The 64,958-nt window shown below is 43.3% G+C and overlaps 1 protein-coding gene across 1 annotated transcript; it reads left to right on the top strand.

Moving 5' to 3' along the window:
• The first annotated feature begins 38,840 nt into the window (after window positions 1–38,840).
• On the top strand, window positions 38,841–39,840 carry LOC124650031 (probable F-box protein At4g22165). The gene is made up of 2 exons (XM_047189600.1): window positions 38,841–39,571; window positions 39,642–39,840. The coding sequence occupies exons 1-2, from the start codon at window positions 38,841–38,843 to the stop codon at window positions 39,838–39,840; spliced, it is 930 nt and encodes a 309-aa protein (XP_047045556.1).
• The last annotated feature ends 25,118 nt before the right edge of the window (window positions 39,841–64,958 follow it).

A 64,958-nucleotide genomic window follows, 5' to 3' on the forward strand; every position in this document is an offset into this window, starting at 1 on the left:
GATCATCACGAGATGCTTCGAAACGACAAGTCTTGGCAACGGTGCTACTAAGGATGAACACTTTATTATCTTGATATTTTAGTGAGAGGGATCATCTTATAATGCTACCGTCGCGATCTAAGCAAAATAAGATGCATAAAGGATTAACATCACATGCAGTTCATATGTGATATGATATGGCCCTTTTGTCTTTACGCCTTTGATCTTCATCTCCAAAGCACGGACATGATCTCCATCATCAACGAGCATGATCTCCATCATCGTCGGCGTAGCGTCAAGGTCAATGGTGCCGTCTTCATGATTGTTCTCCCATGTAGCAACTATTACAACTTCTTTGAAATACTACTCAACATGAAATTTAAAGACAACCATAAGGCTCCTGCCGGTTGCCATGTCGAGCGTGGAGCAAATCTCATGAACGCGGTCATGTAAAGTTAGCCCGAGCAGCTTCATCCCACTATGCCACAAAGATGCAAAGTACTCAAACTAAAGACAACATAAGCATCAACGCCCACAAAACCATTGTGTTCTACTCGTGCAACCATCTATGCATAGACACGGCTCTGATACCACTGTAGGGATTCATTGCATAGAAAACAAAAAAATTCCTACCGCGAGAACGCAATCCAAGCCAAGATGCAATCTAGAAGACGGGAGCAACGAGGAGATGATCGAGACTCACCCTTGAAGATTTCCAAAGCCTACAAGATGAGGCTCTTGTTGCTGCGGTAGACGATCACTTGCCGCTTGCAAAAGCGCGTAAAAGATCTTGATCACGGTGCCACGATCGGGCAGCACCTCCGTACTCGGTCACACGTTCGGTGTTGATGAAGACGACGTCCTTCTCCCCGTTCCAGCGGGCAGCGGAAGTAGTAGCTCCTCCTTGACTCCGGCAGCACGACGGCGTGGTGGCGGTGGCGATGGAGAACTCCAGCGGAGCTTCGCTAAGCGTGCGGGAGAGGTGGAGGAGAGAGGGGGCGGCTAGGGTTTGGGAGAGGGGTGGCCGGCCTCTATGGGGTGCGGCCAGCTTGGTGGCTTGTGGTGGCCGGCCCCCTCCCCTATGCCCCTCATTATATAGGTGGAACCCCAAGTGTTGGACTACAAGTCTTCGAATAAGACCCCAACCCAAAACCTTCCATGTAGTAGGGAAACCTACCCAAGGTGGGACTCCCACCCAAGTGGGATTCCCACCCTTCCATGAAGGGGGGTGGCTGGCCCCCTTGGTGGAGTCCACCTTGGACTCCCCCCTCTAGGGTTGGCCGGCCATGGGGAGGTGGAGTCCCTCCAGGACTCTTCCTTCCTTAGTGATTTCTTCCGGACTTTTCTAGAACCTTCTAGAACCTTCCATAAATGCACCGGATCATTTCCAAACTTGGAATATGACTTCCTATATATGAATCTTATTCTCCGGACCATTTCGGAACTCCTCGTGATGTCCGGGATCCCATCCGAGACTTCGAACAATACTTCGAACTCCATTCCATATTCAAGTTCTACTATTTCAACATCAAACCTTAAGTGTGTTACCCTACGGTTCGCGAACTATGTAGACATGGTTGAGATCTCTCTCCGACCAATAACCAATAGCGGGATCTGGAGATCCATAATGGCTCCCACATATTCAACGATGACTTAGTGATCGAATGAACCATTCACATACGATACCAATTCCCTTTGTCACGCGATATTTTACTTGTCCGAGGTTTGATCATCGGTATCACTCTATACCTTGTTCAACCTCGTCTCCTGACAAGTACTCTTTACTCGTACCGTGGTATGTGGTAAGTGATTTATATGATCTCATGGTCATAAGGACTAGGTAACTATGTATCGAAAGCTTATGGCAAATAACTTAATGACGTGATCTTATGCTACGCTTAAATGGGTGTGTCCATTACATCATTCATATAATGATATAACCTTGTTATTAATAACATCCAATGTTCATGATTATGAAACTAATCATCTATTAATCAACAAGCTAGTTAAGAGGCTTACTAGGGACTCATTGTTGTTTACATAACACACATGTATCAATGTTTCGGTTAATACAATTATAGCATGGTATATAAACATTTATCATAAACATAAATATATATAATAACCACTTTTTATTATTGCCTCTTGGGCATATCTCCAACACAAGAGACAGAGGACTGCAAAGTCCTTTGGACATGATTTCATTGTGTACCTCGTGGATGATACTCCCACGTCTATTTCAGAAGCCTATGCATCTCAGGATGCTGACTACTGGAAGGAAGCTGCCCGTAGTGAGATGGATTCCATCTTAGCCAATGGAACTTGGGAGGTTACTGATCGTTCTTATGGGTGCAAACCTGTAGGATGTAAATGGGTGTTCAAGAAAAAGCTTAGACCTAATGGCACTATTGAAAAGTACAAGGCACGTCTTGTGGCCAAGGGTTATACCTAGAAAGAAGGTGAAGATTTCTTTGATACATACTCACCTGTTGCCAGATTGACCACCATTAGAGTGCTACTATCCTTGGCTGCCTCACATGGTCTTCTCGTTCATCAAATGGATGTTAAGACTGCTTTCCTAAATGGAGAGCTTGAAGAGGAAACTTATATGGAGCAACTTCGATGGATTTGTAGTAGATGGTCAAGAAGGAAAGGTGTGTAAATTACTGAAGTCTTTGTATGGGCTTAAGCAAGCACCTAAGCAGTGGCATGAGAAGTTTGAAAGAACTTTAACCGCTGAAGGCTTTGTTGTAAACGAAGCCGACAAGTGTGTATACTATCGCCATGGTGGGGGCGAGGGAGTTATTCTTTGTCTCTATGTCGATGACATATTGATATTCGGGACCAACCTTATTGTGATTAAGGAGGTCAAGGAGTTCCTATCTCGTTGTTTTGAGATGAAGGACTTGGGAGTAGCTGATGTGATCTTAAACATCAAGCCGCCGAAGGATGACGATGGTGGGATTACACTGCTTCGAGTCCCACTATGTGGAAAAGATCCCGAGTCGCTTCGGGTATAGCGACTGCAAATCTTCTCCAAGGCCTTATGATCCTAGTGTGATAATTCGTAAGAATAAAAGAATTGCTAGAGATCAATTGCGATATTCGCAGATCATTGGCTCGCTTATGTATTTAGCCAGCGCCACGAGGCCTGATATCTCCTTTTCTGTAAGTAAGCTCAGCCGTTTTGTGTCTAGACCTGGAGATGTTCATTGGCATGCTCTTGAGAGAGTTTTGCGCTATTTGAAAGGCACTGCGAGTTATGGCATTCACTATACTGGGTATCCAAGGGTACTTGAGGGTTATAGTGATGCAAATTGGATATCCGATGCCGATGAGACTAAGGCCACAAGTGGTTATTTATTTACACTTGGAGGTGGCGCTCGTTTCCCGGAAGTCTTGCAAGCGCACCATCATTACGAGGTCAACTATGGAAGCAGAACTCACAGCATTAGACACAGCCACTGTTGAAGGAGAGTGGCTTCGTGAGCTCTTGATGGACTTACCTGTGGTTGAGAAACCAATACCCGCTATTCCTATGAACTGTGATAATTAAACTGTGATCATCAAAGTAAACAGTTCTAAAGATAATATGAAGTCATCAAGGCATGTGAAGAGGTGACTGAAAACTGTCAGAAAAATAAGAAACTCCGGAGTTATAGCGTTGGATTATATCCATACGTCTAGAAACCTGGCAGACCCCTTCACAAAGGGACTATCACGAAATGTGATAGAAAATGCATCGAGGGAGATGGGTATGAGACCCACACTATGAGCTGCCCACGGTGGTAACCCACTCTATGTGATCGGAGATCCCGTGAATTAGAGCCGGGAGACAAGCTGTTGGTCACTCGGGAGGAGAGTATATATCCCTATAGCAATTTTACCACTCCGTAAGATGCAATACTCTCCTAATCCGCATGGCAGGTTGATAATTATCTTAATGTGTTCTAAGTGGCTTATTTTAGCAGAGATGTTGTCCTGCAGTAACATCTTTTGAAGAACACACCTATATGAGTCCGATTGTTAAAAGTCGCAATCTATGAGAGTTGGGTGCTCTCTAGTAAACTCATGAAAGGCCCTGGAGTATGACGTATAAGCTCCAAACCGCGAGGAAGCCTCGCGGCAGCCTAGTATCGGTCTAGGCTTTGTATAAAGCTAGTGCGCAGAAAACTTGTAGTTCAAGGCATCCACTATCCAAGTTGCAATCTAGTGTAATATGAAGCTTTAAGTGGAAGTTCAACTTAACAGTCTCCACGACATACCGGTATATAAAACAATGTTCTGGAAACTTACTGATGAGATGTGCCAATGAGAGTTTGTGGGGGATTGCTGGAATTTTGGGCATTTGGCCTTTGGCCCGTGGCCCATTATCAAATTCTAAAACTCACATGGCCCATTCCAATAATCAGTGGCAGCACTAGTGGGGGCTAAAGTTTAGTCCCACATTGCTAGTTGGGAGAGAGTTGGAGTGGTATATAAGGTGGGCTGTTCTAGTCCTAGTAAGTGAGTGAGAAGAGAGAGAGCCCTCGCGCACTCCTCCTCCTCCGCCGCCCGCCTCGCCACGCCTCGCCTCGTCACGTCACGACGCGCCACGGGTTGCGGGAATCTCGCCGAGCCGAGCTTATCTTTTTGCTGTTTGGGAAATTTCCCGAACCGCACTATATAAGCGCGGACGCCAACCTTAGTCTGTACCAGACGCTTCCAGTTCATTGCGCCGCCGCCTTAGTCTTCCTCATCCCGTCCGTCGGCGTGCACCGACTGCCGGGACAGTAGGCCTCCGGAACCCTGCCTCTCGTGAACCTGTACGGGTGAGGGGCAATCAGGTTTTTTGGGGAGCGCTCCGGCGCGACTACTGGCATCACAACGTCGTCATCGGACGACGAGTTCCTCCACACCGACAACTTCTTCCCGGATCTCAGCGACTTCTTCAACAACCTCAACATGGGCGACAACGACGCTGCTGCGAAGTATGTGATCTTGTCGTTTCTCTTTCAGTTTCTGTTAGAGTTCCTTCTTCTAGTTTCTGTGGTAGATGCGATCGATTTATCTTGTTTAGATGTGATCTGTCCATCTATTTTACTAGTCCGCACGATTACTTTATTTGCTGTTTTAATAGTCATGATTTATAAATTACTTGTACGGATTATTTCATACGGATATTTGCTTATATATTCAACAATGTCATCCCCCACTTTGTTCTCAAGTTGGACATGAGTTAGTTGCATCGTATTGAGCGGGGTGGTAAAATGAGAAAACTTCATGGCTTTCCTCATGTTTCATTTATTCGTCTTGGATGCCGAGGAAAATAGTGGGAAACCAATTGTATTAGTCATCTTTGATGATGGTTGTTGCTCTGTTACACTGGTCTTTTATGGCATTAGTACGACGACTTTCCGTTTACCTACTAAAACAACTGCTACAACGATAAGCTTTTGCCTGACTTTGGTGATGGAGGTGACGACGGCGTGCTTTCGGCTAACGCTAGTGTTTGTAATCATCGCTAGTTGGTCTAAAGATCAATTTGTAATTATTATTACCTTATACGTTTTTGTACTACTATGGGTGTTAATCAATAGGTCAGCGGAATTTTTGTATAAAAATCTGCGTCAACTCTTTGTGAAAAATACTGTGTTAAATTAGTCTCGAGCTTGGCAGGGAAAACCCAACAAACCTTCCTTCTTCCTGTGAAAGCTTTGGGTGTTAGAGGGAGCTAAGCGCATGTGTAACTTGGTGCCACGAGATTAGTCTGTTTTGTGTCTTAATTTTTTTTACTTTCTTATAAACTCTATCTTAATTAGTTGGACAGGGCCGGCAAAGCTTTTGTGCTCGTTTTTTTTTTATCGAAGCCGTCTATACTGTGTAGGTAGGTGGGAGGTAATGTTTGAAATCTAGTACGTACTAGATAGCAGTGCTTGTGCGCCTCCGACGTAGTCGTGCCAATCCCGTGACGAAGCAGAGGAGGCCAGGAGGTGCTACGTACGTGATGGTTTGTTGGTGACCCTGCCTGCTGACCAAACGTCAAGCTGCCCACTTGAAGCGAGACAGTACGTAGCCTACACAGGATATAGCTAGCCAGTTTCAGTTAGTGCGTGCGTGCGTCCGCCACGGAATTCCGACGTACTCCTCGCGGTCATGGGGGAACGAACGAGAGGCCGTACGCGGCCCAACGAATCCATTGCGTGCGAAACCATGCGCGCGCATCTCAAACTTCTTGATCTCCTCTGCAGAAACAAGCACATGTTCTTCTTACACGCGCGCTACCTGCTACCAGCTGCTGTAACCCGAAGCCCTGCAATCAAGTTACGCTTGATCCTGACGAGCTAGCTACCCAAATCGGCATGTTACGACAAGTTACGCACACACGCCATGTGATGTTAGTTAGCCGCTCATCATTGGTCTGAACACAAGGTTGAGTCCTGTGAATGTACTGTTAGGATAAATCAGGTTGAGTGCATGCGTGGAACCTGGCATGCAAGCCAGAAGTGATTTCCCTTCCGACGATCAATCCTCGTGCGCCAGGTGCTCCCAAAGGTCCTCCCGCCGGCCCGCTTGCGACACCATCTCTGACCCTGCAGTCTGATCTGCCTGTACCGTACCTACCTACCTAGTAGGACTCCCTCGTTCCAGAAGCTTGGACTGGAGCTGGAAGCTGAAGCTAGCCCGTCCTACATGCTACAGCGGCTAGCTAGCGGTTAATCCAGTCCAAGACGCAAGAAACACGATCAATTGGTTGCATGCATGCGGATTGACCCGATCGATCGGTTGGTCGGTCGATGAGGTGACGGATCAGCGATCTTATACTGTGCGGAAAGGCGGGGAACAGTGTCGATTTCGACAAATTTGACCCTTTTCCGAAAGTTCAGCACGATTTGACATCTTTTTCAAAAATATTCAAAATCTGACCCTTTTTAGTAGCGCCTTTCACAGGGGAGCTACCCTCTTCGCCGTAGCGCCACCGTCCACCGGCGCTGAACTTGTGCCAGCGTGGCGCGGCTGGGCCCACAATTCGCGAGATCAACTCCATTCTTGGGGGCGCTACCCTTTTGAAGTTCAGCTCCCTTACGAGTGGAGCTACCCTTTCAAAGTTCAACTCCCCTCGCCGGGGCGCTACCCTTTGGAATATGTTAAGTCGCGTGGGCCGCCCTCATCCCCTCCACCTACCACTTATCCCTCACACCCCGACCTGGAAGAAGCTAGGGCGCGTCCCCATCTCTCCCCCCTCTCAAATCCTTCCCCAAAATCCCCTAGATTTGAAGATTTCTTTGGTGGATTTTGGTCTCCATCCCTCCCTTAGGTATGTTCTTTCGATCACACCAAATTTGTTCGAAAATCTTGAGTCATTAGACCCAATTTTGTTTAGTATTGGTGAAACCCTAGATCATCACAAATTTCGAAATTTGTGTGGTCTTGTGGATTTTATTTTAGTTTGATAGTATTATTATCCTCTAGATTGGCCTATTTTGTGTTGTTAATATTGACATGTATAGTTTGAGCTTGGTATTGTAGATCTAGATGAACTTGGAATTTGAAGATTATAATTGATATACTTATTGTTTATGCATTTGTTTTTTATAACTATTTGGTAGCTGGCAAAACATTGTTGTAGGCATTCTATGTTTGCTTTTTGTCTTACAAATTTTTGCTTATCTTAGTTTGGAATATCGTTCATAGTAACTTTAATATAAAATTGTTGTAGGTATGGCGTCGTCTGATCCGACGGAGAACCCGAGGAAGTGGAAGCACACCGCTGACCTTTGGCCATCCAATTTTCCCGAAGGGACGGAACAAGCTCGTTGTTGGTGCGGTGACCTTTGTGTCTCTAAGCGATGTGATGATTGGGATGCCAAACACGGAAGGAGGTTTTGGATGTGTCCTAACTATGCACATGACAAGGCCAAGCCAAGAAACCCATACGACTACCCACCGGTATGTGCCTCCCCTTGTAATTATTTTTTCTCAAGTGTTTGCCGTTAATAATATTAAGTGTGTATTTGTAGTCTCCTCCACCTCTTTGTCAATTCGTGAAGTGGATAGATTTGGAGCAATCAACTTCTCACAATCATCCTCTTTTTCTTCCTCCTCCTTGTCCCTTGCACGATGAGCCTCACGAAGCACCTTCTCGTTGAATTCCCTTCTCTCCCTTTTTAGCGTCGCATTAATCAAGGCAAATGACTTGGCTAATTTCTTCCTGTCTTCTTCTTCACGAAGTTTCCTTGCCATGGCCAGTTTCTTCTCAAAACGTCTCTCCGCCTCCCATGCCTCCTTGTTCATTCTTACACGCTCTTCAATCTTAGCTCTTGCCTCCTCTTGCCTCTTTCTAGCCCATTCAGCTTCCTTCTTGATTGCTTCCTCCTTCATGACCTTCTCCCATGCCATCTTCCACCAACCCGGCCTCTCACCTTCCTCTTCCTTCTCATCCTCCCACTTCTTTGTTGCCTTGTTGGCTAGGACCACCATCGTGTGTACCCCGTTGTTGACTTGTGTTTCCATCACCACCCTTGGTTCTCTTACTTCGGCTACACCCTTTTTTGTTGTGGCCATCAACGTTGCAATCTCCACAACGGGAGCTAACACGAGCCTCCTCGAATAAATTCCTACCCCATCCTCCTCGTGTACCTCCGGCACCCCAGCCATCCATGTCTCCTCTAAGACGCTTTGTTTGACGTCTTCCCCGTTTCTTAACTCTATATTCTGGGTCGGGCCATAGTTGAAGACCATGGTACTCCGGCCACTGTGATTGGTCCAAGTATGGGTTAAATCTAGCCGTCCATGTTTGTTTGACCGTCTCGATAGAGAACTCTGGCAACCTGACGGTGAGTGGATGATTAACATCCACATGTCTGGCGCGTGCCGCCACCTTCAAGTGCGAGCAAGGGAGATGAAGCAAGGATGGCCTCATGCAAGAGCACTCACAATTCCTCAACGAGACAACAAAAGCCCGGCCTCCATGTTGGACATCATCACTTGTAGTGCCTCCAGGCTCATTTACTTGGTAAATCCACTCCTCATTATCAAAACAGATAGTGGTTTGGGAGTCCGCCTTCCTTGACTCGAATCGCAACCATTTGTCAACACGTGGTGGATATTTGTACTTCTTCTTTCGCTTGTTCATTCCAGCAATCTGCTTATCCGTTTCCACCGAGTACTCGAGAAAATACGCATTCAACTTGTCGAATGTATATTGAACTATTGCCGTCACAGGCAATGCACGGACACCCTTCAGCACACTGTTGAAGCATTCTGCCATGTTGCTTGTCATCTGGCCATACCTCGTACCACCTTCATCATAGGCTCGTGCCCACTTGACCCTCAATTCCAAATGCCTATTTAGGAACTCAAAACCACCAGGCGTGAGGTTCTTTTGAGCCACCAATTTATTGTACAATGTCGCAAATCGGGCATCCGTGTAAGCGAGACAACAATCTTTAAGATCGTCGGACAACTCCTTGTTCCCACATGCCCTATAGAAGTTGGACACAAAATGTCTCATGCACCATCTATGGTGCAAAGGAGCATACCCTGGAATGTCTATCTGCACAGCGTTGAGAATACCCGGGTTGCGGTCCGAGAGGACACAAACTTCCCTATTTGCCAGAATGACCTTGGTTCTCACAAGACGCATGAACCGTACAACATCTTAAATGCGGCTTGCTTCGCCTTCCATGCCTTCCCATACTTCACCTCATAACCGAAATGTGACTTCACTGTATCAATGACTTGCTTGATTGTCATTGTTGGGAGTGTCTTAATGCTATTCGATAGTTTGTAAGCGATAAAATTGGATGATAACTGCCGGTGAACATCTTTCTCTTCCGGGTCATCGAGGTCCTTGCCCTCGCACATATGAGTCGAAACACAACTTGATATGTGCCATTGCGGCCCTCCTTTAAATGGTCTTGCACGCACAACCCATGGACACCGGTCATCCTCACATCTAACCGTGTAACGCTTGTTCACGTCTGAGTGAGCCACCTTGAATGGACGGAAATACTTAACCGCATACTCCTTGATCCATATTTGAAATTCCAACAATGTTTCAAACTTCACTCCTTTTTCGATCCCATACCTTTTGTGATTCATATCCCGCTTCGAACTTGGCCTTGGTCCCGAGCACAAAGGTCTCACCACCGTCTACCACGACTTTATTTGCAAGACTAAGATCACGGAACAATGGTATCCGATGATCCCGACCAACTACCTTCTTGAAAATTTCGGCTTCTTTAGCCGTGAACCCCTCTTCATCAAGCTCCTCCTCGGGACCTTCATCCTCCGATTGCGATGCATAGCATCGGTTATAAGGTATGTCATGGTCCATCTCCTCTTGCGCACAATAAACATCCAAATCACCAACCTCATTGTCATTGGGATCACCCTCGGACCCGTCGCCCTCATAGTCATCATTATCTTCTTCCATTGCTTCATAATTGCCATTGCGAATCGGGCTCGGTGGTTGGCTGATTTCTTGTTGGGTCAAGACATCTTGGGTCATCGGAGGAGGACTACTTGTTGATATGTCAACATCGGGTTCAACAAACGGGCTCCTACCATGAACCGGGAGGCATGCCGGTTCAAGTCCAAGTGTGGCCGCGACGATACCTTCTTTGTGGCAAATAACTCGAGAGCCTTATCTTGCGATTCGGCCACCACCTCCTTGTATGCACTCCACCTTTCATCTGAGTTGAGCTTCATTGTCTTCCAACGATTGTGCATACCAAAAGAAACATTATACCTTCCCTCCAATTCTATGTCATCGGTTGGGCTCATCCATTTCAACTCAATCCTCACTTTCTCCACAACCTCGGCATAGTTGGGACTTCTTTCAAACACCATCACAACCTCATCGGGGTCTAACTCGACATTGCCTTTCATGAACTCGTCCTTGTCCACATAGTGGACACTCACAATTCTCGCCATCTATAACCAAATTACAACAACCCAAATGCATCAACTATACATATATTACATTATAACATATGCATTTCAACAATAAAATAAGAAGATAGAATGGTGGCCAAATAGATCTAGGGCTAACCCTAACTACATCTATGTCACTAAATAGATCTAGGGCTAACCATAAACTACAAATCTTACATAGACATCATACAAACCACCAATGGACTATACAACAACAATAGAAGATAGAACATGACATCAATTTTTCTAGGGTTACCAAGATTCACGAAAATAGAACCAAAAACATGACATCAATTGGACAAAATGAAGTGGATGGGAGAGAACACCTCTTTGCATCAAGGGGAACCAAAATCCACCAAAGAAATCTTCAGATCTAGGGGATTTTGGGGAAGGATTTGAGAGGGGGGAGAGAGGGGGACGCGCCCTGGCTTCTTCCTGGTCGGGGTGTGAGGGGTAAGTGGTAGGTGGAGCAGATGGGGGCGGCCCACGGGACTTAACATATTCCAAAGGGTAGCGCCCCTGCGAGGGGAGTTGAACTTTAAAAGGGTAGCTCCACTCCTGAGGGAGCTGAACTTCAAAAGGGTAGCTCCCCCATGAATGGAGTTGATCTCGCGAATTGTGGGTCCAGCCGCGCCACGCTGGCACAAGTTCAGCGCCAGGGCCGCTGGCGCTACGGAGAAGAGAGGGTAGCTCCCTTGGGAAAGGCGCTACTAAAAAGGGTCAGATTTTGAATATTTTGAAAAAGAGGTCAAATCGTGCTGAACTTTCAAAAAAGGGTCAAATTTGTCGAAATCGACGGGAACAGTCGCGGATTCTTGGACCGTTCCTGGTGTTTATGCATGCTTACTTACGCAATCCAGTTCTCGCAAGCAATGAGAGGGTTGGCCAAGGCCCAAGGGTTGCTTGCTGGGACGAGAGGACGGTTCTCTAATGGCTCGCTGTGGTTTCACTTCAGTAGTTCCGCCTAATTAACCTCCTTCTAGCATAACCGTAACGTCAAGATCATCCTAGCACAATTCTCTATCGAGTACATTACTGATCGCAGTATACTCACTGATCACTTGATCGATCTCTAGGTCGAACCAGAAAAATCAGGCTACATGTTCGTAGAGCATGCAGCGACGGACGTGCCCCTTCCGGTTATTAGGCACTGCATGTTTGGATTTCTAGGTGCAGGAATGGATCGAACAGATCTGAACGCGATGATGCTCCGTTCCGTCGCTTTGCTCTGTCGGACTCTGGTCAGCATGATTGGCAACAAGATCCTGCATATCTGTGGCTGATGTAAGATGGACTATTCGTGTGTATTCAGCAACGAAAATATGCAGACAGATTGTTCCATATCTCACAGGAGTTGGTTAGTTGAATGAATAGGAGGGTAGTGACATACCCCTAATCCATCAAAGTTCTAAAACTTTAATTTTCATAAAGGTGATTTTTTAAACCAGATGCGACTTCCCACCGATAGTGAGGTGTGACTTCATCAATCTCAAGATCGTCGAATTTGTTTTTTCAACTCAGTTTCTCCGAGGTGCTCATAGAGATAAGGTATGTGTATGCGTTAATAGATGTGAGTGTTTGCATATATTTGTATTTGCGTCTGTTCTATGTTTGGGCAAAATAGTCTCACTGCACCTATCGTAACATAAGTGAAAGGTGGCCCAATAAATTGGTATCCGCACAAATAGGCCACAAAGTGGGCTTATAGTCGAGTGGTAACCACTATATATCGCCTATAGCCCACCTAGATGGGCCGGCACATGCGGTTTTATCGCTTCTTTTGTATTTTCATTTTTTTCTTCTAAAGTTCATGTTTACTTTCTCTATTCCAGCGTATACCCATGCGCATGCTTGCACGTTCCAATCAAAGACTTTAACGGAATTTTCGTTTTTGCTAATGATGTTCCTCTAAATTGTGGGTCCAGTTGACCCTATCCTTGTAATCTTGCTTAAATAATACAGGGAGTTTGCCAAAAAAATATTAGTATATATTTAATTTCAAAATTTTCATGTTTCTTTTTTCCTTTATTTCTCAAGTTTCATTTTTTCCTTTTTAACTTGGTTTTTTATTTTTCTCGTGATAGGTCGATATATAATTTAAAAATTCAAGTAATAAAGCCTTCCATACAAAAAAATGTATTATGAAACATTGAAAAGTTTAGAACTGGTGAACCTTTTATTGGACATGCAAACTTTTCCGAAAACATGAATATTCAATTTTTTTGAATCCATGAATATTTTTTTCAGAACTCCGATAACTTTATTTTTGAACTGTATGAACATTTGTTTTATCCATGAACAGGTTTTTCAAACCCCGTGATTTATTTTCCAAGAAAGTTCATCTATGAAAAAATTAGTCTTTTTTTGGTAACCATGAGCATTTTTTTCGAATTCGTAAACACTTTCTAAAAACTATGTGAACATTTTATGAACTCAGTGAACATTTTTTTGGACCGTGAATTCTATTTAACATCGTGTTTTTTAATGAAACCCCATGACTTTTTTTTACACGTGAGATTTGTTTTCTGGACCACTCTAGTTTTTCAAAACTAACATGCGAATATTTTTCCTAAACCCGTGATTTTTTTTATAAAAACCACAAATATACATTTTTTCTGACCTCGCAAATTTTGTTCTTAAACCCATAAACATTTTTTTTAGAATTTGTCAACATATTTTCTCTCAAAGTACGGACCCTTTTTTTTCATAGGACGACAAGGGTCACTTTCAGTTTTGTCGTGTGATGAACCTTCTTTAATAGTGTTGAACATTTATTTAGTACTGGAAGAACCATTTTTTGTTATATTTTTTCGATAATGGAAATATATTAATATAAGTAAGATACCAATTACACACAGCCTCTGCAACAACAAAATATCAAGTGCAAGTCGAGCCATCAGGGATGCAGACAACTAAAAAAACTAAAAACAACAAGAAAACAAATCCCTGACAAAGTGATCAGCGACCTGCATCGGTAAATCTGCTGCAGAGCACCAATCGTCAGGCTCAAGATCACCATTCACACAGTTTGGAAGCGGACAATGCCACGCCAAAACCCTGTGTGCATAGTGAATTGTGAAGCGTCGACTTCTTCGAATCCAACATCTTCGCCTCTGCCGTCACTTAGTGTTCTCAAACTCGATATGAGCAATTGAGATACTCTAGCCTTCTTGCACATGTCCCATGACGTACCGGCCTCAGTCACCATGGTAATCTTGTTCGACATGCCCAATGGTGCTGAAGAAAAGTGGGACCTTGCGCCGCCTAGACCTGCATCAATCGGTGGCACCATGCTGGAGGCCGGAGCAAAACAGATCGACTATGACACCATCGCTATAGCGAGAGACGCATTGGTCGCCCACAACCGAACAAATAAGCCATGACGCCGCGCCATGGCCACAGACGCGTCGGCTGCGGCGTGTAGACTGCCGGCTTGAGCAGCGTCTCCATGCACTTGGTCTGGTAGTCCGCGGGCGATCTGAACTCCTCACGTTGTCATGCATGGCTGCACATACTTCACCAGGAGATGGCATGGAAGCAGCAGCCAAATGCGCACATCATGGTAGTCTGTGGGTGGTCCGATCTGAGATCCACACATTGGACTGGATGTACTTGACCAGCTTCAACCGAAGATGGAATGGGCCAGATGCCTGTGTGATCAGAGATGAAACCTCAGGTTGGCCTGCATGTGCTCCAACCGTGGATGGCTTTGGGAGCAACGGCCTGATGTGTGCAGCAGCCAGGTACTATATGACCGGCTTCATCCGCCTCCGTTGGCGTGCGTTGTGATTCTGATCGGCGTGCGTTGTCAACAGTTTTTCATGTTCTTAAAATAGAGATTTAGTATCGTAAAATTTATTATCCAAATATTTTACTCGAAATTCATGAAAAAAGAGTGAATAGAAGAGTATGCCTAGGCATTTTACAGGACGCAGGCTGGGTGATGGTGCTTGCGGAGGGATCCTCTTGATGGAGCGTATTTATTATCTCCCCGACACACTGCGACTCCAAGTGCTAGTTGTTGTAGCAAGATTTTTTTTCCCACAAAGGTGACTCGAAAGTTTATATTGAACTCTCGGGAATTTGACGTTCACTACTCCTCTGTCCTCTTCTAGCAACATGCAAAACAAAGTGATTTCCTTGTGTCGCTAACTCTACCGTGTGATTATTAAGTACAAGTTTTCGTATCAGTAAAACTGAAATAAAACAATAAATAAGTAAAAAAATAAACAATCTATAAGTAGGCAAGAAAGTAAAAAACGATAAAGTAAAGTTATTTTTTGGTTTCATTATGTGTTTGATAATAGTAAAATATTTTTGAATTATTGATTTAATTATTGCAGAAAATATAAAAGGGAACAAAAGTGTTGGAAATTGGTTTCTTATAATAAAAAGTGGACCGGAATTCATGGGTTCACTTGTCTACTATCTCATAAGGTGGAATGGACATAAATTAATTCAAATAAGATATAATATTGATGAAACTTAGTTATGTGTTTGATTAGCAATTATATAGGCACCATGCCCTAATATAAAAGATGACGCAACACATCTTACTTATATATACTCCACTAGAAAGGGTTTCACTCAATCTAGAATTAAGAATAATAAATAGAGTATCGCCTTATTTACTTTAACATGATGATTGAATACCAAATATGCTACCTTGAGCAAACAAGACCACATTGGATGTCATCAGGTGATTATAGCACATACATTCACTTTATCCCTAGTTACTTAAAATCGAGGTACATAATATGCATCTACCAATACATTTTACACACAAGTTACATAGATAACCATAATCATGTTGGGCAGCTCATATGGTATTAAAACAATGATATCATGAGAGAGAGAGAGAGAGAGAGATCAAGCTACTCCCACAAACCCATAGTCTAGAGGTGGATTACTTCCTAATCATCATGTTGTTGATGGAGATGATATTGGAGAACGTGGAGATCTAACCATAGGTGGCTCCAGCGACGTTTCCCCTCTAATATTCGCTGGTTCTGGCTCTGTTTCGGTGCTTCTGTGAATCTGTTCCGCCTCCTATGAAGACGCGTTGGGGACCTTTTTATAGGTGGTTTTAGGTCAAGACTTCGAGTCTTATATGAAGACGGACGATCGCGGACACTTGAGGAGGAAGAGGTAGTGTGGCGCGGCCCATGGTGGGGCCCACACCTCCTGTGCTCTTTTGGTCCTCCGGGATTCCCTCCCAAGTTTCAAGTGTTTCAGGTTATTGTCTCAGCGTAAAAACAATCCTAAAAAAATTTCAGATCTGTTTGACTTTGTTTAGGTCCCTAAAAGGTAAAAACACACAAAACAGAGGATTCATGTTCTGCATGAGGTGCTATATTGGTAGATCAATTTACATGATTAATTTCAAAGCTAGTAAGAAAATCAAGTAAGCACTTTCAATTCATTAACTATAGTGGCAATAATCACTCTTCTAGTAGCTAAGACCTTCCATAGATTGACCACCTCCAATAAATCTGTCTCCAATTGTATGTGTTGAAGTCCCAACTCAATAGCTAAACCCTAAGCGGACATCATCACTCATTCTTTTGCTCTTTCATCCTGGAAGCATGCATCTTTTATGTTGAAAATTGATTTGGCCAAAGCTTTTGATCGCCTTGAATGGAACTTTATTGCGGCGGCCCTTTCTCGTAAGGGGTTACATGGTCATTTCATTAATTTGGTACATGCTTGTATCTCCTCTCCAACATTTTCTGTTATTATTAATGGCCAGCCATTCGCAAATTTTCGAAGTGATAGAGGCATACGACAAGGATGTCCTCTTTCACCATATCTTTTTGTACTGGCCATAAATGAATTGTCTATTCAGCTTCAGGAAGCTATGTCTCACAATCTTCTAGAAGGCGTTGTACTGGGACCAAATTGTCCTCCCATTCATTCAGTTCTTTTCGCAGATGACCTTCTACTTTGTGGCAAAGCCTCACTGCAGGAAGCTACTGTCATGAAGCAAATTCTTGATACTTTCTGCACCATCTCTGATCAAACACCAAATTGGTCCAAATCTAGTGTTCTTTTCAGTAAGTATACACATCCCAGTAATGTGGAAGCTATTAAGAATATATTCCCTATTCAATAAATGGATGCTTCGTTTATTCATCTAGGTCATCCTCTTATTCTCCCGGCAAAAAACAGAGCTTCGGCTTATAACTTTGTTCTTGACAAATTTAAGTCCAAGCTTAGTACCTATAAGGCTGACAAATTATCTCATGCTGCTCGCCTAGAACTTATTAAATCAGTCTTCTCCTCTATCCCTGTTTATTATATGTCCAACATTCTATTCTCGAAAAAAATCATTTCAAAGCTTACAGCCATCATTAGAACCTTTTGGTGGATCGGCATCGGAGAGGAAGCAACAACTCGTAGTCTTTGCCCGAAAGCTTGGAAGGACATCTGTGCGCCAAAGAAAGAGGGTGGCTTGGGTGTGAGGAACCTACGAGCGATAAACCAAAGTCTTATTCTCATGTCAGCCTGGCGCATTGCCCAAAATACTCAAGATCATCTACACTTAGTCTTAAAAGCAAAGTATTTCCCAGATTCTTCAATCTGGCGCCCAAATCCAAATAAACCAAAATCTGATTTTTGGGCTTCTATCATTAAAATTCTTCCAAATCTAAAAGCTCATACTTTCTACCAACTCACTCAGGGCAATATTTCCATTTGGAACACTCCCTGGTGCCCCTCTTGGAGTTCTATCTATGATGAGCTAATTATCCAACCATCAGGCTATGTATACCCTATTGGAGATATGCCCAAGAGGCAATAATAAAATGGTTATTATAATATATCTTTGTATTTATGATAATGTTTACATACCATGCTATAATTGTATTAACCGAAACATTGATACATGTGTGTTATGTTAACAACAAGGAGTCCCTAGTAAGCCTCTTGTATAACTAGCTTGTTGATTAATAGATGATCATAGTTTCATGATCATGAACATTGGATGTTATTAATAACAAGGTTATGTCATTATGTGAATGATGTAATGGACACACCCAATTAAGCGTAGCATAAGATCACGTCATTAAGTTATTTGCTATAAGCTTTTCGATACATAGTTACCTAGTCCTTTCGACCATGAGATCATGTAAATCACTTATACCGGAAAGGTACTTTGATTACATCAAACGCCACTGCGTAAATGGGTGGTTATAAAGGTGGGATTAAGTATCCGGAAAGTATGAGTTGAGGCATATGGATCAACAGTGGGATTTGTCCATCCCGATGACGGATAGATATACTCTGGGCCCTCTCGGTGGAATGTCGTCTAAATAGCTTGCAGGCATATGAATGGTTCATAAGAGACCACATACCACGGTACGAGAAAAGAGTACTTGTCAGGAGACGAGGTTGAACAAGGTATAGAGATACCAATGATCAAACCTCGGACAAGTAAAATATCGCGTGACAAAGGGAATCGGTATCGTATGTGAATGGTTCATTCGATCACTAAAGTCATCGTTGAATATGTGGAAGCCATTATGGATCTCCAGATCCCGCTATTGGTTATTGGTTGGAGAGAGGTCTCAACCATGTCTACATAGTTCGCGAACCGTAGGGTGACACACTTAAGGTTTGATGTCGTTTAAGTAGATATGGAATAAGGAATGGAGTTCGAAGTTTTGTTCGGAGTCTCGGATGGGATCCAGGACATCACGAGGAGGTCCGGAATGGTCCGGAGAATAAGATTCATATATAGGAAGTCATATTCCAAGTTTGGAAATGATCCGGTGCATTTATGGCGGGTTCTAGAAAGTTCTAGAAAAGTCCGGAAGAAATCACCATGGAAAGTGGAGTCCCGGAGGGACTCCACCTTGCATGGCCAGCCAAACCCTAAAGGGTGGAGTCCCAGGTGGACTCCACCATAGGTGGCCGGCCACCCCACCCAAAGGAAAGGTGGGAGTCCCACCTTGGGTAGGACTCCCTCCTTGAGTAGGTTTCCCACCTATGGGAGGTTTTGTTGTTGGGGTCTTATTCGAAGACTTGGACTACAACTCTTGGGGATTTCCACCTATATAATGAGAAGAAGAGGGAGGGGCAGCCACTCTTGGCCGCACCACCTAGGGCTGCCCATGGCCGGCGCCCTAGCCACCCCCTCTCCCCAAACCCTAGCCTCTCCTCCTCCACATAATACTCCCGCAGCGCATAGGCGAAGCCCTGCCGGAGTTCTCCACCACCACCGCCACCACGCCGTCGTACTGCCGGGATTCCAAGGAGGATCTACTACTTACGCTGCCCGCTGGAACGGGGAGAAGGACGTCGTCATCAACACCGAACGTGTGACCGAGTACGGAGGTGCTGCCCGATTGTGGCACAGTCAAGATCTTCTACGCGCTTTTGAAAGCGGCAAGTGATCGTCTACCGCAGCAACAAGAGCCTCATCTTGTAGGCTTTGGAAATCTTCAAGGGTGAGTCTCGTTCATCCCCTCGTTGCTCCCATCTTCTAGATTGCATCTTGGCTTGGATTGCGTTCTCGCGGTAGGAAATTTTTTGTTTTCTTTGCAACGAATCCCTACAGTGGTATCAGAGCCGTGTCTATGCATAGATGGTTGCACGAGTATAACACAATTGTTTGTGGGCGTTGATACTTTGTTGTCTTTAGTTCAAGTACTTTGCATCTTTGTGGCATGGTGGGATGAAGCGGCTCGGGCTAACTTTACATGACCGCGTTCATGAGACTTGCTCCACGTTTGACATGCAACTTGTATTGCATAAGTGGCTTTGCGGGTGTCTGTCTCTCCCACCATAGTGAAGATTCAATTTACTCTTTCTATTGACAACACTAGTATCACCGTTGTGGTTCATGTTCGTAGGTAGATTAGATCTTACTCGAAAACCCTAAACCACGTAAAATGTGCAAACCAAATTAGAGACGTCTAACTTGTTTTTGCGGGGTTTGGTGATGTGATATGGCCATAATGTGATGATGAATATGTATGAGATGATCATTATTGTATTGTGGCAACCGGCGGGAGCCTTATGGTTGTCTTTAAATTTCATGTTGAGTAGTATTTCAAAGTAGTTGTAATAGTTGCTACATGAGGTGAACAACCATGAAGACGGCGCCATGGACCTTGACGCTACGCCGACGATGATGGAGATCATGCCCGTTGATGATGGAGATCATGTCCGTGCTTTGGAGATGAAGATCGAAGGCGCAAAGACTAAAGGGCCATATCATATCACATATGAATTGCATGTGATGTTAATCCTTTATGCATCTTATTTTGCTTAGAACGCGACGGTAGCATTATAAGATGATCCCTCACATTAATATCAAGATAATAAAGTGTTCTCCCCTTGTATGCACCGTTGCAACAGTTCGTCGTTTCGAAGCATCTCGTGATGATCGGATGTGATAGATTCTACGTTCATAAACAACGGGTGTAAGCCATGTTTGCACACGCAGAATACTTGGGTTTGCTTGACGAGCCTAGCATGTACAGACATGACCTCGGGACAACGGAAACCGAAAGGTTGAACACGAGTCATATGGATGATATGATCAACATGTTGATGTTCACCATTGAAGCTACATCATCTCACGTGATGATCGGTTTTGGTGTAGTGGATGTGGATCGTGTACCACTTAACAACTATGAGGGATGTTGTATTAAGTGGGAGTTCATTAGTAATTAGATTAAAACATGAACTAATTATCATAAACATAGCCTGAGTAGTATTTTGAATTAATTTTGTAGCATTGGCATCCGTTTTTCTACCATACGCTAGTCTTGTAATTGAGATAGAAATACTGTTAAAATCTGAAAATAAACTTTACGGACTGGTACCGTATTGTTAAAGAATCAAGAAATGATTAAGTCCTATTGCAAACTTTTAGTAAACCTCACATTGTTGATTCAAAGAAGTATGGTTTCAATTAGTACCTAAAGTTATCTTGTCTCCGTGAAACTTGAAGTTCAAATCTGTTTGAAAAGTAAGTAGCTGAAAATTTAGTTTTCAGAAATAATCAAGGTATGAGATATATGTGATATCTAAGACCTTGTTGCAAGGTGATAGAATATAATTTGGTGAGACTACATAAACTCATAAGTTTTATGGGAATGTACGAAGGTTGAAGACGCAAGGCGTCCCAATCCTCCAACTATTGGGGCACTAACGATATTCGTATATCCATGAAGTGATCGTCCTTAGTATGCACCGTTGCTAAGACTCGTAGTTTCGAATACTAAGGTATAGATTCTATGTGTGCATACAACGAGTGCAAGCCAGATTTGCACATGCGAATACTGAGGTTAAACTTTACGAGCCTAGCATGTACAGACATGGTCTCGGAAAAGTCGTCATGATAAGATGGATAAAATTATGAGTGAAATTGTTCATCATATTACAAAGTTACTAATAGTGAAATCTGAAACACTTGTCATATGATGATCAACTTCAAAGTAAGAACCTCAAGGTTATTGGTATTTGACCAACAAACCTAGAAGTTAATGATGTTAAAGTGTTTTTCTGAATAATGAGGAAAGCTAAAAGAGAAACTACAAAAGATATTTTGGCAGAAATAAAAGAAAAGACTAGAAAGTCTAGCTCAGGTGTATATAAATGATATACATGTTATGGATGTATTCCTTGTTTGGTCACACAATGAAATTCTTGGGTATTAGTACCATATTGGTTGGTATGAAGTGTCATACAAAACAACGTAATACAAGAATACAATAGCCTAAGTGACTAACAAGGAATATGATAGGAATGCACGTCTGGAACAAAAAATAAAGTGTTATTATGTTCGTCATTGGCATTCTATCTAGCCCTTAGAATTTATAATAAAGAACTTAATGATTGTTATTTTTCTCTGGTCAAATGAAAACAATGAGTTGTTCAAATTATGACATTACTCCATGTACAATGGATTAGTTATTATAAATCTTAATAGTGAAACACACATACATAACACTGACGCTAAAATGCCATAAGGCAAATGATTTGAATTCCACTTATTTGTGGAACCGCCATTTAGGTCATGTTGGAAAGGAACACATGAAGGAACTCCATGCAAATGGATTTTTGGAGTCATCTGATTTTTTGAATCGTTTGGCGCTTGCAAATCTTTTCTAAAAGAGAATGACTAAAATACCGTTCATAGGCCAAGAGTTGAATGGGCAACTAACTTAGTGGAAATATACATGATGATGTATGTGGTTCACTGGGCATAGTTGTGTGCGGGAGATTCTTCTACTTCATGAAAACTTCCAACAATGAATTGAGTATATATGTGGATATATTCGATAAGGAAGAAGTTTGAAACATTTGAATGGATTCAAATAAAATTCAGCATGAAGTGGAAATCATCGTAATAGAAAAGTCAAATATCTATGATTGGATCATGGTGGAAATATTTGAATTACGAGTTTTAGCGAACATCTAAGAGAGTTATGAAATTGTTCTACAACTCACGTTTCTTGGAGTATCATAGTGATGATGGAGTATTCGAGAGATGTATCCAAACCTTGTTGGGTCAATGATGAGATAAAATATTGATGCCATTATATTTTTGTGAATTATGCTTTAGAGACTACCGCTTTTAGACTAAATAGAGCATCATCATGATCCGTTGAAATGACACCATACAAGTTATGGCATGGGTATAAATCTTAATAGTTTTTTTTTTAAATTTTGGTCTAAGAGTTTACAACCAAAATCGGATGAATGTCTTTGTTGGTTATCCCAAAGAATTGATTGGGAATTCTTTTCACTATGAAGTAAAAGACAAAAGTGTTTGTTAATGTTACTTGCTTATTTCCAAGAAATTGTTTTCTAGCGAAGTATTTGAGTGGGAGGATAATAGAACTTGATAAGGTTTATGAACCTGAGCATAATGATCAGAGTAGCGCAGCATCGGAAATTGATTCGGAAGCGGCCACGACGATCATGGCTTCCATGACTACAAAGTGTTTTAGCCATGGAGATCGAAGTACTTATTGAACCTTGTAGGTATGGTTTACTTTGTGATCAAATAAATGATTTGTGGACAAATGATTGATTTTAAACAATGATAAACCAACTACAAACAAAGAAGTTATGATGGGCCCTGACTCCGTTAAAATGGATGTACGCCATGAAATCCAAGATAGATGAATACTTTTTGAAAGTAAATGGATCTATAAAATTGATGGACTTGGATGGAATATCATTGAAGAAGCTCGACTTGTCGAAAAGTAGTTTACGACAAAGTTCAAAGAATTGACTACGATAAGATTAGATCTTCCGTAGCGATGCTTATAGTCTATGTGGATTATTCTAGTAATCGCTATATATTTCTTTTATGAGATATGATAGTAGGATGGCAACATACATTACTTAACAGAAGTGTGTATTAAAGGTGTATACAAGATATAACCAAGAGTTTTGCTAGTCCGTGGAATACTAGATAGGAATACGAACTTCAATTGAATGAAGTAAGTATCGCGGAGTTGGAATCTTCACCAGATGAAATGATCAAAGAGTTATGATTTCATCTGAGATGATGAAGAGGTTTGCATTTGCAAGAAATTAAGTGGGAGCGCTGAGACATATTTGTAATACTTTATGTAGATGACATATCGTTGATTATAAATAATGTAATTATATAATTGATTAAAAAGGTTTCATTGAGAATTAAACTTCAATGAAAGGATATGAACTGAAACATATTTAGTGTCAAGATCTATGAAGATGGATTGAAACACATAAAAGTTTAAGTTAAAAAGTACATAGAATGAATATTGAAGTAGTTCAATATAAAGAAGGTGTTCTTTTCATGTGAAGGTTTTACAAGACTTGAGTGTATCTGACACTCAATGAGTAAAAACACATGAGTGATTTTAGATCACGAATAATATGTACAATATCAGATGTCCTATGCTCTAAATGGTTAGGAGCATATACCAGAATGATTCATGTGATGATCATTGGATAAACAGTAAGAATATCCCTGAGTACTTTAGAAGAACCAAGGATATATAGTTTTGTATGAATAATGACAAACAAATCGCTGTAAGGTGTTGCACCGATATTAGTTTGGTCACATATAAAAATAAAATTTCAATCTCAAATTAGGCTAAGTGTTGTTTAAAAGGTAGCACAATGAGCTAGAAGTTGTCTATGCTAGATTTAGATGAGTTCTAAATGTTGTGACGGATTCTACAAACGAAGGCGAGAATATGTCATTGTTTTGACAATGACTCGAGGATGTTAAGTCAAGAGGTTCTTTGAGAACTTGGTGTAGTTCCGATAGTGTCAGAACTTTGAAGCTATATTGTGTATGACAATATTAGTGACATATTTCAGACCGCGGAATTAAGGTTCCACCAGAAGACCAAACATATTTAATGCCGACTCATTTAGAAAATGAATGATGCGTTGAGACGCAAATGAATTGCAAAATACATACGTTTCTGAGCATGTCAGATCCGTTGACTAAAACTTCTCCCGTGAGCAAAACATGATAAAGCACCGGAAGGCCAAGGTGTTATATCTTTACATATGTAAACTAGATTATTGACTCTAGTGCAAGTGGGAGACTATTGGAGATATGCCCAAGAGGCAATAATAAAATGGTTATTATAATATATCTTTGTGTTTATGATAATGTTTACATACCATGCTATAATTGTATTAACCGAAACATTGATACATGTGTGTTATGTTAACAACAAGGAGTCCCTAGTAAGCCTCTTGTATAACTAGCTTGTTGATTAATAGATGATCATAGTTTCATGATCATGAACATTGGATGTTATTAATAACAAGGTTATGTCATTATGTGAATGATGTAATGGACACACCCAATTAAGTGTAGCATAAGATCACGTCATTAAGTTATTTGCTATAAGCTTTTCAATACATAGTTACCTAGTCCTTTCGACCATGAGATCATGTAAATCACTTATACCGGAAAGGTACTTTGATTACATCAAACGCCACTCGCGTAAATGGGTGGTTATAAAGGTGGGATTAAGTATCCGGAAAGTATGAGTTGAGGCATATGGATCAACGATGGGATTTGTCCATCCCGATGACGGATAGATATACTCTGGGCCCTCTCGGTGGAATGTCGTCTAAATAGCTTGCAAGCATATGAATGGTTCATAAGAGACCACATACCACGGTACGAGAAAAGAGTACTTGTCAGGAGACGAGGTTGAACAAGGTATAGAGATACCAATGATCAAACCTCGGACAAGTAAAATATCGTGTGACAAAGGGAATCGGTATCGTACGTGAATGGTTCATTCGATCACTAAAGTCATCGTTGAATATGTGGGAGCCATTATGGATCTCCAGATCCCGCTATTGGTTATTGGTCGGAGAGAGGTCTCAACCATGTCTACATAGTTCGCGAACCGTAGGGTGACTGATAACCCACAAGTATAGGGGATCGCAACAGTCTTCGAGGGAAGTAAAACCCAAATTTATTGATTTGACACAAGGGGAGGTAAAGAATACTTATAAGCCTTAACAACTGAGTTGTCAATTCAGCTGCACCTGGAAAAGCACTAGTAACGGGGGTGATGTGAAAGCATCGGTAATATGAGAGCAGATAGTAACGATAAGACAGCGAATTGTAATAGTAACACGAAGCAATGGCACCAGAAAATAGTTGATACTACTTCCAATGACATGTAGAACGAGTATATGATGATGAGAGATGGACCGGGGTTCCCAGCTATCTACACTAGTGGCAACTCTCCAATAACAAGTGTTGGGTGAACAAATTACAGTTGGGCAATTGATAGGATTGAAATAGCATTAAGACAAAACATCAAGATTATTAATCATGTAGGCATGTTTTCCATATATAGTCATACGTGCTCGCAATGAGAAACTTGTACAACATCTTTTGTCCTACCAGCCGGTGGCAGCCGGGCCTCTAGGGAATCTATCGGAAATTAAGGTACTCCTTTTAATAGAGCACCGGAGCAAAGCATTAACACTCCGTGAAAATATGTGATCCTCATATCTAAGCCTTCCCCTCCAGCTTGTCCCAATTTCGTCACTTTGGGGCCTTTGGTTCCGGACATAGACATGTGCATACAACTTGTAGATACAATCTAAGCAATAAGTATAGAGCTTAAATCTAAGATCATGCCACTCGGGCCCTAGTGACAAGCATTAAACACAACAAGATTGCAGCAACAATAACTTCACAAACTTTATAGATAGACTAATCATAATGTAACAATCCATCGTATCCCAACAAACACAACACCGATTACATCGGATGAATCTCAATCATGTAAGGCAGCTCATGAGATCATTGTATTGAAGTACATGGGAGAGAGAGTACCAACTAGCTACAGCTAGAACCCGTAGTCCATGGGGGAACTACTCACGGAGCATGATGGAGGCGGTGGCGTCGATGGAGATGGCTTCCGGGGGCACTTCCCCGTCCCGGCAGGGTGCCGAAACAGAGACTTCTGTCCCCCGAATTGGAGTTTCGCGATGGTGGCGGCGCCCCTGGAGTCTTTCTGGAGTTTCGTCAATTGGTATCGCGTTTTTAGGTCAGGACGGCTTAAATGGGCGAAGAGTCAGAGTCGGAGGGGCCACGGGGCCTCCTCACACTAGGGGGGCGCGCCCCCTCCGGGCCGCGCCGCCACCACGTGTGGGGCCCCTGGGGCACCCCTCCGGTCCCCCTCGACTTTATGGAAGGTTCCGGGAAAAATAAGGTTACGGGCGTTGATTTCGTCGAATTCCGAGAATATTGCCCGAACAGCCTTTCACGGAACCAAAAACAACGAAAACGACAAGCGGCCCTTCGGCATCTCGTTAATAGGTTAGTTCTGGAAAATGCATAAAAACATTATAAAGTGCAAGTAAAACATGTAAGTATTGTCATAAAACAAGCATGGAACATTAGAAATTATAGGTACGTTGGAGACGTATCAACATCCCCAAGCTTAGTTCTTGCTCGCCCTCGAGTAGGTAAACGATAAAAAGAGTAATTTCTGTAGTGACATGCTACTTACATAATCTTGATCATCCTATTATAAAGCATATGAGATGAATGCAGTGACTCAAGGCAATGATCTATAGTTGCTAACAAATAGATAACATATAGCAAAACTCTTCATGAATAGTACTTTCAAGACAAGCATCAAAAGTCTTGCATAAGAGTTAACTCATAAAGCAATAAATTCAAAGTAAAGGCATTGAAGCAACACAGAGGAAGATTTAAGTTTCAGCAGTTGCTTTCAACTTTCAACATGCATATCTCATGGATAATTGTCAACACAAAGTAATATGATGAATGCAAATATGCAAGTATGTAAGAATCAATGCAGTTAACACAAGTGTTTGCTTCTAAGATGGAAGGAAGTAGGTAAACTGACTCAACATAAAGTAAAAGAATGGCCCTTCGCAGAGGGAAGCATGGATTAAATCATGTGCTACAGCTTTTTAAGTTTTGAAATCATATAGAGAGCATAAAAGTAAAATTTTGGGAGGTGTTTGTTGTTGTCAACGAATGGTAGTGGGCACTCTAACTACCTCATCAACCAGACTCTCAAGAGCGGCTCCCATGAAGGACGTTATCTCTACCAGCAAGGTAGATCATCCCTCTTCTCTTTTGTTTACACATGTATTTTAGTTTTATTATTTATGGATGACACTCCTCCCAACCTTTTGCTTTCACAAGCCATGGCTAACCGAATCCTCGGGTGCCTTCCAACATTCACATACCATGAAGGAGTGTCTATTTGCAAAATTAAGTTGCTTACTGATGAATCAGAGCAAAACATGTGAAGAGAATTATTAATGAAAGTTGATTAATTGGGGGCTGGGAACCCCGCGCCAGCTCTTTTTGCAAAATTATTGGATAAGCGGATGTGCCACTAGTCCATTATGAAAGTCTGTCAGGAGTAAATGACAAGATTGAAAGATAAACACCACATACTTCCTCATGAGCTATAAAACATCAACACAAATTGAGAAGCATGTTGAAGGTTTAAAGGTAGCACATGAAGTATTTGCTTGGAATGGCAGGAAATACCACATAGTAGGTAGATATGGTGGACACAAATGGCATAGGTTTTGGCTCAAGGTTTTGGATGCACGAGAAGTATTCCCTCTCAGTACAAGACTTTGGCTAGCAAGGTTGTTTGAAGCAAACACAAGTATGAACCGGTACAGCAAAACTTACATAAGAACATATTACAAGCATTATAAAACTCTACACTGTCTTCCTTGTTGCTCAAACACTTTTACCAGAAAATATCTAGACCTTAGAGAGACCAATCATGCAAACCAGTTTCAACAAGCTCCACGGTGTTTCTCCACTAATAGGTTTAAACTACATGATGCAAGAGCTTAATCATGATCTACTTGAGAGCTCAAAACAATTGCCAAGCATCAAATTATCCAAGACAATATGAGGCATTTTATGTTTCCAACCAAATAGCAATAAATGCAATAGCTTCCAACTTTAGTCATTGAACATTAAAAGTAAAACGAAGAACACAAGTGTTCATATGAAAAAGCGGAGCGTGTATCTCTCCCACACAAGAATTGCTAGGATCCGAATTTATTCAAACATAAACAAAAATAAAAAACACACAGACGCTCCAAGTAAAGCACATAAGATGTGACCGAATAAAAATATAGTTTCAATAGAAGAAACCTGATAAGTTGATGAAGAAGGGGATGCCTTGGGCATCCCCAAGCTTAGACGCTTGAGTCTTCTTGAAATATGCAGGGATGAACCACGGGGCATCCCCAAGCTTAGGCTTTTCACTCTTCTTGATCATATATCATCCTCCTCTCTTGACCCTTGAAAACTTCCTTCACACCAAACTTCTCATAAACTTCATTAGAGGGGTTAGTACTCAAAAAACTTTAATCCACCTTGGCCCTGTAGTGACACGTTGCAAGTACTCAATAAAACATTAGCTACAGCTCTCCACGTCTAGAAAGCCTTACTTAAAGTCCACAAGAGACAATGCAAAAAACAGAGACAGAATCTGTCAAAACAGAACAGCCAGTAAACACGAATTTTTAAGAGGTACTTCCGTTGCTCAAATCAGAAAACTCAAAACTAATGAAAGTTGCGTACATATCCGAGGATCACTCACGTAAATTGGCAGATTTTTCTGAGTTACCTACGAGAGAATCATACCCAGATTCGTGACAGCAAGAAATCTGTTTCTGCGCAGAAATCCAAATCTAGCATCAACCTTCTATTAGAGACTTCACTTGGCACAACATTGCAATAAAATAAAGATAAGGAGATGTTGCTACAGTAGTAACAACTTACAAGACACAACAAAATAGTAGCAAAATAAAGACATGGGTTATCTCCCAAGAAGTGCTTTCTTTATAGTCATTAAGATGGGCTCAACAATTTTAATGATGCTCACATAAGGATGAGAGTTGAAGCAAAAGAGAGCATCAAAAAGAAAGTTCAAAATACATTTAAGTCTAACCCACTTCCTATGCATAGGAATCTTGTACACAAATAAATTCATGAAGAACCAAGTGACAAGCATAAGAAGATAAAACACGAGCAACTTCAAAATTTTCAGCATATAGAGAGGTGTTTTAGTACCATACAAATTTCTACAACCATATTTTCCTCTCTCATAATAATTTTCAGTAGCTTCATGGATAAACTCAACAATATAACTATCACATGAAGCATGCTTTTCATGATCCACAAACACATAATTTTTATCAAGCTCAGAAATAATAGGATTAAAACTTTCAAACCCACTTTTATCAATTATATAACAAGATGATTGATCAATCTTAAAAGATATGGGACTCCTAGATAAAGTCATGATCTCTCCAATCCCATTTTCATTAGTAGCAAAATTAATATTATCAAGTAACATAGGACCATCATCTAGAGATTTATCATAAACATTTGCCAAGCAAAACTCTTTAGTACCATGCATTTCGACATCAGGCACAAACAAAGCATTATCATAAGATTTATCAAAATAGCATGGATTATCATAGATAACAGTAGCATAATTATTCTCACAAGTTTTACTCATAGGGAATATTTCAAGAGAATCCACGGGAACATAACATGCATCCTCCTTTGGTAAGCATGGAGGACAATCAAATAGTGTAAGAGATAAAGAGTTACTCTCATTAGAAGGTTGGCATGGGTAGCTAATCCATTCTTCCTCCTTTTGTTCATCACTCTCCTCTTCTTTTTCATCCAATGAGCTTTCAGGTTCATCAATTTCTTCTTCCACAGGTTCCTGCAAATTGTGAGTGCATTCTTGTGCATTAATGAGTCTCTCTTTATAATCAATGATATAAGGATTATTGTTGTAACTTTCTATGCAAAAATTAAGGATAGAAGAGACATAATCTTTAAGGTCCTTACAAACAACACAAGTTTCATAATTTTTAGCAATAAAGGATTCTATCTCAGAGGCTCCCATAAATATGACAAATTGTTCTACCTCTTCGAACCCAAAATGAAGATAGCTATTCCAATTATAGTTCTTAATTAAAACTTCCTCACTAAAGCCACATTGAAATTTAAGATGTTTAGTATCCTGTTTAGAGCAACAGTTTATATCATGGCGTTTAAGCAAGATTTTAGCAATTGTATTTAATTTTTCTATCACAGCACTCATAACTTTTCCCGTTCTTGATTCTCTATAATTATTATATAATTCTATAAGCTCCAAGTAGATTGTAGGTTCTCCCATAATAACAGTTTTTAATTTTTCGGTTTTTCAAATTTTTATGGATTTTCGGGTATATAGGAGAAATAAAACAAGACAAAAACAAACTAGACAAAAGTAAACTAAGCAAAATAATACTAGACATAAATAAACTAAGCAAAACAAAATAAAATAAAACAGAGAGAGAGGTGGAGTGTACTCCCCAGGTGAACTTATGAGTAGAGCTATGCCTCCCCGGCAATGGCGCCAGAAAATAGTCTTGATAACCCACAAGTATAGGGGATCGCAACAGTCTTCGAGGGAAGTAAAACCCAAATTTATTGATTCGACACAAGGGGAGGTAAAGAATACTTATAAGCCTTAACAACTGAGTTGTCAATTCAGCTGCACACTGGAAAAGCACTAGTAACGGGGGTGATGTGAAAGCAGCGATAATATGAGAGCAGATAGTAACGATAACACGGCAGCGAGTAATAGTAACACGAAGCAATGGCACCGAGAAAATAGTTGATACTACTTCCAATGACATGTAGAACGAGTATATGATGATGAGAGATGGACCGGGGTTCCCAGCTATCTACACTAGTGGCAACTCTCCAATAACAAGTGTTGGGTGAACAAATTACGGTTGGGCAATTGATAGGATTGAAATAGCATTAAGACGAGAACATCAAGATTATTAATCATGTAGGCATGTTTTCCATATATAGTCATACGTGCTCGCAATGAGAAACTTGTACAACATCTTTTGTCCTACCAGCCGGTGGCAGCCGGGCCTCTAGGGAATCTCTCTGGAAATTAAGGTACTCCTTTTAATAGAGCACGGAGCAAAGCATTAACACTCCGTGAAAACATGTGATCCTCATATCTAAGCCTTCCCCTCCAGTTGTCCCAATTTCTGTCACTTTGGGGCCTTTGGTTCCGGACATAGACATGTGCATACAACTTGTAGATACAATTTAAGCAATAAGTATAGAGCTTAAATCTAAGATCATGCCACTCGGGCCCTAGTGACAAGCATTAAACACAACAAGATTGCAGCAACAATAACTTCACAAACTTTATAGATAGACTAATCATAATGTAACAATCCATCGTATCCCAACAAACACAACACCGATTACATCAGATGAATCTCAATCATGTAAGGCAGCTCATGAGATCATTGTATTGAAGTACATGGGAGAGATAGTACCAACTAGCTACAGCTAGAACCCGTAGTCCATGGGGGAACTACTCACGGAGCATGGTGGAGGCGGTGGCGTCGATGGAGATGGCTTCCGGGGGCACTTCCCCGTCCCGGCAGGGTGCCGGAACAGAGACTTCTGTCCCCCGAATTGGAGTTTCGCGATGGTGGCGGCGCCCCTGGAGTCTTTCTGGAGTTTCGTCAATTGGTATCGCGTTTTTAGGTCAGGACGGCTTAAATGGGCGAAGAGTCGGAGTCGGAGGGGCCACGGGGCCTCCTCACACTAGGGGGGCGCGCCCCCTCCTGGGCCGCGCCGCCACCACGTGTGGGGCCCCCAGGGCACCCCTCTGGTCCCCCTCTGACTTTATGGAATGGTCCGGAGAATAAGATTCATATATAGGAAGTCATATTCCAAGTTTGGAAATGATCCGGTGCATTTATGGCGGGTTCTAGAAAGTTCTAGAAAAGTCCGGAAGAAATCACCATGGAAAGTGGAGTCCCGGAGGGACTCCACCTTGCATGGCCAGCCAAACCCTAAAGGGTGGAGTCCCAGGTGGACTCCACCATAGGTGGCCGGCCACCCCACCCAAAGGAAAGGTGGGAGTCCCACCTTGGGTAGGACTCCCTCCTTGAGTAGGTTTCCCACCTATGGGAGGTTTTGTTGTTGGGGTCTTATTCGAAGACTTGGACTACAACTCTTGGGGATTTCCACCTATATAATGAGAAGAAGAGGGAGGGGCAGCCACTCTTGGCCGCACCACCTAGGGCTGCCCATGGCCGGCGCCCTAGCCACCCCCTCTCCCCAAACCCTAGCCTCTCCTCCTCCACATAATACTCCCGCAGCGCATAGGCGAAGCCCTGCCGGAGTTCTCCACCACCACCGCCACCACGCCGTCGTGCTGCCGGGATTCCGAGGAGGATCTACTACTTCCGCTGCCCGCTGGAACGGGGAGAAGGACGTCGTCATCAACACCGAACGTGTGACCGAGTACGGAGGTGCTGCCCGATTGTGGCACGATCAAGATCTTCTACGCGCTTTTGAAAGCGGCAAGTGATCGTCTACCGCAGCAACAAGAGCCTCATCTTGTAGGCTTTGGAAATCTTCAAGGGTGAGTCTCGTTCATCCCCTCGTTGCTCCCGTCTTCTAGATTGCATCTTGGCTTGGATTGCGTTCTCGCGGTAGGAAATTTTTTGTTTTCTTTGCAACGAATCCCTACATACCCAACCTTAGTAAAGGATCTTTGGCTGACGAATCAAAAGAAATGGAATGAAGACCTTATTGACCTATTATTTACTCCTGCTATGGCGCAAACTATTAAACAAACTCAAATCATTAATTCTGAAGAGCAAGATTTCTTTTGTTGGAAGCTAACACAAAATGGCAAATGCAATGCCAAATCTGCTTATCATGCTTGTGTGCAGGCTTTGTATGAAGGAAGACAAGAAGAGAGACACATACCACCTTCTCTGGACACAATCAAACTTCTCAATCAGGTATGGAAATGCAAAGAAATTATTCCACGCATACAGATTTTTGCTTGGCGTTTTCTTCGAAAAGCGATTCCAACAGGAGAAAGAGCAGGGCGTTTCTCCAAACATATAGACAAGCTTTGTTGCAGATGCGGGCTTCAAGAGGATGATGTACATTTATTTTTCACTTGTCCCTTTGCCAAGGCAACGTGGTTCTTACAACCTTGGTATATCCGTATTGAATGTTTTACTCAAAACTGCACTTCCTTATCGAAAATCATCTTGAACATGCTGCATATGAATCATCCTCATGCAACACTCTCCAATATTTTTACTTTTATGTGGTGTATTTGGAAGTCCAGGAATGATCTTCTTTTTGGAAGAAAGAAGGGGTTGCCTTATCAGATCAGTATAAATGCTCAAGCCTTAAGAAATAATCTTGAACTTTATGATGCTTCTTCTTCTTCCATTCAGGAAAATAGAGTCAATCATCAAGAGAAGACTAGACTTGAGATGGTAACTCCACATCAAGGTTCAACTATTTCACATGAAAGAATAATTGCTGAGCCTGTCATCTATACAGATGCATCTTGGAAATGCAGGAAAGTTCCAGGTGCTGAAGGGAAACAACTGACGGGGATTGGAGTTTTCATAAAAGATGATTCTGCTGATAGGAATTGGTCAATCATGATACAAGCGTCTGCTGCAAATGAACTTTCAGTGTTCCAGGCGGAAGCAAAAGCTCTACTTCTAGCGGCAACAATTGCAAAAATTCTTGATATAAGATGCCCAACTTATCTTACTGACAATCAGATTTTGGCAAAAACAGCGGCGTCAAGGAAACTGGATCATCACCTTTTGGAATGGAATGCAAGGAATTCTCTAGCAGATTTCTTTGAGGTTACAGCCAATACAACATCACATATCTTCCATATTTTGAGAAAGTTCAATGAAATTGCTCATAGATGTGCTGCTCAGGTGATTAGGCATAGCCTAAATACACCTATTTATGTTTGTAAAAATTCAGCTCACTATCAGGAAAACTGTCCTGTGATTTCAATTCTGAAGAATGTAAATTTACAGTACTTTGTAATCAGTGCTGCTTGTTGCATTTGAGCTGAATAAAATTTAGCGCCTCAGGCGCTCTTGTTGTTCAAAAAAAAAAGACATCATCACGTAACGCTTCAGCTTCCATCAGAAGGGAGCTTGTGGCATGATTATACCATAAAGGCTGAGCTCATATGAGTTTCCCTGTATGACCCTAGAGGACTACTCCCGTAGTGCCATCATGTTCTCCATGTTCAATATATTTGATCCTCTAAAAATAATGACCATTTCTAGTCGAATCTCTTATACTTAACTCTTTAAACTCAAATTCATAGCAATCTAAAATGAATTTGGCTCAAACTAGTACATTGAACTTGCTTAAACTACTAGAATTAACCCAAAATCTAAATTATAATCCTTCATCGATGCTACTGAAGAACTCGTCTATCGTTCTCTTCTCTGAGTCATCGGTGTCGGAGCCGAAGTCGATGATCGGACGGCCCGACTTCATCGGTCTTCCCCGTCTTGTAGCGCTTGAAGGCGCGATGCTCCTCCTGAACATGCTATGGCTACTTGGAGCAAAGCATCGCCATGTACTCCTTGTGGGCTGCTCATGTGAGCCAACCGTGCGGCGTTCAATCGGAGCATCGTCCGGTCAATCAGGGGTGCCGATCTAGAAGTTCACCTTTGCTTCGATGTCGTGGAGGCAGATAAACTCGATGTTGTACGCCTTTGACTCTTGCGCTGCCGAATGTAAGGCGCGATCCATATTCTTTTGTGCATGTTGAGATCGGTGATCTCCGCCACCCACGCATGTTGGACGCCTGCTATGCTACTTCTGTTGTGGTGCCGGTGGTAGCGGTAGGGTGTGTACTGCGAGGAGGACTTGCCGCGCGCGAGATGATTTTATGCGGCCTCGAGTCGCACTCTGAATCGGTGGAAGGGACCGACCGTGGGTGGATCCGACCATCTGTGTCGCATGGGTGATGCTAGGGTTGCGGTGTGTGGCGCCAACGCGGATTTGGGATGTGTTGGGAGGGCGGGAGAGTGAGGCCAAGGTGCTGTGGAGGCTGAAGTCGGCTACATGTCGGGGTCGGGGTGGCCAAGGAGTTAAAATATTTACTCTCTATACCGTTTTGGAGTTTAGCTAGGTGCAAGTTTAGAGAAGTAAACCGGATTTTCACTCCTCTAACTAAGAATGGCAATGGGTAGGGTATATACGCGCATGGTAAGAGCAATAGATACTCATACTCATATAGTCAATTGGTAGAAAGTTATGCCCATACACATACCCATGGGTGTTAAACTCTACCCATAGCCCTACCCGATGGATACCCCGTACCCATTGGCTACCCAACGGGTAGATCAAATAGTACACACGTTATTCATAATTTTACATTCAACAATAACACATTTGACAAAATCAATTATATATGCTCAATAACAGGTAGTTAAGTATATGAAAATTATAAAAATTCAGAAATCGTAATCACATACTCATGACTCATAAGTCAACAAGATTATATGAGTCAGGCAATAGATTGATAATTAATGACAATTTAGCATAGGTTCACAAAATCAATAACTTATCCATTTAGTTGCATAGGTTCCCGTATCAATATAAATGGGCAGGGTATGAGTATACCCATAGGTACAAGGCTATACCTGTACCCTACCCGTTATTTAAAGAGTATGATATGGTTACTACCCATATCATAAAATTGTGCTCATGTGGATATGTTACCTGCAGGTACCTGTACCCATGGGTAAAGTTGTCATCTTTACCTCTAACCGATTATCTAGAGATGCCCTAATCTGGAGCCCCGAAATGGAACCTGGTCTTGATTACTCCCCTATGTCTTAACGCTTGATCATGACGAGCTACCGAAATCGTCATGTTAAGGCAAGTTACGCACACGCCATGTGATGTTAGTTAGCTCCTCATCATTGGTCTGAACACTTTTGCCCGTGGCCTGTGCATGTACTGTTGGGATAAACCAGGTTCAGTACATGCATGGAATCTGGCATGCAAACTAGAAGTCACTTCCCTCCCGATGATGAATCCGCATGCGCCAGGTGCTCCCAAAGGTCCTCTCGCCGGCCCGTTTGCGACATCATCTCTGACCCTGCAGTCTGAACTCTGATGTGGACTCCCTCATTCGAGAGGCTGTAGCTAGCTATAGCTACCGGTTAATCCAGTCCAAGACGCAAGAAACACGATTAATCGGTTGAACGCATGCGGATTGACCCGATGAGGTGACTGATCAGCGATACAACTGTGCCAAAAGGCGAAGAACTGTCGCGGATTCTTGGATCGTTCCGGATGTGTCGAGCTTAGCATTCATGCGGGGTTGATTGTTCGAGGATGGGATAGGCATGCATGCATGCATACTCAGTCGTCTGCATACTTACGCAATCCGGTTCTTGTTAGCAATCAGAGGATCGGCGAAGGGGTAGCTTGCGTGATGGCAGACGGCGGTTCTCTGATAACTCCGTGTGATTTCACTTCGGTAGTTCCGCCTAATTAACCTCCTTCTAGCTGAATCGTAACATGCATATCATCCTAGCTAGAGCACGATCGAACTGGTGCTGCACTGCTGCCAGCACAATCCTCTATGGAGTACGGCAACAAATTGCCACAGGTAACACGTAATAGGTTGTTATTTAGCAGATCGATGCATGAATTGAAACCACACATGCAAGTATGTAACATACTCGCTGACGATCACTTGATCTCTGTTGGTCGACCCAGCAATAGGAAGCAACATGCTCGTGGAGCAGCGGCGGGCGTGTTCCTGCCGGTTAGGCACTGCACGTTTGGATTTCCAGGAGCAGGAATGGATAGACCAGATCTGAACGCCATAGTGCTCCGTGCCGTCGCTTGTTATGTCGGACTCTGTTTCCGACATGATCCGGCCTGCATATGTGTGTCTTCAGATCAACGAAAATGCAGAGAGATATGCGCCTAGAAGACTCAGGATATGTAAGACTGCTCCACACCTCACGTGTGTTTGTGTGCAAGACGGCAGGGGACACTTTTTGTTTTGCCAAAATTCTATGGGAGCGGAATGTGCCAATGTGGCCCAGCAAATTTGTACTCCCGGACGAATGTGGTAATGACAGAACCCACATAAATAGGCCACTAAGTGGGCCAATAGTCTTCGGCCCCGTGGGTCAGCACTCAGCACGCAGTGGCCTAGGGAATCAGACTATGATCCAACTTCTACTTGAACACAAACTGCACCTTTTTCGATAAAGGGAATATATTAATATCAAAAGATACCAATTACACCCAGCCTCTGCAACAACGCTCCACCCTAATGGCAGTACGGATGCACACAGCCAAAAAAGAGAAAAGAAAACTAAAAAATAGAAGTCCCGCTACAGCCTTCTAGACCTAGCAACAGCAATACAACCACCACCGTGACAACACCTACAGACTCTCCAAAAGCGACGCCTCCAAGAAGGAAACAGTGCACCAGCGCCGTCGTCGCCCGACCAAAGGTCTTAGGATTTCTCCCCGAAGATAGTCTCCACTCTCAAAACAATGCCTCCAACAAGAACATTGCCGAGGCACAACCGAGTTAAGGCCGGACCTTGGGTTTTCACCACGAGAGGTAAGACTACGAACATCCCCTGTGCTGCCGCCCCCACATGCATACCACTGCTGCAAGTCCGGAACGCCAAGCGGATCCCTCGGCATCACGTTGACTCGAACCTCCTTTAGTCAGTCCACCAATCCGGCCTTCATGATATTCCTTCTTCGACTTCATCATGGACCAAAAAGTCACCGGATGTCAACACAGAATATAGCTTCGCGGCGCTCCCTCCGTAACCAAACGGTCGGAATAAAAACATGGGTGCGCGCGACCGAATACCACCCGATCCAGCAAGCTGCAGGCAAAATATGCACTTGTTCCATTCGGCCGGCGGAGCTTTCCGGAACTCATCTCTCCAACCGGATCAAAGCAAACCGACCTCCGGTAGATCTTCATCTTCGCTTGTGAGAAACCCGAGGACCGCCACCAAAAACAAAGCAAGACCAGCAGCCCCCACGCCGCCAGTCCCTCCTGCCGGATCACCAGGGAAGAAGACGGCGGCGCGGATCATGTGTACCACCGCTGAACCGTCACCGGGGGCGGAGGCCGCCACCGCTCCATCGAATCCTCCATGGCTACCGACGGAGAGCATCAGGCCCCGGCCAAGTAGCCGTGCCGCCCGGCTTCCTCCACCGGCGCTTCATCACCTCCCATGGAACGCCACCGTGGAAACCCTCTCCTCCCCCTCGTCGTTCGACGGAAGGGGCGCCGCCACCGCCGCCATGGCCGAGGCCGGGGCCGGGGCTGTGGCCGGGCCAGGGCCGAAGCCGGGGCCAAGGCCAAGGCCGGGGCCGGGGCCGAGGCCGGCGGCAGCGGCGGCTGAGGTGCGATTCTTGATTTGTACTCACCCGTTCCGGCTCAATCTATGGAGTAATTTTTTCCCAGATCGAAGTGCGACAAAGCGGACAGAGTTGCAGCACCTGCTGTTGTTATCCGCCCGCCTAAGTTCGTGGATCCACCATGGAAGATTGGTCCGAGCTTCCAGTCGACATAATGTGCGACGTACTCAAGCTGCTCGAGTGCCCAGACCTCGTCCGGTCCGCCGCCGTCAGTACACTCTGGTACAACGCCTACTCCACGGCACGCCGCATCGGCATCTGCCTTGGCCACCAAACGCCGTGTCTACTTTACTGCACCGAGGCTGCCGGGCTCAAAGCTCTTGGCATGTACAGCCTTTCCGAGCGAAAGGCCTACACCATGCCGTTCCCTGAATCCCCCATCATCAGGAACTGGGTCGGCTCGTCGCACGGATGGCTAGTCGCTACGGTTGAGAAGTCTGAGCTGATGCTTCTCAACCCGATCACGGGTGCCATGATTGCGCTACCTCCGGTGACAACCATGGAGCATGTTAATCCTCTCCTAAACGACGACGGTGTTCTTGAACGGTATGAGGTGTCTTACTATGATGGAGCACTTCCGAGGGTAGAGAAAGGGCGTAGCACATTTTCTTTGGACGAGTATGGTGACCTGGTCTATTCTAAGGCAACTTTGTCATGTGATCCCTCATCCGGTGAATGCATTGTCATGCTCATCCACGAGCCCTTTGGGCAGCTCTCGTTTGCCAGAGTAGGAGATGCTCACTGGCGCTGGCTCGACATGCATAGTTATTATTCAGATTGTATATACCACGACGGATGGTTCTATGCGATGGCTGATGAAGGCGCTATTGACGCGTACAATTTAAGCGAACCGTCTGTCGACATCCACAAGATATTGTTACCAAAAACACTTCGGACGGTTTCGAAATGTCATATTGTTCAGGCAGAATGGGGAGATGTCCTCCAAATTATTAGGACGGAGACCTATTATCCCGAACGACCGGAAGGTCCGGTGTATATATATCACCGAATTCGAAGTGTACAAGATTGATTTTGATGAGCAGAAGCGTGTCAAGATGACAGGAATAGGAGACTACGTGTATTGTTTATTGGGAAGAGCACGACATCTTGCTTTAGCGTAAAAGATTACCCAGACTTGATGCCAAACCATATATATTTTACTGACGACAACGAAGGAACACACTCTGACCATAGAGACGACCCTCGTGACATGGGAATTTATAGCATTGAGAATAATACCACAACTCATGTGGTTTATCCTGAGCTTTGGATGAATTGGTTGCCTCCCATATGGCTGACGCCAAGTCTTCCAAAAACCGGTATAGCTCGACGTGTCCCTTAATATATACTGGTATGAAAAATACCGAACATTTGAGCAGCCTTTCTTCACATTTTATTTCCCTAGTGCTGCTCGCCTGCTCCTCATAGAATAGTAGAACTTCACTTCAGGCAACGTTTTGGTCTTATCGTTAGACTGTTAAAAGTATAGTGATGCAACGTTTTTTTTTTCCTTTTCATGTTGAAACATCATAATTGTCTCGATGTTTTTAATTCTATTTGGTCTTATCGTTAGATGTCATGAAACATGATGCTGTTTTATTTTGGAGAACTACATTTTTTGTCTCTTAATTATTTTGTTGCAGTCTAGAAAACTTAAGAACAAGACAATCTATTTTTTTTACCATGTTACCTATAAATCTCTATTTTTTCATAGTTAACTTCACCATGTTTGTGTGTGAAAACTATAATTATTCCTCATAATGGCAGGTTTTCGAGATACTTACAGTGGGAGGCGGTAATATCATCGTATTAGTCATCAGTAACCAGCTGGAGACATCTTATACTTCCTTTTCCCTTATTAGGATGCTTATTAGTTTTGATCAAAGTCAAACTTTATAAACTTTGACCACATGTATGGAAGAATATCAATATCTAGATTATCATCTCAATGTCAAACTTCATAAAGATACTTTTGTGTTGGCATCAACCTTTTTTTTGACCCATGACTGTGAGGCAAAAAGCCCCACAACAAAATATTATTAAATCAAACTCAGTTCCAATTATTTACAAAGGAAAGAAAAAGAAAGAAAGAAAATATATACAAGATGGACAAGACACTAAAGCAGGGACCTAATCCATCTCAAGAGACTATCCTTGTGCTTGACCTTGATTCTATACTTTAGCAAAGATATGTCATGCACAAACTTATTCTTCCACGTAGTGAAAGAACCATTCTCTTGTCTAAAGATTTTATCATTCCTGATCAGCCAGATATTCCAACAAGCTACGATGAGAACTTCCATAAAGAAAGAGTGTCCAAAACTCCTCTTAGCATGCTCCAACATTATCTGAAGATCATCATGTTGATGCCGCTCGATCGATAATTCCATATTCTGGAGTTGATTGCACTCAAAAAATAAATGGATTGTATCCTCATGGCTTCTTAAAGGACAGAGCACACAATACGTATCTTCAGTAGCATTCCAATATCGACGTTGTAATAGATCTCCAGTATTCAGTTTGTCAGACAGTAATAACCAGGCAAACATCTTCGATTTCATCACACAACAATACTTCCACATCCATTTATAAACATTAGTCACACTAAGATGTGCATGAATATGATCATAGAAGCTTTTAGGAGAATAATTCTCACCCCAACAATAATGTCATTCATCATTTTGCTCATTTTGATAGATTATCCTGCATAATTTCCTTTAACTCAGCTAGCTCCTGAAAAGCCTGTATGGGTAATGGCCGATAAAAACAAGCTTAACAATTCATCTGAATCATAAACTTGCACAACAGAGACCTTATCACTGAGTGCAAAGGGAAAAAAAATCTGGGAAATCTAGTGCTCATCGGCTGAGTGGAACCATCAATACTCCAATTATCATTCCAAAATAAAGCAGTATCACCTCGACCAGCAGCCACCTCTCTGAAATTATCAACTTTCTTCAAAATATCTCGCCACCAAAAAGAGCCACACAACTTCTCCTCATGTGGGATTTTTCCTGGTAATGAGCAAACCAAATCAGCTGCACCCAAGGCGCTTCCTTTTTGTTATTGAATTTATCCAAGAACTTAATCAACGTAGCCGCATTTTGATTTTGAAAATTAACTACACCCAGACCCCCCTTTAGTTTCGGCTTACATATCATTTCCCATGCTGCTAGGGACTACTTAGGTTCATCATCCTGATCCCGCCACAAACATTGCCTCAGTATTCTATCCAACTGATTAGTTAGTCATGGGGAAAGCTTCTCTGCTCCCACCTCTGCAACCCCGTGTGTGCACCAAACGGACGTCGCCACGTCCCGTCTCGGGTCTCCTCCACCGTGTGGCTCTACATCGCCCCGGTCCCCGCCTGCTACAGGACGCGGCATCACCCCACTGTCCTCTCCCATCCTCTCCGACACGGGAGACAATCTCGGGATCTCCTCGCCAAGGGACAGCAGCAGCACATCTGCTGCAGATTCTTATGTGCAACCATCACCAGGATCTTCAGTGCCGGATGCAACTACACCTCCTTCTGCTGCTGCACCGCGTACTCGACTACAAAAAGGTATAAAAATCCAAAAATTTGTACTGATGTCACAATTCTTTGGGCATTGTTAACTTCTTCACGAGAACTAGAAATTTACTTGAGGCTCCCACTGATGCAAGGAAACATGCTATGCAACATGAGTATGATGCTCTCATGGCCAACAACATATGGCATCTTATTCCTCCAAGTTCCAACAAAAGTATTATTGATTGCAAGTGGGTCTATCGTATCAAGAAAAAGGATGATGGTACCATAGACAGGTATAAAGCTCGACTGGTTGCAAAAGGTTTTAAAGAAAGGTATGACATAGATTATGTGGACACTTTCAGTCCTGTTGTTAAGGCTGCTACTATTCGGCTTGTTCTATCCATATCAGTCTCAAAAAGCTAGAGTTTACGGCAGCTAGATGTTAAGAATGTGTTCTTACATGGTGTTTTGGAAGAGGAGCTCTATATGAAACCACCACCTGGTTTTGAGTCTCCCGTTGCTCCAAATTATATTTGCAAACTTGACAAATCTCTTTATAGATTAAAACAAGCACCTCAAGCTTGGTACTCTCGTCTCATTTCTAAACTGCACACCCTTGGTTTTATTCCCTCCAAGGTAGATACTTCTTTGTTTATCTTTGATCAAGGAGGTATTCAGATGTTTTTGCTCATTTATGTTTGATGATATTATTGTCACTAGTTCCTCTGACACTGCTATCTTGGCTCCTTCACAACTTAAGTCATGACTTTTCTCTCAAACATTTGGGGAATCTTCATTATTTCCTAGGTCTTGAGGTTCACAAACATGATGATGGTTTGCTTTTGAGCCAAGATAAGTATGTTGTTGTTTTGGTCAAACGCGTTGGTATGGAACAGTGTACATCTTGCCTTAGGAGTATTGTTGGCGCTCTTCAGTTCTTAACATTGAAACGATCCGACTTGTCTTTCTCTGTCAATAAGGTTTTCCAATATCTTCATGTCCCTGCTACTACTACACATTGGACAGCGATAGAAAGGATCTTAAGGTATATTCATGATACACATACTATTGCTCTTACTTTTCATCGGTCTCCTTCAAGACTTTTTAGTGCCTTTTCTAATGCTGACTGGGCGGGTGACTTAGAATCTTAGATGACAGACGCTCTACATGAGGTTTTGCTAACACACCCGGTTGATTGATCCAATCAAGTCGGTCTCGTCCTCACATGGTATTTCTTGGCCAGCACTGGCACTGCTACCGCTGCTCCGCCCCCGCCTTTCCTCGCACACGACAGCTCCTTCTCTTTTGTTTTCTTTGGCTCGCCTTTTATAACTTTTTTTTTAAATTTAGTACTGCTATCATTTTTTTAAGATTTCAGCCCCTTGTGCACGCGTGAGCTCAAGCCATTTCTGCACCTCCTCTAGCTCTATCCTGTGGCGAAATAGGTTTTGGCTCAGAATCTCGCGCTGAAGGACTGATAGCCTCAACCCGAAACTCTGGAGCCCTTTCCATTTCATAGGGTTTCTCCACGGCCGCCTGCGGGAAATAAACTACACTATAAATACATTGCCAAATACACTGATGCTTAAACCTGTCGTTCCGTTATTTCTGTGGTAATGGAATCTGGCTGATCAAGTCGTCTGGAAAGACAAATACGCTGCCCAGCACACTAGCTGAATCGAGTGCATACATAACATGGGTACACCGTACCAAACAAAATGTGGAAGTGTTATATTCATATGGTATGCATGCCTCCTCAAATTATCATAAACATTCTCAGGATAAAGCATTACTTCTAGATTCAAATGTGCCGATACCAATTCTGAATTACAAGATGTATCCAGATGGTTATTGATCACTGCAATGAAATTACTGCCCCCCCCCCCCCCGATGTTATTATCTAGAAAACCTGCGATTATGAGGTGGGATTAGTTGTCAAACACAAACATGATAATGTTAACTATCACAAACCGGAGATTTATAGGTTGTCTGGTTTTAAGTTTTCTAGACTGCACCAAAGTAGTGAAGGAACTGAAAATGGAGTTCTCTAGACAACATCCTAAAAAAAACGGTAGCATGTTTTATTGCCATCTAACAAGAAGACCAAATAGAACTAAACACACTGAAGAAATTATGATGTTCTGACAGAAAAAGAAAAGGGAAAAAGACATTACATAGCAATACTGTTAACTATCTTACTGCTGGAAGGGAATTTCTACAATTCTATGAGGAGCAGCATATATAGGACATAGAGTGTGAATATTGAGATATACAACTAGCAGTACTTTTCATACCAGTAGATATTAAGGGACAAGTAGATCTATACCAGTTTTTGCAAGACTCGGCGTCAGCCATATGGGAGGCAACCAATTCATCCAAAGTTCAGGATAAACCACATGAGTTGTGGTATTATTCTCAATACTGTAAACTCCCATGTCACGAGGGTCGTCTTTATGGTCAGATTGTGTTCCTTCGTGATCGTCAGTAAAATATAATATATGGTTTGGCATCAAGTCTTGGTAGTCCTTCATGCTAAAGCAAGATGTCGTGCTTTTCCCAACAAACAGTGCATGGTCTCCTATTCCTGTCATCTTGACACGCTTCTTCTCATCAAAATCAACCTTGTACACTTGGAATTCAGTGACATACTTCCGACCTTCTGGTTGTTCACAATTAAATGTCTCCTTCCTAATGATTTGGAGGACATCTCCCCATCCTGCCTGAACAATGTGACATGTCGAAACCGTCCGAAGTATTTTGGGCAACAATCTCTTGTGGATGACAGACGGTTCATTTAAGTTGTATGCATCAATAGCACCTTCATCAGCCATTGCGTAGAACCATCCGTCATGGTATATACAATCTGAATAGTAACTATCCAGTGAGTATCTCCTACTTTGGCAAACGAGAGCTGCATGTACGGCTCGTGGATGAGCATGACAATGCATTCACCAACTAAGAGCATCTCCAGTCGCGTCCCTCAAAAAGCGTCCGGCACAAATGATTTGAGGCACGTTTGGGACCGCGCCGGACAAAAAGAGACCAAAAATCTGTACAAAAAAGGGGCCCTTCCAAGCCGCGTCCCTCAAACAGCGTCCGGATGCATGCATTTTAATAGAGGGGACCACCCCATGTGGGAAAAGTAGGTGAGAGAAAGTGTGGGGAGAGACTAGCATGTGGGGACTAGGGGCTGCATGCATGCATCCAGACGCTGTTTTTGTAGAGTCTCTACCGGGGACGCCGGACACAAAATGAGGCGCTAATTAGCTTTGGGGGACGCGACTGGACAGTTTTTTTCCCATTTCTTGTCCGCGGTCCCCCAAACCTCAATTGGGGGACGCGACTGGAGATGCTCTAAGGGATCACCCGATAAAGTTGCCTTTAAATAGACCAGGTCACCATACTCGTCCAAAGAAAATGTGCTACGCGCATCCTCTACCCTCGGAAGCTCTCCATCGTAGTAAGACACCTCATACTGTTCAAGAACCCCGTCGTCGTTTAGGAGAGGCTTAACATGCTCCATGGTTGTCACCGGAGGGAGCATAATCATGTTACCCGTGATCGGGTTAAGCAGCATCAGTTCAGACTTCTGATCCATAGTGACTAGCCAGCCGTGCGAAGAGCCGATCCAGTTCAATATGGGAGGTTCAGGGAGCGGTATAGTGTAGGCCTTCCGCTCGGAAAGACTGTACATGCCAAGAGCTTTGAGCCCGTCAGCCTCGGTACAGTAGAGTAGACAGGGCGTTTGGTGGCCAAGGCAGATACCGATGCGGCGGGCCATGGAGTAGGCATTGTACCAGAGCCTGCAGACGGCGGCGGATCGGACGAGGTCTGGGCACTCGAGCAACTTGAGCACATCGCACATTATGTCGACTGGAAGCTCGGACCAATATGGAGCTGGAGCTTTCATCGTGGATCCACAAACTACGACAAGGCTGCAACTCTGTCCGTGTTCTGCTTATAAATCCTTCCTGTTAGGATTGATCTCCACCGCACCAGATCCCAACGGCTCTGGCACGACCCCTTGACCTCGTCCGCGCCCTGATCGGGGGCGCCCAACCGTTCGCTGGTTGGTGGGCCCCTGTCGCCTGCACTATATAGAGTGGTGGGAGTCAGTGGCACTCGGTACGAGGTTGTTAGCAAATAAACCGTGACACTTGTGTCCGGCGCGTGCGTGCGTGTGTGTCCGGTGACGCGTGAGTCTATGCTCGCGTTGGTGTTCACCGTTTTGGTTTAGGTCGGGTCGTCTAGTCGCTGGTTTGGCCGGCATGCTAGTCAGGTTTAGTCTGGGTTCTCCAATCGTATGCGCGACGGAGACGGACGCAGCGGACGCAGCGGAAGACGCCCAAGTCTTGCGCGGATGAGCAGTGGCTCACGTTGGAGGAGACTGGGTCGCTAGATACGTGCGCGATGTGAGCGTGATCGTGCGCCAGAGCATGCGCGTGGTTAGCGTGGCTTGCGTGGGCGCTGCGTGGCCCAGGCTATAAAACCGGATGTAATCCCTGTGTTAGTTGCGATGCGTGTGTAGAAAAGAAAAAAGAGCTCGGCTGTTCGTGCAGCAACGAGGAGAAAATCTCTACTGTGTCCATTGCCTTTCTTCTACCTCTGTCCGTGAGGTGAGTGAGAGAAGAGCTAGCTAGTGCTAGCACCTACAGAGGTTGCCCTGAGCTGCCACTCGCCCCACCAGACGACCCATCGATTAGGGTTAGTGCAGTGCCGACGGGAAGCTCCGCCGCCACCTCTCTCCCTCGACCTCACGCCGTCGCCGTCGCCACCGCCACTATCTCGACTGCGGCGGATTCCTCCTCCAGGGAGAAGGTAAACCTACAGTATCTTTACTTCTACCCAGTATTGATCTACACCTAGATGATCTAGCAAAGTAAACATTGGTATCAGAGCCGTTTCTAGGTTGTAGATCTCGCGTTTCCGGGTAGAATAGATGAACAGCTACCCCATGGCCTAGATCCCCACCGCACAGAAACCCTACCCAAAGAAAAGGGAAAAGAAAGTTTCCTACCGGCCAGGGCCTTGGGCTCGCCGGCGAGAAAGAACAGGGGCAGTGGGGCCACCGCGCCGCCACCGCCGACAGTCACCGGCTGTTGCTGCTGCCGGCAAAGAACTGCGCCGCCTCTGCGCCGCTTGACGGCAACGCGCCCACCCTCGGGTGCACGCGCCGCCGCCAAGAGGTACAGGGGGCGCCGCCGCTACATCTCCTCCTCGCCGTCGGTGTATGGTGGCTGGGGGAGATGGGAGGAGCTCCGGCGTGGCCGGCGAGCTCCCGGATGGGGTGTGCGCGCGGGAGGAGTTCTCTCTCCGCGCCGCCAGAGAGAGGAAAAGAGGACATGTGGGGTAAGGCGGCCGTTGTGCCGTAGTGCACTCGCCGGTCGCCGGCGGGAGGGCGCCGGCCGCCGCCACAGAGAGGAGGAGAGACAGGTGAGGGAAAGAAATGAGCTAGGGTTAGGTTTTCCGGCCGAAACGGCTGTTTATATACGGGGCGAGATGGGCGCGTGACCGTCCGATGCAGATCGGACGGCTTGCGCGAGAAGGACTCGCGAGGCGGGCCGGAAGCTGGTGGGCTGCGGTGGCAGGCCACTGGCAAGCCGTGGACAGGTCCTCACGGGCCGAAATCTTAACGCGCCCGAGCGGCGCGTAAGGTTTTCCGCACGGGCGGGCTTTGGGCCGCACAGTATTTTTCGGCCAGAATAGTATTTAACAGCTGCAAATTGAACCAAAGAGATATTTGTTTCCGCTGCAATAGTAAAAGAAGTTTTTTTGTCAAGTTTTTTCCCGAGCAAATTGAACGAACGAGATATTTGTTTTAGGAAATTAAAAAGTAACAAAGATGCATCTGAAAGTTTAAACTTTGAAGTTTGAATTCAAAGTTTCCGCTGCAAATAGTTAAAGATGCATTTTAAATTTGAAAAATGCAGAAGTGATGATTAAAATTTGAAAAGGTTGATTAAAAGTGATTGTTGAAACAATTATGATCCTGCCATTTTATGACCAACGTTATTGATGGCATGATCATGTTTTGTTGTAATAACATGTGCAAAAGTGACAGTTGAATTTCAAAAAGATGATTAAAGTGATTACTGTGACAATTATGGTTCTGTTATTTTTTAACCAACATTATTAATGACATGATCATGCTTTGTTGCAATAAGGTGTGCATTTATCTCTATTTTCTGCCCAACGGTGATATAGATTTAATTGCACAAACAGTTATGTGTTCTAATTTTGACCAACGTTGAATTATTGCATGCAATTATTGTTACGATCTCATTTCATTGTGGTTTAAAGGAGGGTACTACTTGATGAGGTGCATCAAAGATGTTCCAACCCTCAGAGGTGACAACTACACTGAATGGAGAAAGAAGGTCGATTTGTGCTGAGGTGGACTGGGTTCCCACAGCCGGTCTGACCAAAAGATCCAGTCAGAAATGACAAGGATAATGATGTTGCATGGCAGAATAAAAGGTGGCTAAGTGTCATTTATAAAGAATACAATTGAGATCGCTATTGTGGGCTCAATTGCAGAGTGTGCTTCCGTAGGGAAGTATCTTGAAAGAATAAAGAGCCAGTTCGCTGGTTCTTCAAAGATATGTGCGACCCAGCTGCTGTAGCAACTGGTGACAGAAAAGTACACATGGACAGGAAGGACATGGCAAGTGTGCCATATGGTGTAATAATGCTTATGTGGGTGTTGTCTGTGTGTAATGTGAGTGAAAAAGTGTTGTCCGCGTTGGACAAAGAACAAAAGAAAAGAAAAGAACTGATGAATCGTCGAAATATGGCATTGTCGCTTAGGCCATATTTCGAGGGGGAGAATAGAAAGACTTATTAAAAATGGTATTCTTCCTCCATTAGAATTCTCAGACATAGAACAGCGCATCGACTGCATTAAAGAAAAATTTGTAAAGCAAATTAAAAAGAGTGCAAATCGATGCACATCAACACTAGAAATAATTCACACCGAGATATGTGAATCATTTCCTGTGAAAAGTGTGGATGGCAATAGAAAGACTTGTTAAAAGTGGTATTCTTCCTCCATTAGAATTCTCAGACATAGAACAGCGCATCGACTGCATTAAAGAAAAATTTGTAAAGCAAATTAAAAAGGGTGCAAATCGATGCACATCAACACTAGAAATAATTCACACTGAGATATGTGGATCATTTCCTGTGAAAAGTGTGGATGGCTATGATTCGTTCATAACATTCACGAATGATTACTCCCGATATGGTTATATTTATCCAATAAAAGAAAGAACAGAAGCGTTGGATAAATTCAAAAATTCAAAGCTGAAGTTGAGAATCAACATGATAAAAGAATAAAGATAGTCAGGTCTGATCGTGGAGGGGAGTACTACGGTCGACATACTCCATATGGCCAAGTCCCTGGACCTTTTAAAAGGTTTCTACAGGAGACTGGAATAGTCGCCCAGTACTCGATGCCGGCGAACCTCAGCAGAATGGGGTAGCTGAAAGGCGCAACCGTACCCTTATGGATATGGTGTGCAGTATGATGAGCTATTCCACCCTACCATTGGGATTGTGGATTGAGGCGTTAAAAACCGTTATTCACATTCTAAACAGAGTACCAAGCAAATCGGTGCCCAAAACGCCGTATGAGCTATGGACATGGAGAGTGCCTTCTCTAAACCACCTGAAAGTGTGGGGGAGCCCTGCTGAGGTCAAAGTATTCAATCCAAATATCGCAAAGTTAGATACCAAAACAGTCAGCTGCCATTTTATTGGCTATCCTAAAAAGTCAAAAGGTTATCGTTTCTACTGCCCAGAGAAATACACAAAGTTTGTGGAAACGAGACATGTCGTCTTCTTAGAGGACGAAATGATGAGGGGGAGCATGGTAGCTCGGAAAATTGATCTTGAGGAGAAGAGGGTGCATGCACCTAATCCGATGACTCAGGAGCCATTTTTGCGCTACCATGTGCACCTGTACCGACGATCCCTGCGATTGTGGTGCAAGCGCCTGTTGTAACTCCACCCATGACAACGATGAGTAAAAATTCGGAACCTGTCCGTCAGGAGCCGAATGAACCATTTGTTGAGCATGAAAGGGAGCAACAACAGCCACCTCTAGAGGCAAAAGGATTTACACAAAGAGAAGGGATAGATTACAATGAGACATTTTCTTCGGTCTCATGTAAGGATTCCTTCAGAATCATCATGGCACTAGTTGCACATTTTGATTTAGAGTTGCATCAAATGGATGTAAAGACGGCATTTCTAAACGGGGATTTAGAAGAAAATGTCTACATGAAACAACCCAAGGGTATTATCATGGAAGGCAAAGAAGAAATGGGATGCCGCCTAAAGAAATCCATTTATGGATTAAAACAAGCCTCCAGACAGTGGTATCTAAAGATTAATGAAACTATCAAGAGATTTGGATTTAAAGAAAATATTGAGGATAATTGCGTTTATGCAAAGTTTAAAAGTGGGAAATATATTTTCCTAATCTTGTATGTGGATGATATTCTGCTTTCCAGCAGTGATGTTAGTCTACTGCAAGAGACAAAGAAGTTCTTGTCCTCAAATTTTGATATGAAAGATCTTGGTGAAGCGTCATATGTTTTGGGCATAGAAATTCACCGAGATAGAAACAATGGAGTATTAGGACTATCGCAAAAGGCTTATTTAGAAAAGATTCTAAGTAAGTATAATATGCATAAGTGCAGTGCCACACCTGCCCCTATAGTCAAGGGCGACAGTTTTGGGAAACATCAAAGTCCCCAAAATCAATACGAGCTCGATCAAATGAAAGCGGTTCCATATGCTTAGGCTATTGGAAGCCTACAGTATGCACAACTGTGCACTCGCCCTGACTTAGCATTTATCACCGGAGTACTCGGTAGATATCAAGAAAATCCAGGTTTTGAACACTGGAAAATGGTAAAGAAGGCATTGCATTATGTGAAAGGCACAAAGAATTACATGCTAACATACAGAAGATCTGATTCCCTAGAAATAAGAGGGTATTCAGATGCAGATTTTGCGGGGGGTAAAGATGATAGAAAATCCACATCTGGATATGTATTCACCCTCGCAGGGGGAGCTATTTCGTGGAGAAGCTCCAAACAGACGATAGTTGCACCATCCACGATGTATGCAGAATTTATAGCATGTTATGAAGCCACGGGGCAGGCATTATGGTTAAAGAAATTTATACCCGACTTGAAAGTGGTAGATTGTATTGACAAACCAGTAAAGATGTACTGCGACAATGAGCCTGCAGTATTTTATGCTCACAACAACAAGTCGAGTACAGCTACGAAACCGATTGAGGTTAAGTATTATGTTGTGAAACACAAGGTTCAGGATCAAACAATAAGTCTCGAGCATATAAGGACAAAAGATATGCTTGCGGATCCGCTAACGAAAGGCTTACCACCCAACGTGTTCAAGGAACACGTAGCCGGCATGGGTTTAAGGGAAAGTTTTACCTATCCTGGATCATAAGAGGCCCAAAAGTAAAAGAATTTGTTTCAAAACAGAGAAGTGTATTGTGGTTGTCTGATTCTATCGGCAATAGAGCTGCGACGATGAAACATGCCCTATGGACTGATCCAAAATGAAACGAATAAAGTGAAAGTATAAAGTTAAAAGAAAAGTTGAGATCAAGGGGGAGAATGTTAGGATTGATCTCCACCGCACCAGAGCCCAACGGCTCTGGCACAACCCCTTGACCTCGTCCGCGCCCTGATTGGGGGCGCCCAACCGTTCGCTGGTTGGTGGACCCCTGTCGCCTGCACTATATAGAGTGGTGGGGGCCAGTGGCACTCGGTACGAGGTTGCCCTGAGCTGCCACTCGCCCCACCAGACGACCCACCGATTAGGGTTAGTGCAGTGCCGACGGGAAGCTCCGCCGCCACCTCTCTCCCTCGACCTCACGCCGTCGCCGTCGCCACCGCCACTATGTCGACTGCGGCGGATTCCTCCTCCAGGGAGAAGGTAAACCTACAGATCTACACCTAGATGATCTAGCAAAGTAAACACTTCCTACGCCAATTTGATCAGGGAAAGAATTGGATTTGGATGTACCTGATCGAGGAACAAGAGTCCACCCGTCATACTATCCCTGGAATAGTGGATCTGAATCCGGCCTTGATTCAGAATAGGATTTTACTAGAACATGAAGGCGCGCGTTGCTGCGCCCGTCTATCTCAAGAAAAAAGTAACTAAATGATATTTAGAAAAATTCTTGAAATACAAATATTTGTTTAATCTGAATTAGAGATATATTGCATTGAAGATCCTTACGAACAATAACAAGCACACAAACTCAGGTATACCTAATCAATGTTTACTAATTCCCGACACAACCTAGCTAAGGCCATTTTGTGAGAACTTCAAAAACAACTCATAAACTTGGCATCAATCTTGTTTATAATGGCTTTAAACAATCAATAATTCTAATCAAGCTAGAGGACTTGTCCATCCAAGAGACTTGATTTACAATCAAACACCCAGGAGGAGTCCAAGAGAACGTAGAACAATTCTGCACAATAAAGTTTAAATACACTGCTATCAAAAGAAAAGGTAACATAACACAAGTAAAAGAATTTTAAGACATGGTGTAGGTCTGTTTACAGCCTTCTCAATGGTCCTTGTGGCAGGCATGTAGACATCACGGGAGCGTACTCTAATACAAAGCAATGCAACTACTTTAACAACATCGCAACAGAAGACCCTGGTTCCCGCCACGTCGTGAGGATGAGGTAAATAAATTTTCTTGATATATATGGCCGCACAATAAAGTTCGCATGATGAAGAAATTTTCAGAAGTTTTACCATTCAAATTTGCAAATTGCCAGATCACCTTAAAAACCCAACAACAAAAGTGAGCAGCAATATAATGCCCCTAAGAAGTTTTCGAAGATACAACAACAGAGACGTCAATGTTGAATTTACATGGTACCAGAATTAGTATATCCCATGGGTGAAAGGCGACAAATGTTGCCCACAACCACCAACATAGAAAAAATAAAACTAACAACTCAAAAGTTCCCTACAAGAATAGGAAAAATGTACTAACAACTCTAAAAATATGAATTTGTGCTACTTTTAGGAAAGAATATAACTGAAAGTCAGGTCAAAACATAAGAAAATACACATTGCACTATAGATGCCCAAAACAAACTCTCGAAGGCATGATACTTGGAGGTTTAATATCTAAATCGTCCAATAAAAGTTGGGAGAAAAATGTATCGGCATGCAGATCCTAGAACAAATCACTAATATTGATCAAGGGCTTAGTGTGATACTAATGGAGGAATTATAGGAAAAAGTTTTTACTCTATGCAATCATGAAATAAAATTAAATTTAGAGGGTCTGCTCAACTGAGTGGTAACAACTTACTTGACCATGGAGCAATCCTAGAAAAGGGAACTTTTACAATACGCAGTGGTCGGAGAAAGAGAAGATTTCTCATGTAACAAATAAAAATGGCATTATCATATATGAAACGATACTATACACTTAACAATTTATACAATGGTTGTTTCTATAATATATCTCTAAAACGCACTTGACATATGTCACATAGAAGTGAAGTGCAACAGTTTAGAGAACAGATAAGCATCCATGACTACCAACAGAGAGCTAATAAATCATCAATGTTACAATAGAGGAAAGCCATATCACAACACAGTTTGTCTTTGAATAGACTGTTGTAACAGCAAACAACATACAACATATATATGTGTAATCATGATGTGATGCCAAGGCCATGTGGTTTAAAGCCCACAATACAATACACACAATAATTGTAAGAATTAAATGATAAGAAAAATATGCACCTAGCAATACTCATGTAAGCCTCTTTTTATGTATACAGGTTCAAAGATGATGAGAAGACCATGGTCACCTTCCATAAAGGCCAATGTCTCAAAGTTGGCACAAATATTTCTCGAGCAACCAACATATGAAAGAGTTAATCACTCATCTATAGAATATGTACATGCTCCACATTGTTAACATAGCATCCAAATAAAGTATATTGGATAGGTATAGACCATGACAGCGCGCGCTGCTGAGCTCCCCATCTTTAAGATATAATCATAGAAAGTTTATATAGGAGCAAAAAGTGGGAATGAAATACAGAAATTTACAATAACATTTTCAAAAAATTAGGAACTTTGATCAGTTTCTAACGAAATAATGTGGAGATAGGGAACCATAAACCTCACCTGGAGCCAAAGTAGACACAAGAGGGGAGCAGAAACTCAACTGGAGCCAAAGGAGACACGAAGTGGGGAGCAAAATCAATACTCACTATTGATGGATGATTCTGTAAATAATTTTGCAAAAACAAACGATAAAATTGTGCTCAAATTTGACAGGCCACTTACCAATATAAAGTGAGAAGTTTCTCAAGATTTGCAGAGATAAATAAAGACATCTTATTATTAGAAAAGAAGACAATTGCATATACATAAGAAACTTGATGGCATACTTTGTTATATTGTAGCAACAACCAATCTACAACAGGCTGGGAAACAAAAACCCTTCCATGATGTAGAAGGAGCCCTTTATTGTTAATGTACCAAATTGTGAACCAGTCTTATAAAATAGAGTACATACTGAAAAGGTTGCATGGCAGGCACCTATTGATAGTTTGGTCTCCACACATCTAGTAGTCAGTTTGGAGGTAATAGTAGTCTGTGTAGAGATCACAATTGATAATACATAGATTTTCACCTGATAAATTAAATTGAAACCTTTAGCTATTTTGTATGAAAAAATGTGCACAGACTTGATCAAAAGGCAAAGAAACAATAAGATTTTCCTATTGAAGAAAAATGGTAAAATTATTAAGAGGCATTAAATTTCAAAAGCTGGTACATCTTATGTAACTGAACCTCTAAAATGAGTACACTAAATGAAAATTCCAATCATGTGGACTTATATAGTAAATGCAACAACTGTCAGTAATGGAAGGTCTTAACAGAAATAAGGAAAAAAAACATCTCAAAGTGGTATTGATAAATTTGAAGGAGATGCTTGAGAAGATTGGACAGAACATTCAGGTTTATTTTAATTTTCCAAAATATGCAAGCACCTTGTCAAGGTTTGTTCCCTCAAAAGCTCAATCTCATTGCTTTTTCACCTACGAAAAAGTTAAGTTCAACCTGCAAATATGGAATGTGAAAAAAATCATAGTACACAAAGGTGTGTTTAGTGCAATCAGAAAAGATGACATACCAAATTGCTCAAAAAGTAAAATCAACAACAGTCTAAGAGGGGGAGCAAAAGTACGTAAGTCGAAATCCGAAATGTAATAAAGGAGGATGGGTTTACAGACCTGAGAATGAATGGACCCGAAGAATTTCGAAAATCATATTGGACCAAAGAAGTTGTATGTATCTTGCATTCTTGATACACACGCCACACACTATAAGTCAGCAGTTGAATCGAGTTCCTTTGTTTGAAATTATGATTTGCTACACTTACTCAAGGCCTGATTAAAATATAAAAAAGATTTAGGCCTTTGATGGAACTAAATGAAACAGCTAAAACTCAAACAATAAACAAAAGGGAGGGGGCGAGCTGGGGCCATGGCCACCCCCGCGCTGTTTTTATTCTGTGAAATAACCCACATATTATGTGCTATTCATCTCAAAATTAACCCAAATTAGCACTTATGGACCCCTCCAAGATGCATAAAGTTCAGCTGGCCCACCTTATACGAAATTCCTGGCTCGGTCAGTGGTAGTCACTTACAGCGATATTATTTTCCTATATAATTAACATTTTCCTTCATGAGGTTGGGTTCTGATAATGCGAGTTTGCCTAAAAGCATTATGAGGGCTACAAAATCCATTTCAATTTCATTAAAAATACACTTTTTCACCCATAAGAATCACTGACTATACAATCAGGTTTCAGAAACCGGGCTAGCTACCTGGAAGGATGTACTGAACCACCTACAGAAGACTTTTGGTGTCCATGTATGTCCTGTGCTGAGGCAGGGCCAAGAACCAATCAAAGCAACATGTTTAATAAACATAGTGGTGTCGTAAGAGAGTAAAATTTGTCAGAATGAGAGAAATGGTGTTCCCGTTCCTACAAGATGATATACGTTTGATTCTCATCAGCCAAGGAAAACCATATGAGCGGAGAAGAGGATACGTACACGGCGGCAGAAGATGGAGAAGGTGCAGCGGCAGAAGTCAAAGTGCGAGGACTCCTGGAACTACGCTGGCATCTCGATGCCCTTGTCCAGCGAGTCCTGGCCGTGATCCTGATCTTTATCAGATCGAGGGTCAAGTAGTACCTACATAGAAAGACCAAGACGTCGTCGAGGGACTGTGAAAGCGCGGCCACCTTCTTAGAAATCAGCGCGTGTGGACGCCATCTCCGGTGGCGCCGCCGCCGGACAAGCTGTCTCGTCGAAGTGCTGCATCAACTGCCATCGATTGAGAGGCGATTGCGGACAGAGAAGTGCGAGCGACAGATGGGATGGATTTTTTTTTTTGAGGATAGATGGGATGGAAAGCGATCACACAGATTCACCGATAAAGGCCCGTCTGTCCACACTTCCTGGGCCTCATAGTTGGTCGGCCCGATTAACGTGAGCGCGCACAAGTCGTGTTGTGGAGTAGCATCCCCTCTACGGTGTTGGTTCGGGTGTTTGGCCTGTTCACGCGGAATCACGCAGCAACGAAGCGCTCGGGACGACCGGTGAGATCTGGACCGTGGGTTAAGGTGATCGGACGGCCAGCGAGCTCAAATCGCTGTGGAGGGGTCTGACTGGTTTCATTATACTGTTAACTAATTCCAGGCAAGCTGTACCCGACGACAGTTTCTGACGGTTGGCCGAGCGACCAGGACCAATGTCCATAAGCCAGCCACACAACCGTGGCTCTGAACGTGTCTGGTTCATCCGCAAGAGCAGATCAATTCAACAATTCTAGGTCGACCAGTTCCTAGTCGATGTACCAGCAAACAGGAACTTCAGAGCTGGCTAGCTTCGTGCGTGACCAATCTGATTGATTTGTTTTCAGTGGCCAGACTCTTTATTAGACCAACAGCCGCGACTGCGCCGTCGTCAGCCAGCCACTTCTCAGCATAATTTGCTAATTCAGTTGATCAATTTCGTAATTTTAGAGGAGAGGCGCAGCCGGTGGTGGTGGACTGGTGGTAGACAGAGGTAGACGCACATTTACTTTTCAGTTGATCAGTGTATAATTTGCTATTTTTTCGAGTGCTACAGATAGGCAAAAGAACATACCATTGTAGAGGGTGTTTTCATGACTGTCTGCAAGGGACGTGGAAGCTGCTACCGACGGCAGTCCGTCTAAACGAATGCACATGCCCTTAAGGGGATTACGCGGCGCCCCGTGCGTGGCGGCAAATCAGATAATTCAAATTGGATGCTTGAGATGGAAAGCAAAGTGAAGTGAAGGTTTTGGCAGCTTAACCGCCGGTGGTGAGCTTTGCGACCAGGTTGTGAAGGGTGGAAATGGGCAAGGACGTAGCCAGTCAGGACGGAAAGTGGATACTGGACCGGGATTCCTTAACTCGGGCAGGCTGTGATCTACTCTGAGAGCCGTTGGAGCCAAGATGGACCAGCAAGATTGAATTGGTTAAAAATATTTTCCACACTTAGTCTTGAGTTATCCATGCCTTGGGACCGAATTGCCTCACCATCAACATGGGCATGCTTAACAGGAATCCCATTCCCTTCAGCAAGTCTTACTTTCCCATTCTTGTAACCTCAAAGCAAATATTTCATCAGTCTCCGCTTAAGAAAGTTTCTGAATTCACTCGGAATACATCAGCTCCATGTGAGCCAAAACATTCTAAGTGGGATTTTGGTCTATCCTTTGTACAAAGGTGTACCTGTCATGGCATTTAGAAATGCATTCCCTAGGATACAGCCAGCTGATTCACCAGCCGTCTCTGGAAACGTCCGATCCACTTAAGTGAGCAAATCTCGCATGTCCCATCATGTTGCAAAAAAAAATATTCAAGAAAATTAGAGTATGTAGCAGCATCGGTCTCCAATATTTTTCATATAGTCTGTCGAAGTCGTGAAATTATGCTGCATGAAATTCCACCAATGCTGCAAATAAAATCTGGAATGTAACAATTTTTATTGCATATATGTAGCATTTTCAAAAATGCAACATCGTTTTGTAAACATTTTTCTGCAATATATTCAAGATTTTATGCCTAAATTATCTAACACTAGCTAAATGCTCGCGTGCTGCCATGATTGTCTAAAAGTTTTCTCACTATATATGTGAACATAATATACATGAAATTTATATGTATAGCTAGTGCGTTGAAACCAGATCAAATAATAATAATAATTCTTGCAAAATATAGATAAATAAAACATTTGGCCTTTAGTTTCTCTAGGATTGAAATTAAATTTTCTTATCTTAAGGCGTGGCCACGTTAGTCTTAAGTTTCCCTAGTAATCGGTGGCATGTCGTAGCCTCGCAAGGGGCTTTTTTTCTCTATCTTTCTCCAAACCAATCCGATCTCTTTTTATCTCGTCTGGTGGCATCGATTTGTATACCTAGTCATGAGCAGCCCAACCTAAAAAATACCAGGCTTGGGTCTAAAATCTTGGCCCGGCAGCCGGGCCTAGGTAGCCCGAAAACATGTTTCAACGAAGCGGCCTGGCCTGCTGCCCACCGGCCCGATGAGCTTTCAGGCTTTTGGGCCGGGCAAGAATTGCTGGAGCCTATTTTTTTTGTCGGGCTTTTCTTGGCCCGGCCCGATGCATGCCTAGGTACAACGATTTGTAGATAGACGGTTTTTATTATCTCGGTTGATCCTATTATTGTTTGTCAGAAATTATTTTCATGGTCGTATTCCACACACACACATTCTCTATTAGATGCAAATGTAGTAAAATTGATCACGTGATGGCCCTGTGATTTTCAGCTTAACACACCTCTTAGTGCTAATACATATACCTTACTTACATTTGTGGAAGTGAGATAGACATGTCATCGAAAAAGATTACATTGTTCCTAGCTAGATGTCGTGTTTGTACTGCTTAGAAAGTTGTGTCCGGTTAGGTTTGCTAGCTAGATCATGAGGCCGTGTTCGATTGAAAAAGGAACAAACAAAAATATCAAACTGAACTTCTCGCCTGGCTGCTGGCTCTATCGTGTCGAGCCACATCCATTTGCTGGGCTGGCCAGACGAGTGAACAAACAAACCCACGCCTGGCGATCCATTAGGACGGAAGATTTTAGTACCACTCGTCTAACTCTGTAAAGTATTTAGCACGAAAATGAATGGGTTTTTTACGGACAAACTTAACTCACGGTTTTATTTACATACGCTGCGTGAAATTCCACCAATGTTGCAAAAAAAAAAAATTCCCGAATGTAACATTTTATTTGTGTATATGTAGTATTTTAAAAGAATGCAACATCATTTTGTAAAAAAAATTCTGCAATATATCCAACTATTTTCCCAACTTATCCAACATTACGAGACCATATATGTAATTAACATAGGTACAATCTCTCTATAGCATTGCACAAAAAATGTTGTAGTTATTTTCCATACTAACACAACAAAAAACGATGGACGCATGTTGCAAAACGCACCACTGTGTGCAACATAGACCAAAAAATCTCCCAAAACTGCTTTCATCGTTGTCCATGGAGACACCACCATGATCGATTTGAGCTCTCCGGCAAAGAATCCATCGCGTTGGAGACCTGTTGGGTCTAGATCGATTGAATCCCCGACCCCTCCACTTTCGGCATGTGGGAACTCGTTGATCTCCATGGTGAAAGGACATATATGCCGCCTAGAGGGGGTTAATATGCATTTTTATGAATTTTATGATATTGGCTTGAATAAATGCCCACTAAAACTATCACTTAATTTATCAAGCATAAAACATATATAACTAGGGTTTACTTATGTGCACCAATAACTTATGCCAAGTAAGACAAGCAACTATGTGATAGCAAGATATAAAACTTCAAACACTAGGGCTATCACAAAGTAAAATGCATAAGTAAAGATCTCGGGTATAAAAATAATCGAGGCACGTGAATACGCCGATGTATCCCGAAGTTCACATTTCCGTGTGTTACTCTTCATTGGAGCGGTGTGGAGGCCAAAGCACCACAAACTCCACGAAGGCCTCACCGTATTCTCATCGAGTCTTCCCACCAAAAGGGAAGTCCTCGATCTACTAAGGAACCCTTGAGGGTGGTCACAAACCCATACAAGCTTGGGGAAATCTCCACAACTTAAATGGAGGCTCCCAAGAAATCTCCACGAAGGACTCACGCTTGAAGAATCTTCAATCTTAATTGGAGGCCCGAAAAACATCACTAAGATCACCAAGACATCTAGGGTCCAAAGAACCAAGAGGAACAAGCTCCAGGTACAAGAAAACCCGAAGGACATATCTCATGGACCAAGAGGAACAAGCTCCGGGTACAAGCAGCCGAAGGAAATATCTCCACGACTACGCCCTGTCCTTGCCTTGTTGCAACTGACAAAGGGTTAACTTCATCAATTCCCATTATGATGGACTTGGGTTTCAGGAAGGAGGACACCGGCGAATCAACATACCGGTCAGCCAAACTTAGGCATCCAACGTATATTATTATCAAGGGTGAATCACAGAGATTACTGGAGGGTTCGTTGCATGGAAAACAAAAAAAAATCTACCGCAAAGACGAATAAATCCAAGATCCAATCTATGGAAAAGCCAAGATCTAATCTATGAGATTGGAGCAACGAGAAAGAAGAGAGATTAACCCTCGAAGATCCAAAGCCTTAACGAGATCATATCTCGTGGTTGATGTAGACGATCTTTTCGGTGTTGCAATCCGGCAGCACTTCCGTACTCGGTCACACGTACGGTGTGAATGACGTCCTTTCTCTCCCCGTTCCAGCGGGCAGCGGAGGTGGTAGATCCCCTCGGAATCCCAGCAGCAGGACTGCGTGGTGGTGGTGGTGGTGGTGGAGGAGGAGAATTCCTGCAGAGCTTCGACTAAGCCTGAACGGGAGAAACGGGGTGGGAGGAGAGGTGGCAGACTTAGGGTTTCAGGTGGGGGCTTTGGCCGGCTACCCCTCCCCTCTTTATATAGGGGGGAGTTCGGCTAGGGTTACCCCCAAGCCCAAACCCATCTAGGGCCGGTGCAAGGGGGAGGGGGGAGTTTCCTCCCCCCCCCCCCCAAGCCTACCTTATTTAGGGTTTCCCCTAAACCCTAGGGGGTATGGTCGGCCTGGGCCTCGAGGGCTAGTGAGCTTGGCCCATTAGGGAAAGGCAGCATCCCCTCAGCTCAGGTGGGTCGTGGGCCCATGGGTGGGCCCTCCAGAACCTTCTAGAAGCTTCCCGGTCTTCCACCGGAAAAATCCTGAACTTTTCCGAACCCCGAAAAATAACTTGCCTTATATGAATCTTATTCTCCAGATCATTCCGGACCTCCTCGCGATGTCCTAGATCCCATTCGAGACTCCGAAAAAATATTTGATCTCCAACTCATATTCCATATCTACTATACGACATCGAACCTTAAGTGTGTCACCCTACGGTTCATGAACTATGCGGACATGATCGAGACTCCTTTCCGATCAATAACCAATAGCGTGACCTGGAGATCCATAATGGCTCCCACATATTCAAGGATAACTTAGTGATCGAATGAACCATTAACATACGATACCGATTCCCTTTGTCGCGCGATACTTTACTTATCCGAGGTTCGATCATCGGTATCTCTATACCTAGTTCATTATATCATTATCCTAATGACATAACCTTGTTATTAACAACATCCAATGTTCATGATCAGGAAACCATGATCATATATTAATCAAAAGCTAGTTTACCAAGAGGCTTACTAGGGACTCTTTTATGTTTACATAACACGCAAGTATTGATATTTCCGGTTAATACAATTATAGCATGGGATGCAAACATTTATCATAAACACAAAGATATAATAATAACCACTTTATTATTACCTCTTGGGCATATCTCCAACAATTACAATATGTGCAAGTAGGGTTATAGGGGTGTTTGCTATGATTCGATATGTCCTCTCTCTGTGGCTCCTCCCAGCCCTTATGTAGCGGGTTGTGTCTCAGAGTTCACCTCGAGGTCGAGTTACACTATATGTCGGTTCACCCGATATGGGCTTAGCTTCCCTAATCAGATTCCTTCGGATTCTTCCGGGCTTTTTCGTGGGCTTTCGTCTATTCATTCTTAGGCTTTGTACCAAGGATAGTGATGCTTAGGACCCGATATGGCATACCCATGTCAGTAGCCCCCGAGATTCTACTCGAGTCGCAGACTCAGGTCGAATCTCAAAACCTTCGATTCCTTCTTTCTTCGATTTCTTCCCTTTAACTTATTCTTTCTTTCGATCCCGTAGCAATATTTCTTTATTTCATGTGTAAACAAATATTATAATCATAGGGATATTGGTAAACCGGCCTGATGCATCCGAACGGATCGGAATTAATTAATTGCCTAAGAAAATGCGAGGAACCTATTTCAAACGCGTGTCCCCGGACACGAATTCGGAAACCTAGTGTAACTCAGCTCGGGCCGTGGAGGAATTATTGAGTTCTGAGTTCCAGCATAAGAAATTTACCTGACACGTCCATCAGGATTTTTCATCACATTGCTGACAATGCGGATATTTCTAGAAGAGCGTAGTCTGTGATGGTGCTAGGCCTCACAGACATGATCCCGATGGCCTTACCTTCATGCTCTAGCATGGCATCTGAAAGCTCACGACGACGCGGCTCAGGCTTTGTATTTATATATTTATCGGATGCCAAGTTTGGTTGTTGGATTGCCCGAAATTATCGGGTTAAAATTTCTTCTAGATGCATGCACTCCCGATAGGAGCAAAGTACGAAGAAATGTTCATTAAGTGTTTACCACTTTAACATGTATTCGAAGCTTTACGCTTGAATTCTGATTGATTTTGACTCTTCTATGTTTTCTATCGGGTGCGCATTCAGCGCTCCCGATGGGAGTAGCTCCCGAGGCTATACTCAAATACTTGTAGTCAAGTATAGGCTCAAAGTATCTTCATCTTCATATAGTTGCAAATTTTAATCGCACTCCCGATGGGAGTAGCCCTCGAGGCTATACTCAAGTAATTATAGTCGAGTATAGGCTCAAAGTGTCATGTGCAGGAAGATAACTATGATACCAATTGAAAACTTACTTGATCCTTCCGAACGATTCCAATTTTATCGGGTGCGCGACCAGCGCTCCCGATGATAGTAGCCCCGAGGCTATGGTCGAGTATAAGTACTTGAGCATAGGCTCAAAGAAGAATTTTTTAGTACTCTGTCGGATGAGTACGCACTCAACGTTCTCGATGGGAGTCTTCTTTACATGTATGCACACGATGATTTTCTGTTGCTTGTCTCGAATTTGGAAGAAACCGTGACGGCTTGTCTCGAATTTTGAAGAAAACGTGACGTTAGTGCTAATGACAATGGCATGCTCGACTGCATTTTGGCGAAATGCTTGACATGACTAGTCACTTGTGGGCCTGCATCATGATGATAAACGATGGTGTGTGCCACGTCACCTGATTTGACGCCCATGACCGCACGAAAACCAAAGCGACCAGCCCGTGGCGCAGTAACTTCCTTATTTTCCACGACGCGTGGAGTTACTGCGGTAACTTCCTCCACTTGGATGGACACGTGGTGCCCTAGATTGATACCACACGAAACTTCCCTTGAAATCAGACGGTTCCCTCCTTGTGCTCTTTGACATATAAAGGTGAAAAACACCCCCGCACAATACTATTCTTCCCATTCATATCTTCTGCATCTTCTTCTTCCTCGCGTCGCCGCCTTCGTTTCGTGCCTAGTTCTTGCATCTCCACCTCCGCGCACCACCACCGACGCCATGGGCAAGTCGAAGGGGAGGCGCGCGGGTAGGAACAGCGGTACCGCAGCGAAGGACAAGGCCACTGGATGGGCCACGTCGAGCTTCTCCAAGGCCAACCTCAACAAGTTGCACGCCGCCGGGATCCTTGCCATTTCCATAGAGGTGATGATGCCCGGAGAGGAGGTCATCCCCCACCCACGGGAGAACTACCAGGTAATATTAACCCAGTTCCTTTTCTGCGGTCTTTTTATCCCGGTCCACGAGTTCCTTCGTGGGCTACTCTTTGTCTATGGTGTGCAGCTTCATCAGCTTGATACGCCTCCGACGTATCGATAATTTCTTATGTTCCATGCCATATTATTGATGATACCTACATGTTTTATGCACACTTTATGTCATATTCGTGCATTTTCTGGAACTAACCTATTAACAAGATGCCGAAGTGCCGATTGTCTGTTTTCTGCTGTTTTTGGTTTCAGAAATCCTAGTAACGAAATATTCTCGGAATTGGACGAAATCAAGACCCGGGGTCCTATTTTGCCACGAACCTTCCGAGAAGACCGAAAGGGATACGAAGTGGGGCGACGAGGCGCCGCCACCATAGGGCCGCGCGGCCGGAGGGGGCCCGCGCCGCCCTATGGTGTGGGCCCCTCGTCAGCCCTCCGACTCTGCCCTTCCGCCTACTTAAAGCCTCCGTCGCGAAACCCACGATGCGAAAAACCACGATACGGAAAACCTTCCGCAGACGCCGCCGCCGCCAATCCCATCTCGGGGGATTACGGAGATCTCCTCCGGCACCCTGCCGGAGAGGGGATTCATCTCCCGGAGGACTCTACACCGC

The sequence above is a fragment of the Lolium rigidum genome, chromosome 1 (genome assembly GCF_022539505.1).
Source record: "Lolium rigidum isolate FL_2022 chromosome 1, APGP_CSIRO_Lrig_0.1, whole genome shotgun sequence".
In the NCBI taxonomy this organism is placed as follows: domain Eukaryota; kingdom Viridiplantae; phylum Streptophyta; class Magnoliopsida; order Poales; family Poaceae; genus Lolium; species Lolium rigidum.

Bases quoted from the DNA above. Each gene is read 5' to 3' on its own strand.
- LOC124650031 (XM_047189600.1), top strand. From the start codon at position 38,841: ATGGAAGATTGGTCCGAGCTTCCAGTCGACATAATGTGCGACGTACTC. The intron at 39,572-39,641 runs GTCTGTCGACAT...CATATTGTTCAG, and splicing joins GCGTACAATTTAAGCGAACC to GCAGAATGGGGAGATGTCCT.